The 67,387-nt window shown below is 40.8% G+C and overlaps 2 protein-coding genes across 2 annotated transcripts in view; both read left to right on the top strand.

Moving 5' to 3' along the window:
• Positions 1-6,700: 6,700 nt before the first annotated feature.
• On the top strand, positions 6,701-51,529 carry TOP2A (DNA topoisomerase II alpha). Its single transcript, XM_087713492.1, has 34 exons — positions 6,701-6,955; positions 9,127-9,279; positions 9,598-9,688; positions 9,945-10,008; positions 10,303-10,448; positions 11,001-11,098; positions 11,420-11,632; positions 11,760-11,933; positions 17,275-17,376; positions 19,176-19,313; positions 19,449-19,587; positions 20,954-21,111; positions 22,186-22,311; positions 25,218-25,328; positions 25,438-25,543; positions 26,124-26,233; positions 36,822-36,914; positions 37,830-37,944; positions 38,288-38,409; positions 39,284-39,432; positions 40,934-41,165; positions 41,580-41,714; positions 41,834-42,034; positions 42,692-42,887; positions 43,282-43,373; positions 43,612-43,761; positions 43,852-43,935; positions 44,325-44,522; positions 44,634-44,736; positions 44,822-44,959; positions 45,946-46,042; positions 47,549-47,607; positions 50,175-50,386; positions 51,164-51,529. The coding sequence occupies exons 1-34, from the start codon at positions 6,929-6,931 to the stop codon at positions 51,305-51,307; spliced, it is 4,476 nt and encodes a 1,491-aa protein (XP_087569618.1). The 5' UTR covers positions 6,701-6,928; the 3' UTR covers positions 51,308-51,529.
• Positions 51,530-61,802: 10,273 nt separating this feature from the next.
• GJD3 (gap junction protein delta 3) overlaps positions 61,803-67,387 on the top strand; it is a 13,650-nt gene continuing 8,065 nt past the window's right edge. The window contains exon 1 of the mRNA XM_087713491.1: positions 61,803-61,975. The gene's annotated coding sequence lies outside the window, so the exon portion shown is untranslated. The remainder of the gene's footprint in view (positions 61,976-67,387) is intronic.

Below are 67,387 nucleotides of genomic sequence, written 5' to 3'. Positions count from 1 at the left end.
CATTGACCGGCTGATGGAACTCAGAGGAGGCCTAATCTATGGGATCTAATTGGTCGAGTGGAGGTAATTGGCAGTAGGCGGTCTCTACCAACTAAGAAGAGATAGTATGTCAGGTGCAAACATTTTCCTAGGGAGGACTTCCATCCTTTAATAGAAGTGGGGGGGGGGGAATCACCCAGGAACATGTACAAACTGAAAAAGAAGTAATGTAGGGGATAAAGAAAGAGAGAAATGTAGTTGCTTCTTGGAGAAGGTGGGTAAACTTGGTAAGCTCCCTTTGTGGGCGGCCAGTCCTAGCTGCTTGCGCCCGGAGTTGCGGCTGAAGTGAACCCCCAAAGCCCCCGCCACCACCGGAATATCTGCTGCCGCCTTCTCCTCCTCCAACAGCACTGCCGGATTTGCCACCCAACGCTGCGGCTGAGGTGAAGCCCCAAAGCTCCCGCCGCCACCGGACTATCTGCTGCCGCCTCCCCCTCCGCTTGAAGCACTTGAGCTGGGCCCCGCATTATCCCTCCCCCCTCCTCCTCCGCCGTGCTTTTGAGAAGCCATGAGGCCGCAGGAGGCAGTAGGAAGGTGGCGGAGGGAGCGGGAGCGGGGAAAAAAGGTCTCATGGCTTCTCAAAAGCACAGTGGAGGAAGAGGCGGCGGCAGAGGTAACACAGGGCCCAGCTCAGGTGCTCCAAGTGGAGGGGGAAGCGTCGCTGCCACGGGCGGGGGTGCCAGTCGGAGCTTTGGCGGCTTCACTTCAGCCGCAGCATCGGGCAGCAAATCCAGCAATGCTGTTGGAGGGGGGGGGCAGCAGCAGATATTCCGGTGGCGGCGGGAGCTTTGGGGCTTTATCTCAGCCGCAGCACCGGGTGCAAGCATCTAGGACTGACCGCCCACAAAGGACCTTCCCAAGCTTGCTTTGCTGAAAACGGGGTGATTGGTGCTAGTTTGAGCGGCCGCGGCCGGTGCAAACTACCGCCAGTCGCCCAGTACTCAACAAAACAAGTCTGGGGAGGTCCTTTGCGGGTGGCCAGTTCTAGCCACACCTTAGAGGGGGCGTTCCCGGAAATTAATTACTTCCGGATTCACCAACCAACCGGTCCACAAGGACCGGTAGGAACCCACCCCTGTACTTTATCCTATATATAAAGAAGCTATTTTAATAAGCAAGCAGAAGAATTATTGCAAAGAAAATGTTACACTTTATAGAAACTTTCAGGATTTCCACTTGTCATTGACTCATAGAGGATGACCCCCCCAAAAAATGGAGGTGACGAGAGGGAATTGCAAGAAGAGCAAAGGTTTAAGCATCCTTTTCCCAACTTATTACTCCCTGAAGTGACCAGCTTAAATAAACTTACGTTCATTATAATCCCCAAATTCTAGATAAACCAGTGCATATTGGTATATACTATTTCTTTTCATAATCCAAACCATTTTCTATGTGTGGTGTCAGGCCTAAATACCATAGCATTATACAATAGATGCAAACTATGATTCATAATAATGCTACCTGAAACTGCAATAATTGTTTGTCAGAACCACATTATTGCTTTGGATTCAAATTGTTGTTTACTAGATACTAGAGAAGATCTGGAAGTCTCTCCTCCCAAGACTATCTTGAAGACCCTTTTAGCATTACCGGAGGTACTATATTTGCTTGTGCTTCAAGAAATTTTACTATATGTGCTAAATGACGCAAAAAAATCAAAATAAATTTTGAATTTTCCTATTATATAGGGAAAGTGCTATTTATATATTACTTAACATACTTCAGTTATTTCTCTCAAATAAATTGCAGTTACATTATCCATTTCATTTTTGATTCCCATTTGTCTAATTTCCTTTTACACTGATAGATGTTATTTGGCTTTTAAATCTGCTCTCAGTTTCCTATTTTCTTCTGAATCTATCAATTAAAAGCCTGAAAAATAAAAGCCTTTAAATTAGGTTTATAGGTTTTTATTTATTTATTAAAGAATTTAATTTTAAAAAGATTTAAAACAATATTTTTATTAAAGAAAAGTGCCTATTTAGAAGAATTTAGCAATAGCACTTACACTTATATACCGCTTTATAGTGCTTGACTGCCCTCGCTAAGCGGTTTAGAGTCAGCATATTGCCCCCAACAATTTGGGTCCTCATTTTACCCACCTAGGAAGGATGGAAGGCTGAGTCAACTTTGAGCCTGGTGAGATTCGAGCTGCTAAATTATAGGTAGCCAGCAGGCAGCAGAAGTACCTGCAGTACTGCACTCTGCGCCACCATGGCTCATTTAAATATTTTGATATGTTTCCATACTACTTACTTGTCATTATAAAGCAACTTCTTACTATGTATTTTTTTTAAACTATATTTTTTTATTTTGTGTTTTTAGAAATCTGTGAACAGAGATCTTCTATTACTATAAAAGTTATTTGTAATAGTTATTAATTATTGCTATAGTTATTCTGAAAGTCTTTTTGCTGAAGACCAATACAGATACCGTGTTTCCCCGAAAATAAGAAAGGGTCTTATTTTCTTTTGACCTCCAAAATAAGCGCTTGGCCTTATTTTTGGGGAGGTCTTAATTATTTTTGAGATGCAGGAGATGGTGAGCGTGGTCTCCTCGTGCCTGCTGTTGTGTTGCAATATTTTCAGGGAGGGCTTATATTCAGGGGAGGGCTTATTTTAACACATTCGCTCAAAAGCTTGATTGGGTTTATTATTTGGGGAGGCCTTATTTTGGGGAAAACAGGGTAGTCTTCAACTTACAACAATTTGTTTAGTTACCATTCAAAGTTACAATAGCACTGAAAAGGGTGGCATATGACCGTTTTTCACACTTTCAACCCTTGTAGCATCCCCATAATCATGTGATCAAAACTAAGACCTTGGCAACTGGCATGTATTTGTGATGGTTGCAGTATCCTGAGGTCATGGAGGAATCAGAGTGCATACTGATTATTTAATCAGGATTTTCTTTGGGGGGGGGGTTAGTTTTCATGCCAAATATTTGTTACTAAATATAGGCAGCCCTCAATTTATGGCTGCAATGGAGCCTGCCCATTATAACTGTAAGTCATGATAGTCATAAATTGGGTCACCCACATGACCCACCCAATTTTACTATATTTTTTGCAGTGGTCATTAAAAAAGCCCATTGTGCTGAAAATCAAAAGTAAATGCTGGGTTTTGTCAAAACGTAAAATGTGGTCATCTGACTGAGGGACTCTGCAAACAGCCATAAATAAAGGCCAGTTGTCAAGTACTTCGAGTACTTCACATGCAGTCATGTGATGGAATTATGGAACCTGGTTATAAGTAACCCTGGGGAGGCCTGCTTTAACTTTGAATAGTCAGTAAGTGTTCGATTATAAGTTGAGGATTACTGGTAAACAAATAATGCTGTGGTGAGGGTTGCTCAAAACTACAATAAGAGTTATCCTTTTGACATAATTAAAAATTGAATTGATAAAGCAAATTTGTAGCTCAGGTAGAAATGAGGGGTCCTTGGTACTCTCTGAGCTTGCTTGTTTTCTTGCAGACATTTCATTACCCAAACTAGGTAAACTCACCAGTGCTAAGTAAGGACTGGTGTTTGCTGTTTTTATATTCTAGTGGCTTGCCCTGTTGGTGGGAGTGGTACTGGAGATTGTGTTGTCAACTGTTAGCTTGTTTTGGACATAGCAATCCTAAAACTGCCTTGTGAAATTTTGTACATTAGCCGGTTAGGTCTAGTGGTTAAGACACCAGAGTCAGTCAAATCTTATTATATTTATGTTATATTTTTCTTAAAATTACTTGACAGGACTAATATTTTGAAAGAAATGTATGGCATCACTCCTCTATTCTGTAACAAGTGCAGGTAGCCCTACACCTATGACTATAATTGAGGCCAGAATTATGGTCCTAAATTATGCTGGTCATTAAGCAAGTTACCATGTGATCATGTCTGTTTTTATAAACTTTCTTGTGTCATTATTGTCATCAGACATTCAGTCGTGTCCAATCCTCAGCCTCTCTATGGATCAGCACTGTCCATGCCTCTCTGTCTCACACTTCCTCCTTCAGCTCTGCCATGGATCTGATGGAATCTGAAGAGAAAAAAATGGATCCAGGAAACTACAGATCTATAAGCCTGACATCTATTATCTGGAAAGATAATCAAGCAACAAATCTGCAAACACCTAGAGGCAAATTAAGTCATAGCCAAAAGGCAACATGGGGTAGTCAAAAACAGATCATGCCAGACAAACCTTACTGCATTATTTTAAAAAGTGACAAAATTAGTGGACCAGTGAAATGCTGTGGATATAATTTACTTGGACTATAGTAAGGCATTTTATAAAGCAGACATACTGCTTTATCAAATGCCTTACTGCAGTGGTTCCCAAACTTGGCAGCTCTGCTGGCTGGAGAATTCTGGGAGTTGAAGTCCACAAGTCTTAAAGTTGCCAAGTTTGGGAACCACTGCCTTACTGTATAAGGCATTTGATAAGATAGAAAAATGTGGATTAGACAGCATAACTACCACATGAATTTGTAACTGGTCGACCAACCACACTCAACATGTAGTCCTTAATGGAATTACACCTTCATGAAGGAGAGTATGCAGTGGGGCACTCAAGTACTTGATAGTATCTTGATAAGACTTGAACACTAAAGCTCTATTTTAAAAAATGAAGTTTAGTGGTGAGAAAAGTTCTACATTTAGGCAATAAAAACCAAATGCACCGGTATGGAGTAGGTATTACCTGGCTCAATAGTAGTAACTGCAAGAGGGATCTTGGAGTCCCAGTGGACAATCACTTAAATAGGAGCTAGCAGTATGCTGCAGCTGCCAAAAATGCCAATGCAGTCCTAGGCTGACTTAACAAAGAGATAGAATCAAGATCACATGAAGTGTTAATACACTTTAAATTACCTTCAAAAGACCACACTTGGATTATTGCATCCAGTTTTGATCATCACAATATAAAAAAAAGATGTTGAGATTCTATAAATAACACAAAGTAGAGCAACAAGGATGGTTAGGAGAATGGTTGCAGGAATAGGATATGTTTAGTTTAGCTAACAAAATGACTAGGGGTGATGATAGCAATGTTCCAATATCCAAGGGGCTGCCACAAAGGAGGTCAACCTATTTTCCAAAGCACCTGAAGACAGAAGAAGCAACAGATGGAAATTAATCAAGGAAATTTAGAACAGTTAGAACAATTGCCTCCAGAAATTGTGGGTTCTCCAACCCTGGAGGTTTTAAGAAGACAACCATTTGTTTCCTGCCTGAGCTGGCAGTTCCTTCCAGAGTTGGTCCTTTTCAACTCTGTTATTCTGTTATGGTCATCCCAGTGTAATCCTTTATAGTATCCAGCCAGCCCCTTCTTTTTTTCCTGCTGATCATTCCCAGCTTGATTGACTTTTTTGCAGCAGTCATCAAATTATGTCACAATCGTTAAGCAAACTTCACAACAGGTGTTGTTTTGCTAGAAATCAAAAGTAAACACATTTCCAGAAAAAAAATGTAAATCACAAGTGTGTGCACATACCCCTCAGGAGGTGCATTGTAACTTCGAACATTCACTAAGTGACCATTTATAATATATGTCCTTGACATTTCAGTCAGGTGGCTGTCCAGCCTTTGCTTAAAAGCCTCCAGTGATGAAGCACCTAGTTTCTGAAGGCAAGCTGTTCCATTGGATAATTGTTCTTACAGTTAGGAATTTTCTCCATAATTCCAGGTTGCTTCTGTCCTTGATTAGTTTCCAACCATTGTTTCTTGCCTTGCCTTCTGGTACTTTGGAAAATTATTTGACCCCTTCTTCAAAAACACCAATTAATTAACCAATCAACAATTAAATCCATATTCTAAGACTGGTGACAGACTAATAATTCATGTCCTAATCAAAGACTTAAGAATTATTAAGATAATATCAAAAGTATAGCAGGTTTCTAGCAGTTTTTTAAATTGAAATGTTCAGATTCGAAAAATTAAAAAATGTTCAAATAACGAAGGAGTCCTTTAGGCATTGCTCCAAGGGCTCCAATCATGATGTCATAACAAAATTCTTTTTCCATAAGCATTATTATTTAAATTTGTATGCAATCCAAGTCGCAATGACTCTGGGCAGTTCACAACGAAGTAAAACAAAAAATATAAAAGATAGCAAGTGGGATAGACCGGTTGCAACGAACCAAAGGATCTCACTCCTAAAGTAGTAAAACGTTAAAATTAAATCTGCTCTTTCTTTGATTTGGTTAATGAATATAGTTGTTATGGTCCATTTTCTAAGACCGATCTATTCTTTACACTCCTTGATTAATTATTTTAGATTAATCGCTGCCTCAAGTATAGGGGAAAGAAATATTTCACGTGTGCCAACACAATACACTTTTAAGCATTACCTAGTGCGACTAATTTGCAAACAAAGTCGCATGCTATGCATTGTTCCAGTACCAGACTCCTATTGGCCCACAGGAACGCCAATAAGCGCTCTTAAGTATCACGACGTCCGAAAAACGTCGCTTAGACAGGAACTCTTTTTTTAAAGTGTTTTTAAAATGTTCTAGCGTTGTCTCTATTGGCTAGGCAAACGTCCCTCCCACATTTCGTTCAGCTCTTGACCTCGGCAACCATTGGTCAGGTGTCCAGGCCTCCTTCGTTGATTGGTGGGATGCGTTTTGGCGGGTTGACCGTGTTTTTTGAACCCCGATTCAACTGGATGTGGTCTTAGTTCGTGGTTCTCGGACGTTGTGTGAGCAAAGTGCGCGGGAGGCGGTTGGAGAACGGCTGGCGGGAAGAAGACGGTGGCGGCACTTCTCGTCGCAAACCTTTCCCCCTACTGCCTCAGCCAGTGTTTGATATTTTGAGGCGCTGATATTCCCTTTTCTTCCTTGGTTTGATATTTTTTTGCGAAAACCAGATTTCCCCACCCGCTTTTCTTCCCGCTTCTGCAGCCACAATGGATCTCAACTGCTCCCCGCTCAAGGTAAGGCTTTCGGTCTGCCTTGGGTCTCTCTCCTTTCTCCCCATGGTGTTCCAAACGCAATTTAAAAAGCATCCCTCTCTGACGCGATTATCTCCCTTTTGTTTTGGTTTTCCTTGAAATTGATTAGCATCAGTTGATTCGTTTGAGCTATACTGAGATTATGACTCCTATCGTCTATATCCCACATGAATGATTGATTGATGGGCATGTCAGGGTGGTTTAAGGAATGCTGACCTCCTGAATATTACAAATAGGATGCAGGTCGTCGTGTAAGGGCCATATCCATTGAAATAGAAAAGCTAAAGCCTCCGTTTTCATAAACTACAGTTAATCGCTGCGATGGAGGGAAGTTCAGTTTGCAAAAGCTTATACTGAAGAGCAATAACAGCTAGACCTTTGCCCAAATTTATCTGATATGCCAATTGCACTATTTCCTCAACAAAGGTACCCTACTTCCTAATTACTCATGTCTTGGCCACCCTTGCATGTGGATTATTGCAATGCATTCCACATGGGACTGAACTTAAGATCACTAAGAAACAACTAGTCCAGAAAACATCAGCATGAGTATTATGGGCGCACCTCAGTATACCTATGCAACATTTCTGCTAAGTAAGATGCACTGGTTATAATAGAGCTTCTGGGTGTAATTTACCTGATGAAGTCTTTCTAAGGAACTACCATTTTCCCCCCATCATTTCTACTTGCCCCTTAAAACCCCATCTATATTATCTGATGTGAGTGTTACATATTTACTTGGGTCACTTTGAACATATGATTACGTTGTTCACTTTCTGAATATGTATACCCACATTGTTTAAGCCTACTTTACAATTTGCTAAGTTTGTGCATTATAAAAGATAAGATCAACCTGAAACTGTCCACCTCTTCTAGAAAATGGGAGGAGATTTTAAACTTCTGATATTTTTTGAAGGAAACTTTTTATTTAGTCTCAAGTCTGACTTCTAACAGAATCAGGAGCTTTTTTCCACCTTTCAGCTCCAGTAAAGGAATAGAAATCTTTTAAATACAGATGAATTACACTGTAGAGTGGGGAATAATTTGACCACAATCAGCTTGCAGATAGGAAATCAACTATGCTAAAGGGAGGCACAGATAAACTTCAAGCATGCTAAATAGACCAGGCGCCTTTTAAGGCAACTAGATCCTGATGATGCAATTGAACATCAGCTTTAGTTGCAGGATCCAACCTAGGTTGGTTTATTGGGACCAAAGGTATTGTATCCCAACCTTTCAGACTCACGCTGGAGCCCCTAGAGTTCCTTGAAAATGGCCTCCAGGATGAGTCTGAAAGCTTGGAATACAAAACCTCTGGTCCCAGTGACCAATCCAGATTGGCTCCTGCAATATTGTTTGGGACATGTATATTCATCTTCATTTCTGATCAGCTTTAGTGTTGCAGTTAATTAACTAATCTCACCCTAGGGCTACTCTAAGCAGCTTACAATCATTTAAAACAGCAAACAAAATTAAAAGTAAAATTAAACAAAAGTAAAATAATAGAATAATATGGAAAAAGAAAAATATATTGATGCAAATACTAAAAAAGATGGTAAGTGGGAGCAGAAAGCTAGATCAAGAGATGGAGTCTACTGTCCATCTAGCAGCTATCTCCAGAATACAACTCCCCCATTGAGTACCCAAGCCAATTTATAGAGCCAGGACTTTAGGCTCTTATGGAAGATAGGAAGTTGGTGCAGTTCTTATCCTGAAGGGCAGGATGCTTAATCGCTCACGATTAAGAATAGTCCTATTTCCTCTGTGCATTGTCCTACAGAGCGCTCCTGGGGATCACCATTGAACCAATCATATTAGCCCTGAAGGAGGAAGCAGCATAAGATTACATTTGACCTTTTTATGTGGGCAGTACAGGACACAGAATGGACTTTGCAGTATGCCATTGGACACTTTTCAGTGTGACGCTGGTTTTGTACAATGTTTATTTCCTTTAATACCAGCCAACTAAGATGTTTAATCTGGAGCTGACCTCCAGTAACATGTACTTCCTTACTCAGTTTATTTTGTTCATTCAACATTTAACTGCTATTTTTATGTTCTATGTATTTCAGTCCCATCTGAGTTCCTATCAGAAACAGATGGGCACTCAATGAATTTCTCCTTGCAATGTTTCTTGTTTTCTTTCCATTGAGGTTGTTGATGTGAACCCCAAAGTGAAGAAGATAAAGAATAAGAATTCAGATAAGAGGTTGTCTGTTGAAAGAATCTATCAAAAGAAATCTCAATTGGAGCATATATTGCTTCGACCTGATACGTACATTGGATCTGTGGAGCAAGTAACTCAGGTAAAAAAATATTCTGTTTGGGGCAAAGACCTCCCAAAGTACTTTGTAATGTGCTATCAAATTAAAATTATAATTAAGATTTTCCTTGGCAAACTATTTTATCAGCCAAATAGTTTATAATTTTCTTATATAGAAAATACATTACACACCATTTATGACTAATGTGAACACAATTGGCTGTAAATTTATGAAAACTGAAAAGTATGCATTTTAAAAAGCAGGTTTTTATGAAACATTAAAATTAGTACACTGATTATAGTATATATTTCAAGATACCTCAAGATTTTGCAGCAGATAAAATTACTTTTTTCTTCTTAGCAAATGTGGGTATTTGATGAAGATGAAGGATTGAATTGCAGGGATGTCACCTTTGTTCCTGGTCTTTATAAAATCTTCGATGAAATACTAGGTATGTTGACATATGGATAAAATGCTGTCATAGTGAGGACATCAAGCATTTTATGAGGATATGTTTTTAGAGCCATAGTTGATGAATAACAATATACAAAGGTATTGCAATGAATTAGCTTTTTGAAAAGGCAGCAAAATGCTTGATCTTTGGCAAAATTTGTTGAAATTAAGTATTGCATAAACTGAAGACTAAATCAGGAGTTTTAACTTGCAAATGTTACCAATCACTAAAAACATGTATTGCTTTCTTTTAGTCAATGCAGCTGATAACAAGCAGAGAGATAAGAATATGTCTTGTATCAAAGTTACAATTGACCCGTAAGTCTTGTTTTAATATTATATAATATTTTTGACTTCAGTTGAGGATTTGTTCATTGGGAAGGGAATATGCATTTTTCTGAAACTGAATCTCTATTCTTGTAGCTTTACATAGCTGTGAATTTTGTTGTATGTGTATATATGTGTATGTGTATATACAGTACATACAATGACAAAGTTAAAAAGTAGTGTAATGATTAGCATAGAGTTTGACTTTCTGATCACATTTAGTGTTTTAATCGGGAGACACAAGTTTGCAGTTCTTTGAATATCAGTTGAATCTTCTCTTTCTAGGGAGAATAATACAATCTCTGTGTGGAATAATGGGAAAGGAATCCCTATTGTAGAACATCAAGTAGAAAAAATGTATGTGCCAGCTCTTATTTTTGGACATCTTTTAACTTCCAGCAACTATGATGATGATGAGAAGAAAGTCACAGGTCAGGAAAAACCTGCAAAGCAGTCACTTTAAAATCTTTAATTGACTCATGAAAATAATTGCATCTAAAATTTCACATTTATGTTTCTACAGAACAGCAAGATGTGAATGATCAGGAAATCATTTTTTTTCCATATATGTTGTTTTTATATTCCAATCATAAATAAGTGATAAATCAAAAACCTCTTACTAATTTTTATTGCATGCACTGTATTGAGTGGTAACTAAATAAGAAATAAGAAAATGTGGACTATCTGTAGAGACAGATAGAGATTGATAGAGAACTGTCCCATCTTGATCCTTTCATCTTTCTTTGAATATAGTAAAGGAGCAAGCAGTGCTCTCTCTTTATAAAAAATGCGACCATACATTTTTTTCTGCATGAAGATATGGAGTGCCTTATCAATTCTTTGTACAAATACCACTGCATGCGTACTTATTTGTGAAATATTATATTGATTTTAGTGGGGGTTTATGAATTGACAATATGTACCCTGTAACTGAAATGTATATCTCTTCAGTGTAACAATATGTACAATTAATATTTTTCCAGGTGGTCGAAATGGTTATGGTGCAAAGCTGTGCAATATATTCAGTACCAAATTTACAGTGGAAACAGCATGCAAAGAATATAAAAAGCTTTTTAAACAGGTATATAAAACTTTGCACAAAAAATGATTTCACTGTTTTTAAAATACAGGCGCCAAGCTTTATTTTATTAGCTCCTAAATTTGTTTCATATTTTATTTTAAATTTATTTCGACATCTCAATACTTCCTGATGAGCATATCTTAAAAAATTAGTTTAAGCATAAGTGGTGAAATCAAGATAGTTTGGGCCAAGAAGCCACATACATTTTAAGTCTAGATTGTCTAGACTTAAGTCTATACATCTAGGAGCTGTATTTTGTAGAAGAAATGTATCCTCCCTCCAATGTACCTAACAATTCTATTGGTCTTAATTCCTTTGCAGACTTGGACTGACAATATGACTAAAGCAGGAGAGACAAAACTGAAGCATTTTGATGGCGAGGACTTCACATGTGTTACTTTCCAGCCTGACCTGTCCAAATTTAAAATGACTGTATTGGATAAAGATACTGTGGCACTTATGTCTCGCAGAGCCTATGATATTGCAGGATCAGCTAAAAAGATCACTGTATTCTTAAATGGAAAGAAGTTACCTGTGAGTTACTAAAATGGGCAAAAACAACTGCTGGTGTGCAGAATTTGATGGTCCTTTAACATGTTAACAGCCAAGGCAACTGTTTTTTAAAAAAATATAGAAATTTTTGCGCTTGTCTCCTTTGTAGGTCAAAGGATTCCGTAGTTACGTAGACATGTACTTGAAAGATAAAGTGGACGAAACTGGCAATGAACTGAAAGTAATTCATGAAGAAGTTAATGACCGGTGGGAAGTGTGTCTAACCATGAGTGAAAGGGGCTTCCAACAAGTTAGCTTCGTCAATAGCATTGCTACAACTAAGGTAAACAGTTACAAAAGTATACAGGGCTTTTGTGAATCTACCATCTAAAAATACTTCATCAAAGCATTCAGTGAAGAAAGGAAAGTTTTCTTACTAGGCATCTATTTGTTGTAGAAGACTTGCAGCTTTTTTTTTTTTACTTTGAATATTTTTGAAAGACTGAAATTTTACTTAAGTATCTGAATTATAATTGTTAAAGATATACCCGTGTTGTATAAAATAAGCAATTCTGCATCTTGTGTTTTATTAAAACTACTCTTCCTATAGTTTAGAACTAAAATACATAGATTATATAATATAATGTGATCTCAAGATAATTAATTGAAATGGACTCTAGTTGTAGACTTTTTGGGGTTGGCAGTTATTTTTTCTTAAATTTTTCTTTGAACCTAATTAACAATGGAGAGAAATTGTAATGAAGATTATAAAGAAATAAATGATTGAGTAGAGCAACAAGTATAGGTAGTCCGCAACTTAAAACAGTTTGTTTAGTGACCAGCACTGAAAAAAGTGACATAACCAGTTTTCACACTTAGAACTGTTGTAGCATCCCCATGGACATGTAATCAAAATGCAGGTGCTTGGGTAATTGACTCATATTTATGATAGTTGTAGTGTCCCAGAATCACGTGATCCCCTTTTGCACTTTCATGATTTATCTGACTAATTACTACAGTGACATGCCCCAAACCGCCTGCTCCTTTGCATTCAAACCAGCCCGCCCCTTTTCTCTCCCGGCATGGGCTCTCTGGAGAGGGAGGGAAAGTTCATTCCAAAGACCGGCTTCTTTCCGGCGCGGCAGTGATGGCAAGAAGCAGCTGCCAGCAAAGCTCTCAGCGATGGCAAGAGTCCTGCCGCTATGCCAGATTCAGCAAAAGCGGCTCCGGGAACAACGGGATGTGCTTGGGGAAGGGAGAGCCAGAACTGACTTCCAGGGATTGTGCTTCAGCCGCTGCTGTGAAAACGTCTGTTTTGCCAGCCGCAGGATGGAAGGAAAGCCTGTCTTTGGAAAGACCTTCCCTCCCCCTCCAGAGACCCCATGCCGAGAGACAGGAGGGGATGGGCTGGTTTGAATGCGGGTGAGTGGGCAGTTTAGTGGCCCGCCTTTGCTCAGGCGGGTGGAGAAAAAAAGCCATGCGATAGCCGAGGGCACAGGCTCTCTGGAGGGGGAGAGAAGGTTCTTTCCAAAGACTGATTTCTTTCCTTCCTGCCTGCGGCTGGAAAATACATTTTCACAGTGGCGGCAGAAGCACAAATCGCCGTCAGTTCCGGCTCTCCCTTCCCCAAGCATGTCCCATTGCTGCTGGAGTTGCTTTGCTGAATCTGGCACGGCGAGGATAGCAAGAAACGCCTGGCAGCAAAGCTCTCAGCGATGGCAAGAGTCCCGCCGCCGCACCAGAAAGCGCAAAAGCAGATCCAGCAACAACGGGACCAATAGTGAGTGGGAAATCCATGCCAAGGGAGGAAAAAACGTGCATTCCCCACCCCCCTCCATTGGAAACGAGGTGGCTTTCAGAGAGAAGAGGGCAGCCGATGGCAGCCCTCTTAACCTGACAGCCACCTGGTTAAAAAACCATCTCCCACGGCGTTTTTCCCTTGGGAGCTCCGCAGAACATCCCAAAACCGATGCCACCACATCTGCCCTCTTCAGGGACAGGTCCTCTTCAGAAGGATGAGGCTCCACTGGTCCAGAGACCATCTGAGGGGGGGAGCGGTCCCCCTCATATTCGTCTTCCCGGATGGGCTCTGGATTCATTGCCAGCCACGCATAGCTTGCCACACCATGGAAAACATAGATGCGTGCATACACCCTCAATTACAGCCTCAAAGACTTCGTAACAGCGTGAACTTGTTCTCACTTAACTGGGCTTCTGCAGAAGCTTCCCTCCGAAGCCCTCCAAGGGAGGAAGGGCTAATTGGGAAAGGGGCTTTGGTCCTGCTCCGGGCTGTAATTGTGCGGGGCGTGCGTGACCTATGTTTTCCATGGTGTGGAGCCACAACCGGAAGATGAGGAATGGGAAGGCAACCAGTGGGGACTTGTCATTCTGAAGAGTCCCCCAGGGAAAAACGCCACTGCCAGGTACTTTTAACCATATATTTTGGTCCTATAACTGCAGAATGCTGCAAAAAACCATAAATGCAGGCCAGTTGTTTGGTGTTTCAAATGTGATTGGAACACTCAACAAGGTGACCACAGTATGTGTGTATCTGAGACAGAGTCACAGAGAGATGGGGAGGGAGACAGACACACGCAGTGACACATGGGAGGAGAGAGACAGACACAAAGAGAAAATGACAGAGGGAGGAGAGGTAGAGAGAAACAAGCCAGAGAGAGAGAAAGAAAACGAAAGTGGGAGAGAGAAGAAAGAACATAACCACAATTGAGCCCAAAATTTTGGTTGCTAAGCAAGAGCGTCAAGTGAGTTTCACCACATTTCCAAGTTGGCCACGCCCACCTGATCACATGACCACCGAGCCATTCCCACAAAACAGGCCACACCTGCAGAATAGGTTCTAAAATTTTTTGAAACCCACCACTCTCTTCCTACATATCTACTGATTTTCTCTATTTCTCTATATCCCTCTACCTACCAACCTACCTACACCCTCTCTCTTCCCCTACCTACCTACTATATTTCTCTATTCCTTTATCTACCTACTTACCTAACTATTCTCTCTCCCTACCTACCTATTGTATTTCTCTTTCTCTCTCTATCCCTCTACCTACCTACTTTTTTTTAATTTGCCTCTTCAAAACCTTGGTGCGTCTTATACTCTGAAAAATATGGTACCTATATAGCAAACCTCTAATAAAGCAGAGTTTTTACGGAATAAAAGTCTAAAACTATTCTCCAAAGTTTGTGGAGACAGCAGCCATGCGTGGGTTAACTCAGCCAGAACCAATAAGACTGAGTCTACTTACTACTCTAAATTCCTTTTTAAAAACTATTCTAATTGGCCTTTTTTCAAAGAGAATTAATTCAGAAGGATTCCTGTCTCCAAATTGAAAAAAAGAAAAGACAGGTTTCATCGAGGACAGCTCCTCAGGGAGCGAAGGCTTTCAAACAGCTCTTCAGGGCTCTGACGGAAAGTGCCGCCACAAGAGCTCTTTCCGAGGCTCACAGCCTCATTGCTCTCCATGGCTGCTATTTAGAGGCTCCTCCTCTCGACGCTGCCTGGCATTGGCCGTTGGAGGCCCCGCTATTGGGCAGACACTTTGAGGACTAGCGGCTGCCCCAGCGATCTAGTTTCTCGTGCCACCACTGCGAGGGCAGATTTCATCACCGCCACCAAACACCGCTGCAGCCCCAAGAGTATCCTCCACCTCAGAGAGTGCTGCTGAAGCCTCCACATTCTCTCCAAGGCACCCTCCTGGCACTGTGGCCTCCTCAGCCTCGTGGCGCCTGGCCCATAGGCTTTGCACCCTCAGTGGCCATTTTGTTTAGGCGCAAATCCTCCCAGCAAGGTTGTAAGTACTGCTATGGCATCTTCTCTAGCTCAAGATCCGCAGGTTCCTCCACCTGTCCAGGCCCAAAATGCTTCAACCGGGGGCCTTGCTTCCGCTGTGCATAGCCACCAGCCTGCCTCAGTGGCTTCTTCCAATGAGCCCTCTGCTAAGGTTTCCCGGCTACAGGGCTACAAATACCACCCCTTCAGACGGAGGCGATACTCCCATGCAAGCTCCTCCTAGGAAGACCAGGAGTAAAACCAAGCACATAGAGCCCCATCCTTTCCAGGCCCAAAGGCCTGTGGAGCCCAGCCATTCTCCTGACATCAGATTCAGATTCCCCTGCAGCTTCTATTATCCAGCCGCAGCTATCTTCCAGTCTCTCCTCTTTAAGGTGAAGAAGATTGCTGGCATCCCTCCACCCAAGACTTCTCAGGGCACGGAGGCAGACAAGACAGACACCACTGATCCCTTCATCCAGCCCAAGGTGGAAAAGGCGGTGATTCCCTCACCCAGGCTCTTCATAGATGTGGTCCAGAACCAATGGGTGTCTCCAGATACAGGCCCTCTTCCCTCCACCTTAGGCAAGCGCCTGTACAATGTTGGTCCTGAGCTTGCCAAGGCTCTTGAGGTACCCTCCATTGATTTACCTGCTTTGACTTTGTCCTCTCCTAATATGGCCTCAGCTGCTCCTGAGAAGGCTCTTCGCCCGGAGGACAACAGGCTTCAACAGACTCTGTTCGTGCCGCAACTTCATCATCCTTCTTTAGCCGCTCTTCCCTCCTATGGCTTAGACAACTTCAAGAGGGAATTCCCCCCAGGGATTCCAGGGCTCGCAGAGACATTAACAAACTTAAGGCGGCCCTGGAATACACTGCAGATGCATCTTTAGATGCTGCCCATTTCGCGTCAAAATCCATTGCTTCCTCTGTCTTGTCTCGCTGTCTCAAGATCTGACCCTTCCAAATTTCTGTCCCAGGCCAACTCATGCCCTTGAACGCAAGTGGCACACACTAGATAAGCGTCGGGGCCTTAAAATATATGTGGACAAGACTGCCAGCTTCAGACGCACCAAGGCCCTTTTTGTCTCTTTCCACCCTACTAATAAAGGCCTTAAGGCATCTTCATCAATGATTGGGCACTGGATTAGATCAGCTGTATCACGTGCTTATCTAACGCATCATCTCACGCCTCCGGACAACACTTCTGCACATTCTATGTGCAGCGCTGCAACGTCGGATGCATAATCCACACAGGCCTCTGGAGGAAATCTGCCGGGCAGCCACTTGGACTACTCCTGACGACATTTATATGCCACTACAAGGTGAATAGGTACGCATCAGCCAATGCAGCCTTGAGATGACATGTGCTTCAGCAAGTGCTCCCCTCCTCAAACACCTAGGCCACTCACATTCCCACCCGGAGACAGGCACAGCTTTGGTACGTTCCACGCATGGCTGTTGTCTCCACCAACTTTGGAGAATGGGGCGTTGGTTCTTACCTGATAAGCTCCTTCTCTAAGCAGGTGGAGACAGCAGCCATCCCCACCCTTCTTGGGACTGGCCTAGGTCGCGGAGGGACATTTGGGGGGTCACCTGAACATAGAGGGATGAGAGCAGTCGACTTGTACAGCGGTCTACTTATCTCCGTCAAGAAAGTGGGAGGACACTCCTCAGAGATGATGGCATCATTTAGTAGACTCAGTCCTATTGGTTCCGGCTAAATTAACCCACACATGGCTGCTGTCTCCACCTGCCTAGAGAAGGGGTGAATCAGGTAAGAACCAACGCCCCATTTTAGGTTACTGTACTAACAACAACTTTTATACTTTGATATGTCTGCATTGCCAAAATACATGTAATATCCCCTTTTAAAAAATGACTTTTCTTCTAGGGTGGCAGACATGTAGACTATGTTTCTGACCAGATTGTCAACAAACTCATAGATGTAGTAAAGAAAAAAAACAAAGGTGGAGTTGCAATAAAGCCTTTCCAGGTATAACTCTCAATTGTTTCTTTTTCACTAATATATTTATTCCAATTGAAAAATCATACTGAAATGTTTAATGTTTCCAATGCTTTTCATCTTATTAAAAAATAGTTAAATCTTTAGTGATTCTGTCCAGCTATCCTCAATATGGTCCAATAATAAACACAGGCTAGGCAAAATGGTGTGCAAATAAAGGAGTATTTTCAATGATAGTATGATAGGAATTGCATATGGTTTAATTACAAAATATATCTTTTATTAGGACTGCAGATTTGAAGGCAAAAAGAGGCTTTGAAGCACATGAAGACACTCATGTATCATTTGTCTATTCCTTAAAATGAACATACCTTTTGCAATTCTGCAGTTGCTACATAATTCCAGGAAAAATATGCGTTGAAAAATTTTCAGACAACTTCACTGTGTGTTCTCACATGCTCTAAAATACATTTGTGTCTTTGAATCTAAAGCCTTGCATAACCTAGCTTTCTGATTCTGCATCCAACAAATCCTGCTTTTAGCTTGTTCTGTGTAGTGATGGGCTACTTTGTTTGAGAATCTATCCATTTTGAAGATAACATGATCTGTTTTGGGCAGACATTCTTATGCAATCATTTGGAAATGGATTCCATCATTTTCCAAAAGCTATACTGACAGTTTGGGTACCGTATTTTCACGACCATAAGCCGCACTGAAAATCCTAAAATTTGATCCAAAATCGGCAGTGCGGCTTATAACCCGGTGCGCTTTATATGTGGAAAAAGATCTCCCAGCTGCTTTGCTCCTCGCGACTGCAACAGATGTCCAGAAGCGGCCCCTGGGGCCAATGGGGACCGGACCCCCAGCTCGACAGCCCCTGTCGCCTCTGGACGTCCACCGCAGCTGTGAGGAGCCGAGGAGAGCGCGGAGAAGAGCGCGCGACGGCCCCCGGCGCTCCGGGAAGCAGGAGAGGCGCGCGACCCGGCCTCTCCTCCCTGGACGCCGCAGCAGCAGCCCCAAGCGCACCGATCCCCGCGCCCTTCGCATCGGGGCATGCTCTTGCAGCACGCCCCGATGCGAAAAACACAGAGATCGGTGCGCCCGGGGCCGCCGCCGCGACGTCCAGGGAGGAGAAATCAAACCGCGCGCCTCTCCCGCCTCCCGGAGCGCCAAGAACCGTCGCGCGCTCCCCTCCACACTCTCCTCGGCTCCCCACAACCGCAACAGACGTCCAGAAGCGACAGGGGCCACCGAGCCGGAAATCCAATCCCCACCAGCCCCAAAAGCCGCTTCTGGACATCTGTTGCAGTCGCGAGGAGCGGCACGAAGGCTCCCGGCGCTCCAGGAAACACCGAAAGCAGCTGGGAGAAGCGCGCGGCCCGGCCTCCCCTTCCTGGACGCCGCAGCAGCAGCCCCAAACTCACCGATCCCAGTGCCTTTCGCATCGGGGCGCGCTGCAAGAGCATGCCCCGATGCGAAAAACACAGAGATCGGTGCGCCCGGGGCCGCCGCTGCGACGTCCAGGGAGGAGAAACCAAGCCGCGCGCCCCTCCCAGCCGCCCTCGGCGCCCCCCGGAGCGCCAAGAACCCTCGTGCCGCTCCTCGCGACTGCAACAGATGTCCAGAAGCGTCGGGAAATGTGCGGCTTATAACCCGGTGCGCTTTATATGTGGAAAAAGTTTGAAAAATTAACGTTAATTGATACTGCGGCTTATAATCCGGTGCGGCTTTTGGTCGTGAAAATACGGTACTTATTATTTGATAGCCAGGGTTGCTTGGGAAATATAGCCTACCAGTTTGCTAAAATTGTACTATCTTCTTAATTCCAGGTGAAAAATCATATGTGGATATTCATAAACAGCCTGATTGAAAATCCAACTTTTGACTCCCAAACGAAGGAGAATATGACTCTTCAAGCAAAGAGTTTTGGCTCAACGTGCAAATTTAGCGAAAAGTTCATCAAGGGGGTGAGTATTAAAAGGTTTGCTTCATAATTGGTTCTGGGAATTCTGATGAGCAAAAAGTGAATCAATCCAGCAATAAGATATCTCATGGAACAATTCAGAATTCTTTCAATATCATTTTTCACTTTTGTTTTCTAGGCTACCAGTTGTGGCATAGTGGAAAGCATTTTGAATTGGGTCAGATTTAAAGCCCAAACACAACTAAATAAGAAATGTTCTGCTGTTAAGCACACTCGCATTAAAGGAATTCCTAAACTGGATGATGCCAATGATGCTGGTATGTGTTCAAGTATTAAAAGCAGTGAAGTCTAGCTATTTTTTACCATTTATATTTGAGTCAATTTGTACAGGGATAGGGTAATTATTTAGCCACTCACAACCCTACCTTTTTGACAGCCCGATAAATTCTTCAAGATGAGGATGCTGAATTCTGGTGGCATGACCTTTTTTGTGTCCTTTAAAACAATTGAAGATCTCAATTGTCCAGACATAATAAACAAATAATAAAATATTTGCCCTGCCCTTCCAGGTTATAAGAAAGCTATTCATCCTTTTGTAAGACTATGCAATTCCTGAATACAAGGTTCAAATTTACAGAAATGGTAATGTTGTGGGGGATTAGGGTTCTTGGGATTAATGAATAGAAAAGAACCAAATCTTCACTTTGGGGCAGTTTACATTGTAGCCAGACATCCATCGAGAAGAGAGCTCAGGATTGAAAGAAGAGGTCCTTGAGGCTCCCTGAGCTTGGTTGTTTTGTTTCATAACCCAAACTAAGTTCGAGGTTCATTTTATTTATATACCGCCCTATTCCCGGCGGGACTCAGGGCGGCGCACAAACCCAAGGAGGGGGGAGGGTACAGGGCATTTAAAACAACCAACAGCCACATGATTCGAGAGGGGAAGGGAACTCATCGACCCCAAGCCTGCTGACACAGCCAGGTTTTAACAGCTTTTCGGAAGGCCTGGAGAGAGGTGAGGGTCCGAATCTCTGCGGGGAGCTCGTTCCAAAGGGCCGGAGCCACCACAGAGAAGGCCCTCCCCCGGGTAGTGGCCAGATGACATTGGCTAGTAGACGGAACCCGGAGGAGGCCTAATCTGTGTGATCTAATGGGTCTTTGGGAGGTAAAACTAGGTTTTATCTATATATCATTGAAAGAAGAAAATAATAAGCCAAAAAAAGGGAACAAAAAGATCAAAACACTTCCTCACAGCAATCAATACCCAGATGAGCAGAGATTAACATCAAGATCAATACTAGACCAAGAAGCAAACAATAACCCAATCAAGAACTATCAAACAAGCTAGCAGAAAGCAGCCCAACCACAGAACCTCCAAAATCATTCCTCCCCATCAACACTAACAGGGCAAGCCACTCGAATATAGCTTTGAGAGCAAACCCCAGTCCTTAATACCACTGATGATGTTATTTAGTTTGGATAATAAAACATCTACAAGAAAACATCCAAGCTCAGGGAGCACTAAGGACTCTTCAAGGTTATCCAGCTCCTTTTCCTGAACCACAGCTCAATTGTTTTACCAAAACATGAATGAAATCTCTGCTTCTTGGAATCAGAACATTGGGAGAGCATCTATAGTGTACTATTTAATGGAGCTCTGCATTATATTTACTTCTCTTTTAGGGAGCAAGAATTCTATCAACTGCACTCTCATTTTGACAGAAGGAGATTCAGCTAAGACACTAGCTGTTTCTGGCCTTGGAGTTGTGGGTAGGGACAAATATGGAGTATTTCCACTGCGAGGAAAAATTCTTAATGTACGGGAAGCCTCCCACAAACAGGTTAGTTAGCAATATTTTGCAAACATTCCTGTGGTTTTTATAGGTAGTCCTCAACTTAAGACCACAAAACAAATAGAGCCCAAAACATCATTGCTAATCAAGACAGTTACTAAGCGAGTTCTGCCCCATTTTGCAACCTTTCTTGACGCAGTTGTTAAGTGAATCACTGCAGTTATATTAGTAACATAGCTAAGTGAATCTGGCTTTCTCATTGACTGCTTGTCAGAAATTTATAAAAGGGGATCACTTGGTCCCATGATACTGCAACCATCAAGTATGAGTCAGTTGCCAAATGGTCAAATTTTGATCACGTGACCATTGGGGGGCTACAGTGGTTGTAAGTGAAAAATGGTCATCAGTCACTTTTTTTAGTGCCATTGTAACTTTGAATGGTCACTAAATGAATGGTTGTAAGTTGAGGAACATGATTTTTTTTAATGTGCCAAACCAGAAGCATTAGCCTTCATTTAAATTTTAACTGAAAAGTGTATTTATAAAACTGAAGAAGCTTCTTAGATGAGAAGTGAAACGTCTTCAGAGAAAAATCAGAAAGTCCAGTTGCCTCCTGAAAAAGCACCTTTGGGACAACCATGAAACTGGACGTATCCCCACAGACATGTATTTATAAAACCATGCAGTGGTTGGTTTTTGAAGTAAGAGTTTTGCTATTCTTCAACGATGTAATGACTATCCCCTATGCCCAAGTGAGTTTTCACTGTGAAATGTGGCTGTATTAGAATAGGTAACATATTGGTTACCTGGAGGGATTTCCCCCACAAGCTGTGCTGCTGAGATTCAGTAGTAAAATATCAGGTTAAATGTTTTTTCATGTATAAATATTTGAAATAGAAAAACCTTCCTATCCCAAAAAACCCGACTAAAAGTATCACCCCTACTCCCTTTGATGAAATCTCTGCTGATATCCTGACATCTGCTTTCAGTTGCAATCTTCCATAGATTTTAAATGAATAGGTGGGTTGAGGTGACTGGAATTTAACAATGCTTCTCTCCAGGGTTAATGTGATAAGAATACATTCGTTTTCTGAATTTAAGAAAATGCTGGGCTTTTTTCAGATAATGGAGAATGCTGAAATTAACAACATTATTAAGATTGTGGGGCTGCAATATAAGAAGAGCTACGATGATGAAGAATCCCTCAAAAGTCTCCGCTATGGAAAGATTATGATCATGACTGATCAGGTCAGTCGTAATGCCAGAGACAATGATATTGTATATAGGCAAAGGGATTCCCTCAGCCAGTCTTTTTCAATGCCTTCAGTTGATATCATATGTCTCTCAATCCAAATGTTCCGGATTTCATATTTTATTTAACAAAATATAAAATACAGAAATACAAAAAAAAATGAAAATAGGGGAGGAAAAAGTCTAGGGTAAAGGGGAGAAAAAGAAGAAAAGCATTGACTTCCAACTCCTTTTGACTCAGTAGAATAAGGTAATAACATATCTCCTCAATGTTTTACTTTCAATAATAATAGCCATTATAACAATAAACCTATCTAATCAGCAAAACCCAAAATGAAAGCTTCGGGTTTTTTTCCATTTAAGGCACAAAATCCAAATGCTGTTTTCAAGTAGAAAGAAAATCAGTTGTATTTTCTTTAATTGAAGTCAATTAAACCATCTCTGCTAACTCCATCAACTTTTGTCCATTGTGGGAATCAAAGTATCCTTCCATTTTTGTGCATAAGGTATCTTTGCTGCTATCAAGATATATAACTTAAAAGTCCCATATATTTTAGTTCTTTATCCATTAAACCCAAATGAAGTCTCTGGTTTTATCTTTATATTGACTTTAAGAATCTTCTATATGAAGAATCATTTCCCATATTCATTTTTGAAGCACTTTTATACATTCTTGATCATTTATCCAGTGTTAGTTACCAGTGGTACATCATCTTATAAAAATTTATTTTAAATTATAATGTAATTAATTATAATTGTTTCAGATATTGTTCAGATTCCCATTGTTCAGATATTGTATCCAGAATTCCTTGCCTACTGAATCATACAATGCTTTACATACTCATTCTCCAAGTTCAATTTACCATATTTTTCAGAATATAAGACACACCTTTTTTCCTCAAAAAAGAGGCTGAAAATCTGGGTGCATCTTATACATCGAATACAGGATTTCCCTCCCTCTCTCTCTCTCTCTCTACCTACCTACCTACTTACCTATTGTATTTCTCTCTCTTTCTCTCTCCCCTATCTACCTACTGTATTTCTCTATCCCTCTATATACCTACCTACTCTCTCCCTACCTACCTACTGTATTTCTCTCTCTATCCCTCTACCTACCTAACTACTCTCTACCTACCTACCTACTGTAGTTCTCTACCTACCTACCTACTTTTTTTTTTAAAGCCTCTTCAAAACCTTGGTGCATCTTATACTCTGAAAAATACGGTAATAGCATTTTATAAAACTTAGCAATAATAATGTTCATTATTACACAACAGATATTCCAGTTCATTTTTTGCAAAATAAAATCACAGCTTTTTTATCTTACTGTATTTTTCGAACTATAAAATGCTCCTGACTATAAGACACATCTAATTTTTTGGGAGGAAAATGGGGGAGGAGATCTGCCAGTATTTGGCCTGTTTACTGCCACTGTGGCTTGTTTACCACAGCCCGCTCAGTAAGCCCCCCCCCCCCCCGGGCAATATTCGGAGTATAAGACGCATGGACATTTCCACCCACTTTTTTGAGGGAAAAGTGCATTTTATACTCCGAAAAATACAGACACATCCTTCTCATTCCAATTCCTCTTTTTAGCTTTGTGGATAAGGCCACCATAATTAAATATTTGACCATAAATCCATCAGTCTGGCTTTGCCCCCACTTACTCCCCCTGCCCCCCCCCCCCAGTTCCTGCGAAGGGGTATCTTTGCAGAGAAACTTTTTATTTATTTCAAGCTCTAACAAAGTAGTTAATTTAAATGTTCTAAAGTGATATGCAAGTATAAATCTTACTCTGAACTGGAGTATTTTTTTAATGCTTTGGCTTAAATCGGAGAAGAGCAACAAAGATGATTAGGGGACTGGAGACTAAAACTTATGAAGAACGGTTGCAGGAACTGGGTATGTCTAGTTTAATAGAAAGAAGGACTAGGGGAGACATGATAGCATGTTCCAATATCTCAGGGGTTGCCACAAAGAAGAGGGAGTAGAACTATTCTCCAAAGCACCTGAGGGTAGAACAAGAAGCAATGGGTGGAAACTAATCAAGGAGAGAAGCAACTTAGAACTGAGGAGAAATTTCCTGACAGTTAGAACAATTAACCAGTGGAACAGCTTGCCTCCAGAAGTTATGAATGCCTCAACACTGGAAACCTTTAAGAAGATGTTGGATAGCCATTTGTCTGAAACCATAGGGTTTCCTGCCTAGGCAGGGGGTTAGACTAGAAGACCTCCAAGGTCCCTTCCAACTCTGCTATTGTATTATAAATCTATTAGCATTCCCAAGGTGTTTTATTAAAAAGAAAGAACAAACATAGGTCACTCTAAACTTATCACAAAATTGCTGTCAAAGAAACAAAGAAAATAACTTCCTTCAATTCTCAGATAAAATGCATAATAGAATCTCATCAGCAACTGGAAAGGGAGCATATGAAAAAGTACTTCATGATATAAAACATTCCCAACTCCCAGAAATGTAGAAATCAATTGCTCAAAAATATTTAGTAATAACTACAGTAGATTAGTAAAGGAACATTTCTATTTTGCTGTTGTTTCTGTGTAAATATCCTATAACAGCAGCATTCTGATTATGACTGGAAAAATTAGATCATAATTCTTTATCAATTACAGTGGATCCATTGGAGTTTATTGTTAGAAATAACAATCATAACTGGTTTTGCACTATAAAACAATCTTCTTAGTTCTTTCCAGAAGCACTGAACTTCATAATCTATAAATGGACTGGAAATTATAGGTGTTGTAATGTAACATCTGATAATGGTCACTATGGCAAAACTGACAAACAAATGCTGTAATTAGAAGATCAGAATATAAAGCTAGTAAGGATTATTGGCTTTTCTAACACCAATGGATGAAATCTTACCTTCTGAACATTTTTGTAGGATCAAGATGGTTCCCATATCAAAGGTTTATTGATTAATTTCATTCACCATAATTGGCCATCTCTTCTGAGACATCGTTTCCTAGAGGAATTCATTACTCCCCTTGTTAAGGTAAGCTCCACCCGTTTGAGTGATAACTTTAGCAATTGAAAATATTCTTACTAAAATTCATTAGTTATATTGTTAACTCTTCAAAATGAGATATTTGGCTTTTCCATAGGTTTCCAAAAACAAAGAAGAAATTCCTTTCTATAGCATTCCTGAATTTCAGGAATGGAAGAACAGCAATCCTAACTACAAAAATTGGAAGATCAAATACTACAAAGGTTTGGCTAAATTGTAATGTCAAATGGACTAAATAAGGCTAACTTTAGATTTTAAAAAGAATACATTGTGTTGCATAGTACTATTTTAACTTTACTTGGAATAAAGGGATTAGGGGGCTATACATCATTTTTTTTAAACTAGCTCATCAAAACAAGAAATGTGTTCCATGTAAAGTGCAAGATAAAGATGAGGAAAGTTATTTGTCTACAGCCTACCTGTCAAGTTGAATGTTAAGCAGGAGGCCGAATGGGTATGTTAAAACAATTTATCCTACATAACACTAAGATCAAATGAAAATGTTCTTGATGTTTTTGATATATTAATTGAATTGAGGGAGACAAGATATTTTCAGTAAGTGTTGTATTCTGTATTATCCTAATCTATAAAAACTATAGTGCTTACATTGTAAGGCCTCAGTAGGTATAGGTAAATTTTTATTTGTAAGCCATTCAGATTAATCACTATAGAATTAGGAAACCTTGAAACTGAAATTATAATTAAATAAAAAGAAACGTTGCATATTAAGTGAAATATGATTATTTTATCTAATTTTTTAAATCAGATTCTCTGTCTCCTTAGGTCTGGGTACCAGCACTTCAAAGGAAGCAAAAGAATATTTTGCAGCAATGACAAAACATCGAATACCTTTCAAGTACTCTGGTCCCAAAGATGATGATGCAATCACCTTGGTAAATTAAGTTCTCTTCTTATCCCTCTGTTTCTTTGACTGCAAACTTATTTGGACAGTGAAACACGAGAAGCCCTTCTGCTCATTTTTTTTTGTTGTTTTTTTGTTTGTTTTTTAAGACATTTTTTTAAAATTAAGTTATAGAGTATTCTAAAATACACAAGTAAATAGAAGAGCAGTGAGAGGGAAGGGGGAAGAGAAGTGAGGAAAGATAAGGAAAGAAAAAGAAGCATTGACTTCCAACTCCCTCTGTTACAATAAAATAAGGCATTAACATCAAATCATAGCTTTTTGCTTCTACACAATAGTATGAACAGGTCATTTCTATAAAGATGTATCAGTTTAATCTGTAAAACCCAAAGCCAGAGTTTCATTCTTTTCCATATCAAGCACGAAGTTCAGAAGCGGTCTCCATGTGGAAATAAAAGTAGCTATGTTCTTTAATCAAAGTGGTCAGTTTTGCCGTTTCAGCCAGCTCCATCAACTTCTGCAACCATTTCTCCATAATAGAAATCGAAGTGTCCTTCCATTTTTGCAGATACAATAGTCTTGCTGCTGTCAACATGTACTAACAAAATTCCAAATTTCTTCTCCAGTTCTTTTTCCATTAAGCCCAAAAGGAAAAGTTCTGGTTTCATTTTTATCTCCATTTTCAGAATTTTCTGTATTAAAATATGAATTGTACTCCAGAAATGTTTTGCTTTATCACATGTCCACCATAGATGATTTAAAGTCCTTTCTTTCCTCAGCTTTAATATTGGGGCACCAGAATTAAAAAATAAAATTTTACGATACATCAGCCAATCTGGCTTTGCCACCATTGGTTATTTTGTTTTTTTAACCCCAGTTGGTAGTCTTATTCCTTGCTACAGGATTTAGGAAGTTTGTAGGGTTTAGGTGCCTGAACTCAAGTTTCATTTATCTAATAGCAATTATAAAAGTTAAAATATACTACAGACACAGTGAATTATCACTGTTATACAATATGGATAAATATACATTTTTGTGTTTGATTGCAAAATACATGAACTCTAACTTTATGGGCTATTTATATACTTCCTAAAGATTGTTGGATTTATATGAAGTCAACTTAATTCAATCATATTTTGAGGTTTTAATTTCCTATCAGTTTTAATTTCCTATTATGAGAGATAATATTAGTTTAGGCATAATTTAGTGGGACTTAAAATGAATTTAATTTGCCTATTAAATCAATCAATCAAATCTTTATTTGGTTATAGACCAGCAAATAGAATACAAAAGCTATAATTAATTAAAATAAAAGAGTATATGTGTGTAGAGGGCTTAAAATTAATACCATAGCTTTTATGCAAACTATAAAACAGTACTTGATTGTGGTCAGAGAAATAAAAACAGATTGATCCGATAATAACATGAGATGAAACAGCTTGGAATGATCAGGATATGTAGTAAAAAGTGGAAATAATAATTGCTGTCATGCTCCTATAGAGAGGGCTATAGAGAATAACATGTTCTGTCAACTCAGTTATTCCTCCATATGGACACAGTCTCTGAAGAGGATTTTGATTTTTGTATCTTCCTTCAGTAACAGCTGTTGGGAAGGCATTGAATCTGGCTAAAAAAAACGGGCCCTTCTGAATTTTGGATTGTTAGGCAACTGAGATATTTAATCAGTTGGAGAGAATGTGTAGAGTGGCTCAACGGGTTTATTGGTAGAGCTGGAAAATCTGCTTGCAACTCTAAATCAATAGCCCGCTGTTTGAGATCAGCTAGAGCACGGATCCCTAACCCCTGGGCCATGGTCTATTCACAACCAGGCTGCACATTCAGCGGGCTTGCATGCAGCTTAACTTGCACAAGTCGAGCCCCCATGCTCACCCAGGCCAGTTCCCCTCCTCCACTCCACCAAGCTGCAAAGGATGGGGACCACTAGAGCACTTTGTAACCCATCAAGATAATGGCTGGTCATGAATAATCATAGAGTTGCAATTTGGCATGTATTGCCTGCTTCCAGGAGCACTGAAAGCTGTCAGTCATAATAAAAGAGAGCCAAACAAATTGGAAAGAAGAGCTTAAGCCAATAGAAGAAGATGTAAATCCAGGCAGAAGTTTCAATTTCAAGAAGACCAGTTTAATTGCGCAGGACCATGTTTGAAACACAGCAAGGCGCTTTAAAGTTGGTTCTCAAACACATGGACTCATTTTTTCCAAAGAAAGGAATGACCTGTAGGGGCCCAACTGAGCTCCAAAACGGAGCTGGACTCAGAAAACTTAGCTAAATTATATGTTGAACTCCTTTGGAGAAGTAAAAGATTTGTAAATCCAACATGTTTTTAATGCAAATGACTAGTTGGCATGCCATTTATGGTTACCCATATCTTGGGAAACAATCCCCAATATTCAAAAGTTTTGACTTGCTCTATTAGATAGACACGCATCTTAAGTGCTTAGCAAAGACTGTGACCTTGTTTTTAGTGTAATTAGATGTTTTTGGCAGTGCTCAGCTAATATTTAGAACACCTAGTTCAAGCCAGTCTTTGAGAAAGCAGCACAGGGTTGTTTGCATACAAAAGAATAGAATTGTGTTTCTCCCAGTTTTAGCAAATAAAGAGATTGACTATTTAGTTTGGCAGTAAGGGAACTAATATATATTAAAGAGAAGATAAGCTAGAATACATCCTTGTCTCATTTCTCTCTTAATAGGAATTTCTTTGATGCAATGTCCTTGGGCATCTCATTATTTTTCTAAGTACAGATAATTTTGTCAATTGACGAAGAGTTTGATTTGTTCCTGAGTTGGTCAAACATATGTATATCTAATGTCCAGTGTGGCATTTAGAGTTTATAATTTTGGGGGAGGAGTCTGCAAATTAGGTGGAACTTTAGCAAATAGCTGATTATCGTTTGTTTGTTTATTGAATTTATATTGCCACCTATTCGCCCATGGCGACTAATCTGGCATTGAAGTCCCTTCAGTGACAATATGAGCAGTGGGAAAACATAATTGAAGAGCATCAATGTAATGTTCTTCTTTTCCCCAAATTTCAAAAATATGCGGTTGAGGGATATTGAGATGTATATAGAAATTAATGAGAAACAATTTATCTAGAAAAGTTAAGAGTAGCTGTTTGTGTAAGGTTCTCAACTGAGTCTACTGATGTAATCTCAGTTTTTAGAATGATTAGGATATGGTCACAGACCAGTACGATGTCTCCCTTGTTCAGTGCCAGGATCTGTTAAGAGAAACAATGATTTTATCTTTCAGTAAAGTGATCATTTCTTGACCATGTCTCTTGGGACAAAGATGTTGAATTGGAAAATGTAACTTATAAAGGCATGGATTCTATAGAGGCGGGATGTCCTTGATGCTCTCTGAACTTGATTAGTCTCTCGCAGACATACCATTATTCAAATTAGGCATCATCAGTGCTAATAAGAAGTGGGGTTTCCTCTCAGTTTGTTTTAACAGAATAACATGATTGGAAGGGCCCTTGGAGGTCTTCTAGTCCAAGCCCCTGTTCAAGCAGGTAACCCTTTACCATTTCAGACATAAGGTTGTCCAGTCTTTTAAAAACCTCCAGTGATGAAGCACCTACAGTTTCTGGAGGCAATTCGTTCCACTGATTAATTGTTCTAACAATCAGGAAATTTCTGTATTCTCATTCTAGGTTGAGTCTCTCCTTGATTAGTTTCTTTCCATCTATTGCTTCTTGTCCTGTCTTCATGTACTTTGGCAAATAGGTTGATCCCCTCTTCTTTGTGGCAGCCCCTTAGATATTGGAACACTGCTATCATATCATCCGTCAAGGTTCTGATAGATGTTCTAATTAATTCATAGAAATGCTTTTCATTAAAGTAGGCATACCAATTCCTGTAGCTGTTCTCCAGTCCCCTAATCATATTTGTTGCTCTTTTCTGAACTCTTTCTAATCTCAACATATTTTTTATATCAAGATGAGCAAAACTGAATGCAATATTCCAAGAGTTGTCTTACTAAGGCAAAGTGGTATTAACACTTTACATGATCTTGATTCTATCACTGTTTATGCAGCCTAGAACTGTGTTGGCTTCTTTGGCAGCTGCTGCACACTGCTGGCTCATATTTAAATGGTTGTCCACTAGGATTCCAAGATCCCTCTCACAGTTACTACTATTGAGCAAGGTACCACCTATACTGTACCTGTGCATTTTGTTTTTCTTGCATAAATGTAGAACCTTACTTTTTTCACCATTGAATTTCATTTTGTTAGATAGTGCCCAATGTTCAAGTTTGTCAAGATCCTTCTGTATCTTAAGCCTGTCTTCTGGAGTGTTGGCTATTCCTGCCACCTTGGTGTCATCTGCAAATTTGATCAGTTCCCCATTTATTCCCTCATCCAGATCATTGTTGAAGAGTACTGGGCCTAAAACAGCCTTGGGGTACTCTACTGCATACTTCGTTCCATGTAGATGCAGTTTCATTGAGGACTACATGTTGAGTGTAGTTGGCCAGCCAGTTACGAATCCATCTGATGGTGATGCTGTCTAATCCACATTTTTCTAGTTTATCTAGTAGTAGGTTATGGTCTACTTTATCAAAGTAATTTACTGAAGTCCATGTAAATTATATTGACAGCATTCCTCTGGTCCACTAATTTTGTCACTTTGTCAAAGAATGCAATAAGATTAGTCTGGCATGATCTATTTTTGACAAACCCATGTTGGCTTTTGGTTATTACTTTGTTTACTTCTAGATGTTTGCTGATTTGTTGTTTGATTATCTTTTCCAGAATCTTCCCTGGTATTGAGATCAGGTTGATAGGTCTGTAGTTTCCTGGATCTATTTTTTTTTAACCTTTTTTGAAGATGGGAACGACATCAGCCCTTTTCCAGTCCTCTGACAGTTCCCGGTGCTCCAGGGTCTCTGAAAGATATAGTTCAATGGTTCTGAGATCTCATCTGCCAGTTCCTTCAGAACCCTGGGTTGTAATCCACCCGGTCCTGGTGATTTGAACTCATCTAGGGTAGACAGGAGCTCACTTATCATTTTCTTTCCTATTTTAACTTGTGTTCCTGATCTGATTTTTGTGGGGCTGTTTTTTATAGGTTGGACTGTTTTTTCCTTTTGTGTAAAGACATATGCAAAAAAATAAGTTAAATGGTTCTGCTTTCTCCCTGTTGCTTGTCACCTTCTTGCCACTTTCTCCCAGCAATGGACCAATGGTTTCCTTAACCTTTTTCTTTTTTAACATGTTGGAAGGTTTTTTTGTTTGTTATTTTTTTACTTTTGTCACAAGTCTTTGTTTATTGTGAGCCTTGGCTTTCCTCACGTCATCTTTACAGGCTCGGGTTATTTCCTGATATTCTGCCTTAGCTATGTCTTCCTTTTTCCACTTTTTATACTTATATTTTTTGTCTTTCAATTTGTCAGAGAGTTCTTTATGCAGCCATGTTGGTTTCTTTTGGGAGCTGTTATTTTTCTTCATTGGTATTGCCTGGGATTTTATAATCTTACTTTTCAAATTTTACCAAGCTTCTTGAGTTGTTTTCCCCTTGAGGATTCTCATCCATGGAATTTTTCCCAAGCTTTCTAAGTTTATTGAAATTAGCTCTCTTAAAGTCCAAGACTCTAGTTTCACTTTGTTCTACTACTTGTGCTTGCATAATGTTGAATTCCAGTACTACATGATCGCTTGCCCCTGGGGTTCCTGTGGTTTCAACACCTTCTATCATTTCCTCTCTGTTAGTGAGAATTAAGTCTAATATGGCCGATCCCCTTGTTCCCTTCTCTATTTTTTTGGAAACAAAGTTGTCTGCTAGGTTTGTTAAGAACCTGTTGGATCTTCCACTTGGTGCAGAGTTTGTCTCCCAGTTGATGTCAGGGTAGTTAAAATCCCCCATTACTATTGTGGTGTGCTTCCTACATACCTTAGTTAGCTGGCTAGCAAAAAGTTCATCTACTTCCTCTGTTTGGTTGGGTGGCCTATAGTATAGACCAGTGATCCCCAACCCCCGGTCCGCGGACCGGTGCCGGGCCGTGGAGTACCTGGCACCGGGCCGCGCAGCGGCCGGGGGCCATGATCGCTGCAGCGGCCGGGGGCCATGATCGCTGCAGCGGCCGGGGGCCATAGTTTCTTTCTGTATGCAAATTAGGGCTAACTGGCACAAGGGGTGTTACTGGACCGCTGGTGGCACTCTGACGTCACCAGCGGCCCACCGCCCCCCTGTGTCCAGCGCCGCCCTTCTCATTCCTTTTCAGCGCTTCAGCGCTGGCCGATTCCTGAAAAAAACCTAAGAGCGCCTGCGCAGCTACGTAGGGCTAGCGTAGACAGCGCTAGTAGCGTAGCTTTGCGTAGGCGCAGTTTGTGCTACGCTATCTACGCTAGCCATACTGAACAATCAATGTGTCGTCGCGAACAACGCCCCCCCACCCTTGCGCGCGCTCAGTGGGCCACGGTAAAATTATCAAAGGCTGACTGGTCCGCGGCGATAAAAAGGTTGGGGACCACTGGTATAGACCTATGCCAATGTCATCCCCCCCCCACTTTAATATTGGCCTAAATGCATTCAATATAATTTTCATCATTGTTGTGCTCTATTTCTGTCGAGATGAACCGTATTTTTCGGATTATAAGACGCACCTGTGTATAAGACACATCAAGATTTTGAAGACGTAGGGAGGGCAAAAAAGTCTCAGTTTTTGTGGAAAATGGCCCATTTTTCGCAAAAAAGGAGGCATTTTTGCCTTGCCCCCCTGCAGACTGCTGCCAGTGGCTGAGGGAAGGCCAAAAAACCCTCATTTTTTGTGCAAAACATCCCTTTTCTTTCAAAAATGGGATATGGGGGCAAAACTTCAGGAGGCCAAAAATGGCTGTATTCGATGTATAACATGTACCAACATTTTCACACTCTTTTAGGCAAGAAAAGGTGCCTCTTATATTCCAAAAATATGGTAGTTATTTGCCGTTCTTGTGTTGCTATATAGAATCTGATAATTTTGTAGTGGTTTGCCCTTAACGTGGTGAACATTACCAGATTGTTGTTTCATGTCAATATAATTTGTTGTAGAGGTTGGTTCCGGTCTGGGTGGTGATATTTTTTCTGCATCTGAGGTTGCCTCTGTCATGAGTTTATGTGATTCCAAGGCAAAGGTTGGAAGATTGAAGTGCATGGCAGTTATTGGGTATGTCCATGTCATGTTCCTGGTGAAGTTTACTTCCTGACTCAAGTTGCGGTTCCCAGGGTTTAGCAGTCAAAACCTCCTTGTCTGTCAGCAGAATTCAGCTCTTTATGCTTTGAATTTTTTACATTTTGGCAGAATGGGGGCAGGATATAGTAAGTTCAATCTGTTCCAGAGGACTCTGCTAATTCCAGAGGTCAGAGGAAGGGACTGCCATGCCAATGAGTCTTTTCTCAAAATGATGGCAACTGTCTTGGATAGTTGGTAAAACCAGATCAATTAGAGCTCTATGTTATGTCACCAGAGTTTCTCTCAAATTGTCCAGTCTAAGAGTCAAGGTGGCACAGTGGTTAGAGTGCCACACTGCAGGCTACTTCAGCTGACTGCTAGCGGCAGTTCAGCGGTTCAAATCTCACCAGGCTCAAGGTTGACTCAGCCTTCCATCCTTCCGAGGTCGGTAAAATGAGGGGCAATATGCTGACTGTGTAAAACCGCTTAGAGAGGGTTATAAAAGCACTATGAATTGGCATATAAGTCTAAGTGCTATTGCTATTGCTAAGAATACCAGTTTGTTCTGAATCTGGCAGGGCACTGAAAGAGTTAATCAGATGTTTTTTCTCAGGTCATCTGCACTGTGAAGAACAGACTTTTCAGACTTCCTCTGGACATTCGTGGGTGGAAGGGGGAGAGCTGAACTGGTAAAATGTCCTTGAGATTATCATATCTATTCTTTAAAGTCTAAGGACGAGATTGGTTTAGGAGGCGGCTGAGTTCTTCTAAGCCTAAAACACATTTTAAAAAGATTTGAAAATGTGTGTATTTATTAAATGGCTACACCGCCCACTCCGTTACAAGGCGACCCTGAGCAGCTTACAGATTATTAAAAGATAAAAAGAAAACTATGCAAATTAAAGTTAAAACTATATACAAAACAGGGCTAAAAGATGGACAACACAGGGATGAGGTTTTCTTACCCCATCCACTACCTCCAACAGTAAGCAGTTGCCTCAGGCTTCCAAGCTGACTGGCAAAACCAAGTTATAATACAGGTAGTCCTCAACTTACAAACATTCACTTAGTGACCATTTGAAGTTACAGTGGCATGAAAAAAGTGACTTATGATTGTTTTTCACAATTACGACCATTGCAAGCCTCCCAAAGGCCACATGATCAAAATTCGGACACCTGGTAACCAACTCACCTTCATGACGGTTGCAGTGTCCCAGGGTCATGTGACCCTTTTGCAACCTTCTGACAAGCAAAGTCAATGGGGAAGCCATTAACAACTGTGCTACTAATTGCAGTGATTCACCTAATAACTGTGGCAAAGGAGGTCATAAAATGGAGCAAGATTCATTTAGTGACAGAAGTTTTAGATTCAATTGTGGTTGTAAATCGAATGACTATATACAACGTTAGTTGTATAGTGACCTATGGCTGTTTTTCACACTTACAGCCATTTCAGCAGCCCCCATGGCCATATGGTCAAAATTCAGATACAAGGCATGTATTGATAAATGGTGATCACGGAATCATGTGATCACCTTTTGACAAGCAAAATCAATAGGGAACAATCATGTTACTGACAATAACTGCAGTGATTCACTTAACTATGACAAGAAAGATCACAAAATGGGGCAAGATTCAGTTAACAATTATCTTGCTTAGCAAGAGAAATTTTAGGTCAATTTTGGTCGTAAATTGTGGATTGCCTATATCCTTACAGAAGACCAGAAGGGTAGGAGCAGTTCTTGCCTCTGGTGGCCCCACCCACTTGAATTCCTTAGCAGACAAGGTCTGCAGCAGGTCTCTTGAACTGGCACAAATGGGATAGGCTAATCCCTTGGCATGAGATGGCTCCTCATACACTGAGCCCATCCCATATAGAACTTTAAAGGTAATAACACCTTGCAAACTGGCAATCCCATTGCTCATACAACAGTGGTGTTATATGTGCCACCTAAGAGGCCTTAGAATTACACTTCTGCATTCTGCGCCAGCTCTGGCTTTCCAGATAATCTTCAAAAGTAGCCCCATGTAGAGCACATTGCAGTAATCCAATCAAGGGGTGACTGGGGCATGAGTGACCATGCTTGGAGCCTCATGATCTAGGTATAAGGTTCAAGTGGTGCACAACTCTCCTAACCACAACTGTCAGCTGCTCTTTGGGCAGGAGTTGTGAATTCAGGAGAACCCACAGTTACATACGGCAGTGCAGACCCATCCAGAACTAAACATATGGATCTAAACAACTGGATCATGAGGTCCCTTGCACCCATAGCTCCTCTGTTTGGCTGGGGTTTAGCTGAAGGAATTTGGATCCCTTGCAGCCTCCAAGCACTGTGAAAGGGAAACCGCAGCAAAAAGTATACCAAAAAGGCACTAGGAGTTTAAAGGTCTTATTTTAAATGCTAGGAGTTGCCCATATGTAGGTTGCCTAAATGTATGTAGAATTTGTTCTTGGCCTCTGCTAGATGGAAGTCAGTCAGCCTACCTGTAAAACAAGCAAATGCACCTCACAAAATAATTGTTCTATTTGTTCCCATTCACCTCTATTTACTTTATTATTTAATATTTATAAAGTGGTTTGTTTAGGCTACAGATAGTATTTACAATTTAAATGGCACCCTCTTTTGGTTAAATGCCCACTGAAAATTTGTTTCCTATCCTTTGCCACAGGAGTGGTCAGCTCTGATTGTTTTCTCATTCCTTGGTGTAGGGATATGGTTACCCTTGACGTCACAGCTGATTTTTTTTGATATGTGGTACAGGAGATATGTGCTTTTGTAGGGTTGTTATTTGGCTGGTTCTCAATGTTTTACAACTCCTCTTTTAAGGAGTTTCCTTTGATTTTAACAAGTCAAAGATAGGGAGAATCGTTTGTGCCGTCAGCAGACTTAGTTTACATTTTTGTTCTTTTACGTTTATCAAGTTGATACTCACACCATCCTGTATTAACTGCGCAGCCGCAGTGCATATTGCAGCAGTGTGTTTGGAGGGTGGCGATTTCTCTTCCATTGAAGAAGAGAGATCTATAAGCTGTTGACTTTGGATCTCTGCTTGCAAATCCAACTCCAAATCATATCCAAGGAAGCATTTGAGGGAATAAGAATATTTACAGGAGTCGGCTGTCTATTCCTTAGGTAGGTTCAACTTTTTGTGAGTTTGGAACTAGCTTGTGTTGCCGAATCTGTATGCTCTCTGCCTACTTGCTTTGATGATTTGTAATGTCCTGGAATTTTCTCTGCTTTTTCTAACTGTTGAGGCTTTTAATAAGGCAGCAAATATGTAGAGATTAAAACTGCGATGATACCTTTTCAGGGGAGTTATTTACAGCAATTGCTACTTTTTGGCATCTTGATTCCTCCTTACTTATCAAAACTTCTGTGGTTTAATTAAGCACTTGGCAGTGTAAAGTATTGTTTAGTAAGATTCTTGTTCATTTTAGGCCTTTAGTAAAAAAAAGATTGACGATCGAAAGGAGTGGCTGACAAACTTCATGGAAGACCGAAGACAACGCAAACTTCTGGGTCTGCCAGATGTAAGTAGTCTTCAAAATAAATTGGGATTCCTTCTGAATAGTTCAAGCAGATTAATATATAAAGAACTTGTGAACAGGGAGGATTCTTTGCTGAATTTGGGATGCAAATAGTCTGGTGGTCTCTTTATTATTTTAGCATTAGTGGGATGTCTCTATCTTTGACTATCACTAAACATTTGGCAGCAGTTGAGAAATAATAAGTAATAAGAAACATAGAAATATTTGGTTTTTTAACATTTCTGAGCTAAAATGAACCAGTTTCAACCTTACTAAAAGGGTTTCAGATTCAATATATTCTCCTGTGTGCTGCTTGGGGAATCCACTTTGTCCATTAGTCTAGAGACTGAGTTATGTTTCCACTGCAGTCAATAAAGCTTATTTTAAGTTTGATGTTTCCTAAATAAAAACTTTCACCACCAATTACTAAGGTTTGATGGAGGCAGTTGTTTTGTATATTAATGAAATGACAAATTCTATCAAAGACTAATGATGCATATGCATTCTTTATTAACTTTATGCCACAAGGGTGCATCTAGCAATCTATGATCCAAGTTGAAAGATTTTCCTTTCATAGCTAGCAATATGTGTTCCCAAGTCGGGTGAAATCAAGTTACCTTCGCTACCAGTTTGCAAATGTGAATGCATGCACCAACTCCGTGCATGCACAGGATCTTCCATGCATGCGCAAAGCATCCAAAACGTGGCGGGTGGACAGAGCCTTCTGCTACCACAGCTAATGGTTCACCTGAACCAAATAGAACCAGCTGAATTGCACCACTGGTCCAAGTGAAGAAATCCTGTGTTTTCTTTTTTTTTTTTTAAGTGCAAATCATTTTGAAATGGTAACATCTCTGTAGAAGAAAGCACTTAGATATTATTTTAAGGATGTATCTTAAATTGCCTTGCCTTCTTTAGGATTACCTATATGGGAAATATACAAGTTACCTGACCTACAATGATTTTATCAACAAGGAACTGGTTCTGTTCTCAAATTCTGATAATGAGCGATCCATTCCATCATTAATCGATGGTAAGGATTTTCTTTTACTAATTAAACAAGGTTTTATGTACTTTGAATTTAGTGCATAATAATTTTGAAAGAGATAGACCACAAAGAGCTGACTTAATAGGATGTTTTGTAACTGTGACAAAGAAACATTTATAAAACCTTATATTCTTAAACATTCTTGCTTGAAGCAGGATTTAATGCATGAGAAAATGTTTATTAATTGCCTTGATATAAAGCAGATATATTTTCAATAAACTAATACATAATCTAACTTTGAAGATTTGTCCTTTTGAGAATGCCTTAGCTATTAAGACTCACTATGAAGAGAAGTTGTAATTACTAATGGCTCCTCTGATTCTTTCAGGAATGAAACCAGGTCAGAGGAAAGTTTTATATACATGCTTCAAAAGAAATGATAAGCGAGAGGTAAAAGTAGCTCAGCTGGCTGGATCAGTGGCAGAGATGTCCTCTTACCACCATGGAGAGGTAGGAGAAATATTAAAGGGATCCCAAAAAGTAGCAAGTAAAAATATAGTTTGCAAGAAGTATATTAGAAGTTGTTACAAGAAAGGATGATTTTTCATTTTCTAACCCATTGATCTCCAATTTGAGACTTTATAAATATTATTAAGTTATGTTCCCAGCAGGTTCATCATTTGCTCTATTGGCCCGGGGGCATCTCCCTCCTCAGAGGCCGCCAGCAAGCAAGCAAACATGTTGCTCTGGCTAGGAGAAGGTGGCATGGAGCCCCACCTCTAGCCGGCAAGAGCAGAGCAGGCAGGCCCATGCACCTTCCCTGCCATGGCACTTGCCAATCTCTATACGCAGATAGGAGATAGAAGCACCGCCGAGGCATTCCTGTAACCACTGTGCTTTGCAGGGAGCCCCGGCAGAGTCCCTTTGCTCAGCCCCAGGAAGGCTCTGGCTGCTGGTACCACTGTGTTCCCCCCAGTTGGCGAGGTAGCAGTGCAGCAGCTCCCAGGTGGAGGGAGGCCAGACAAAAAAAGGGGGGGCAGAGGCTGGACAATGAGCCTCTATCCCCACCTGCTCCAGGAAGGAAGACAGACGCTGCATGGAAGTTGAAATTCAGCAATTTCTGGAAAGCCATAGGTTGCCCATATCTGCTGCAGCTGGTAACAAGGCTTGAAGAGAAGTTTCCTCTGTAATACTCCAAACATGTCAATTGCCCAATGGTTGAAGCAGAATTTATTTGGAATAAAGTTAGAAGCAGATTTCAAATGACTTTGGATTTTTCTAGCTAGTGCTTCTGACTAATTTATCTTTCCAATGCCTGTTCATTTTATTGATGTTTAATGAGTTTGGTGGTGTTGCATCACTGATCATTATTATTTTGTTTCAGACCTCACTGATGATGACTATTATTAATTTGGCTCAAAATTTTGTGGGCAGCAACAACCTGAACTTACTTCAACCCATTGGTCAGTTTGGAACCAGGCTGCATGGTGGGAAAGACGCTGCAAGCCCTAGATATATCTTTACAATGCTCAGGTTGGTAGAAGCAGGTTGCTTTTCTTAGTTTTGACTTAGCCACTCAGTTCCAACATAGTGTACAGTAAGTCCTCAACTTACAACAATTCATTTAGTAACTATTCAAAGTTACAATAACACTTTAAAAAGTGACTTATGGCTGTATTATGACCATTGCAGCATGTCCATGGTCACATGAGCAGAATGGCTGTGTTGAGCTATCGCAGCAACACAACACAGCAGCTATCAGTTGACCACGTTCACGAGCAGCCGCCCGGCAACCTCCCTCTCCAGCTGGGCAGAGCACCGCTCACTGACCTAGTGGTATCCTGAAGACGCCAAGCTGGCAAACAACAGGCAAACAACCCTTCTGCTGTTTAGTTAGTAACATGGATGTTAACTGAATCTGGCTTTTCCATTGATTTTGTTTATCAGAAAGTTGGTCGCAACTGATGGACACAGTCTGTCATAAATATGAGTCAGTTGCCAAGCATCTGAATTCGCCCGAGGCTGTCCACGTCATCCCGTACCCGCAACAGGCTCTTCGGGAGGCCGCTCAAAAGATAACAGCCACCCGACAAACCCTTCCTCTCTCCAGCCGGGCGGAGCACCACTCAGTGACCTAGTGGTATCCCCGAGGCACCATACAAGCGCCTGTCCCCAACTCCCATGTGGCTTGGCACCTTTGGGATACCGCTAGGTTGGTAAGTGGTGCTCGAACTGGCCGGGGGAGGGGGGTTGTCCAGGCAGCTTATTTTCGGGGGAGGGCTTATATTTTTGCCCATCCCAAAAATCCAACATGGCCTTATTTTCAGGACATGTCATATTTTCGGGGAAATACAGTAGATTTCCTTTGTTCATTAATTTAAATGCAGTAAACTTTCCATTTAACAAACCATAAACTAAAAGCTTCGTATTTTAGATAATAACAGTTTTTGCCTCAAACAAATCAAGCTGAACAAAATTTATTATTTTCACTGATTCCCCTCAAAATGAATATTCTTTCCTTAACAATTAGATGGGTTTTCTCAAATTCAGATGTGTTTTTGGACTAAAATATATCCATTCACCATTTGACAACTACTTTTCACCCCAATACTCAGTTAAATCAAGGATTTAATACACACAAAATTCCATTTTAAAGAGATTTAGCAAGATTTCCTTTTCTGTCAGTAAGAGAAGTCAAAAGAAAAGCTTAACCTTTCTTCTTTAAGTGATAAATCAATGTATTCATGCATTGTGTCTCTGGTAGTGAAGCAACTCCTCTGTATTTGGGTTGGCTTTCAAGAGACAGAATTTTCCTGATACTGGGTTCTCCCCAACCCCCTTTTACTCTTTTCTCTTGTGGCTTTAAAATGGGAAGTAGAAATTACTGAAAGTTATTGCCATTTCTTCACTTCTTTGCCATCCTCTGGCTATTTCTTTTCTTCCTTGTTTCTCTTAAGACCCCATAATCCTATCCAAACTTATTTCTAGAAATATTTAACACAATTTTAATTTAAGCTACTTTTTTTTTCCCTAGTCCTTTGGCACGATTAGCTTTCCCAGAAGTAGATAACAACGTGCTGAAATTTCTGTACGATGATAACCAACGAGTTGAACCTGAATGGTATATTCCAATCCTTCCTATGGTCCTGATCAATGGTGCTGAAGGCATTGGGACTGGCTGGTCATGCAAAGTTCCTAATTATGACATTCGAGAAGTGGTTAACAACATTCGACGTATGCTTGATGGAGATGCGCCATTAACAATGGTAATAAAAATGCATCAATGATTAAATAAAAATGATCTAGTAATTTTAGAGAAGAGAAAAAAATCACAGGTGTGTGGACAAAGACACAATTAGATTTTCTTCAAAGACTTCAGGGCCATACCAATTAAATTCTTTTTAAAATTGCCTAGATTACATACTTTATGAAGTAAGGTTTAAAATGATACTTCCTTTAAAAGAAAGCAAAATGAAGTCAATAAATATTATCTCTATACTGGAGATTTTTGTATTGCTTTTCATAAAACCATTTACAACCTTTTCTCTACAACTTCTCTTACTCCTATTTTCAGAAGCCTTCATTGAAATTATCTTAATCAATTTGGATTCTGATTATATTATGCAAATAAGATACATGTTCAGGCTGGTTTATTTTAATTCAGCTTCTACTATTTTTAGATTCCTAGTTACAAGAACTTCAAGGGGACAATAGATGAAGTAGGGCAAAACCATTTCCTTATCAATGGAGAAGTATCAGTTCTTAATTCAACTACAATTGAAATTTCAGAGCTTCCTGTTCGGACATGGACACAGGTAAGGCATGATCTATTTTTGTACTATGCTCTTGGAACTGTAATAGCAATACATTTCTGTACTCCCCAATCAAAGGAAAGTATACAATCATTATGTTGTTTCTTCCCATCTCTCAAAAGACTTACAAAGAACAGGTTCTGGAGCCTATGCTAAATGGCACAGAGAAGACTCCATCACTCATTACAGACTATAAAGAGTACCACACAGACACCACTGTCAAATTCATCATAACAATGAGTGAGCAGAAACTAGTGGAGTCTGAGACTATTGGTCTGCATAAAGTCTTCAAATTACAAACTCCTCTTTCTTGTAGCAATATGGTGAGTAAAAAATTCAGAAAGCTTCTATTGTCGCAAGTTAGGCATATTTAGAGAGTCTGTCTGACTGTCTCTCTTATATGCACATGCATACATATACATGCCATATGTAGCTTTTAAACAAATACATTAAATTATAGAACAAAGGATGATGCTCTCTGGAAACCATCTCCATTCATTCAGCTAAGACGCAGAGTCTCAGAATAGAATCTTTTTGTCACAAAGTTTCTACAAAAAATCTTCAAGTCATTAGTTTTTAACTGAAATCTTAGAGTTCAAATTCTCAGTTGAGACTGGAGAAATAGAAAATCAGTTTTGCTAGTAGATTTACGTAACTATGCCTGCCTATTCCTCCACTTTAGATATTTATCTGATATCTACTACATTGGGAAACAAGTTTGGGGTTTTTTTTCAAAATTTTGAAAGCTTTTTCGCACTTGACATTTTGAGAGAGATTTGCACTTCACTGTAAATAAGGATCTGTTTTAGAAACCAGGTGTATACAGTTCCTTAAAAGTATCAAAATACCATAGTGAGAAATGGAAGTGAGTAGGGGTACAGTGTATAATATTCTACACGGAATCATTAAAGGAATTGTATCCAGCTTTTAAATGCTTGATCACAGCCCTACCATCTGTGATACCTTACTCTTTGTTCCAGGTACTTTTCGACCATGTTGGCTGCCTTAAAAAATATGAGACTGCAGAGGAAATTCTAGATGAATTCTATCAAGTCAGACTGCGTTATTACGGTTTAAGAAAAGAGTGGCTCACTGGCATGCTGGGTGCAGAATCTGCAAAACTAAACAATCAAGCTCGCTTCATCCTTGAAAAAATAGAAGGCAAAATAGTGATAGGTAAGCACTGTTAGAATTTTGTCACAAGCTATTAAAGGTAGTAGAACAAGTATTACAGAAATAGTTCCTAGCTTCCCTTTCTCAGTCAGAATGGGCAGAACAAAAACCAACATCTAGCAAAGAATTATTTTTCCTGACGGGCATCTTGCCTCTAAGCTTACTTTTCTAGAAATAAAAACTTAAATAGCTTACACAATAAAATTTGAATTGAATGTACAACTTGAAGTGCTAAATGTATTGTATATGGATGTCTACTTTCCTGCTTTCCATTAGGAGTAATGGCTTTTGTATTTGTGGCATGCAATGTGACATGTTCTTAGCATTATGCAAAATCTGACATTTTATTTTGGCTGCTGGCTCAACTGGGTTTGTTCTTGGTGGTCTTCCCCTCTAGAGAATAAGCCCAAGAAAGAATTAATAAAGGTTCTAATTGAAAGGGGTTATGATTCTGATCCAGTAAAGGCATGGAAAGAATCTCAACAGAAGGTATGTTTCTCAATCTTCCTTTTAATCCACTCAATTGTGAAGGGTTTGGTTCAATAATTTTTAAAAAGCTAATTCCATAATATTATAGTGGAAAATAGATCTTCAGGCCAAACATTGCCTTTTTGAAGCAGATACTGTAAGTACTCTAAAGAAAAGTACTGTGAGAAAGGGATGGATTATCTCCTGATCCCCTTGAATGCTGTTAACCCCTGACCACATCTCTCTTCTGCCATGCCAGGGCAATGATGAAAATACAGAAGAAGATACTGATAAAGAAAATGAATCTACCACAGTCAGTGGGGCAGATTTTAACTATCTTCTGAACATGCCCCTCTGGTACCTAACAAAAGAAAAAAAGGATGACTTGTGCAAGCAGCGGGATAATAAAGTAGGTAGATGAGTTCTAAAAAAAAATGTGTGGTGCAATAGTATTGAAAAGTTAGATACGGACTTAACTGTTTCTTGCTTGATTTATTAGGAAGCGGAACTGGAAAAAGTGAAACAGAAGGATCCTACTGACTTATGGAAAGAAGATCTAGCTGCTTTTATTGAGGAACTTGATGTGGGTAAACTTGGATTTTGGGGCCAGAAACAATCAATTTCCAGTTGAAGTGAAACATTCTTTATCAATAGTTCTGTGTCTTCATTTGGGTAGGGTGCTGGCATTTAAAAAGGGTGACTGAAATGTTGAGACTACTCATATATTCTAAAGTAAACCTACAGGGCAAGCAAAGCTCAGATGCACACATAGCACTGAAATTCCAGTGACCTGAGCTCTATTAATGAATGCAGAAATTTCCATCTATTTCAGATTTGGGTATAGAATTCCTTTCTTCCATTTGTGTAGAACTGCAGAGCGAAGAAATGCCCTCAAAAAGGTGGAATTTTAACACTTACAAATCCAAACATTGCAAGCTATTAGTGTTTTTTTTTTAATCATCCATACTTTAGGTGATAGAAGCAAAAGAAAAAGAGGATGAGATGTTAGGAATCAAAGACAAACCCAACAAAGGGAAAGGAGGGAAAGCAAAAGTAAAAACCCTGAAGCTTCAGGAAATCCTGCCTTCTCCCCAAGGGAGAAGAGTTATCCCCCGAATAACTGAACAGATGAAATTGGAGGCAGAAAAGAAATTAAAAAGAAAAATCAAGGTAAATGGCCTTTGAAGGGGGTTTGTGTGTTCAGTTTTCTTTTCTAGCTTCATAACTTTCTTTCACCTATCCCCAGTAATGATAAACTCCTTCTCATTGGCTGATCTATAGAGTGAAAAAAATGAGTTTGATGAGAATCAAGATTTCCCAGGGACCAGTAAGGAACCAAAGACTCTTAAACAACTATTGACCCAGAAGGTGAAAATGGAGCCAGGTAAAAATCTTTTAGCAGGAATCAATTTTTCCTGTGGGTTTATATTTTCTATGAGATGTGTTCTAACAAACCTGCTAAATTTCAGATGCCAAGAAACAGTCGAAACTGACATTCAAGCCAATTAAAAAACCAATGACAGTAAATCCTTGGAATGACTCAGAATATGGAAATGAAGGTTCTCCTGATTCTGAGGTTGATTTTTATTTACAACGCCAAGTAACAGGTAAATTTTCAAAGAATTTAAAATTAGCTTGGAATCTTAACTTAAATGGTACCTTTCCCAAGCATTTTTGCTATAAACAACCTCAAATATAAAGGGAAACCTTTGTGAAAAAAAGATTGTTATTGTTATTGTTATTATTATTATTTCATTCTCATCTACAGTTCCCAGTAAGGTTATACAAAATTGTTGCATGCAGAAAATAAACTACCAGGTTTCTAGGTGTGCTTGAAACACAGTTGTTTTGAACCATGCACAAAACAGCTATTTGGGGTCCAGATAAAAGTAGGGTGGAAAGAGAGAATGGGACAAAGCCAAAGGCAACAGCAACTAAGTAGATAAAGGGAATGCCGCCAGCTCAGCAAGGGAATAAATTGATCTGGAAAGTGGAGTGGAGTAGGCATATCAGTTTTGTTCTTTGTTCATCCTGCCCAGATTTTATTTTAATTCTTTCAAACCATAGATGCTTAAACAATTAAATAAAATTTCCACAAATGCAATTGTTTACGCTGTGATTGGAACAAAACACTTTCCTCATTTGCTATATTCCCCAGTTTCTTAAGAATATACAGGTAGTTCTCAACTTTCGACTACAATTCAAAATTTATCTTGCTAACCCCAAAAAAATTGTTAAATAAGTTTTGCCCATTTTATAACTTTCCTTGCTTATTATGTTAAGTGGTTGTTAAGTGAATCTGGCTCCACTTGATTTTGCTTGTGAGAAGGTCACAAAAGCTGATCCTATGATCCGGGGACACTATAATTATCATAAATATGGACCAGTTGCAAAGCATCTGAACTTTAATCACATGATCATTGTAAGGGTGAAAACTGACCATAAGTCACTTTTTTCAGTGCTGTTGTAACTGAATGGTCACTAAATGAACTGTAGTCAGTTGGGGACTACCTATACTTTCACTTAGCCTTCCTCCCTCCCACATTTTTGGCTTGCAACTGATTTTTTTTTTTCCTATTATATTTGGCAAAAGAAACATGTATGCAGGATTCTAATTCAGATACGGAGGGAAGTGCTTTGACTGAGGACTATCCGAGAGCAATAGTAAAACCAAAGGCTGTTGTTTCTAGGTAAGTTTCAGGTGTGATTCTCCTATTTTGACTGTTTCTTTAAAAAATATTTGCCTGGATAACAGACAGCATTTTAAGGTTAATCAGATTGAGAAAATAGTTTTTGCAAAGATTTGTTATATTTCATAGAGCCAAGGTGGCGCAGTGGTTAAATGCAGCACTGCAGGCTACTGCTAGATCAGCAGTTCAGCGGTTCAAATCTCACCGGCTCAAGGTTGACTCAGCCTTCCATCCTTCCGAGGTGGGTAAAATGAGGACCCAGATTGTTGGGGGCAATATGCTGACTCTCTGTAAACCGCTTAGAGAGGGCTGAAAGCCCTATGAAGCGGTATATAAGTCTACTGCTATTGCTATTCATGGGGTGGGTTTCTTATGTCGAAATGCTGATAAGACCAGAAATAATTAGTTCTTTAAAAAAAAAAGTCAATAAAACTGCCTTACATACAAGGTCAGGTTATTTGCTCTTTTTGACCTGTACAATCTATGTCAGATTTAGGCATTTAAGGCCCGCAGGCCACATTCGCCCTTTTCTGCCAGAGGTATCTACAAGGGAGATGTTACAACTGGTGAGCCCAACAGGCTGGCTCCTCTTGTACTTCAGAAGACAGTTAGAAACCTACTTGGGCTACTGGATGCACATTTGACCAATCTTTCCTAAGATTGCCAGAGGCCCTGTAGATCAGTCCCACCAGAGGTCCAGTGGACCCTCCTATGCCATGCGCATAATACTGTTGCACTGCTTTTATTTTGAGGACAACTGCTTTTTTTCCAATTTATATATGTGCACGCATGCATGTCTACACATCTTCACAGTCCTGTTGCTCCCCAACAGTCTGTTTCTCATGTGGCCACTTTGGAAAATTAATTGCCCATCCCAGATATATGGGGACAGGCAATTGTTTTCCAGGATGTTAGACAGTTATCCAAAGTCAGAAGGATCTGTGGAATTAGAACTTGGAATCATCTGCGTGCAGAATAGATGCGTCATAACATAGATGGGCCTTTCCAGTTCCCACATTTTGCTGATGAAGAGCTCCACAAACTTTCGGTCCATACATCTCATCAACTGGTCATACAAAAGTAACCTGGTGTTGCTATTGTAAGCATATTCAAACTGTGTTGTGTAATCCTGATCTTTCTGCTAGACAGATGACAGCATTATATGTTGTTCAAATGTTCTATGAAAAATATTGCTTTTAATTTTAACCATAATATTACAATAAGTTGCTTATGTTTTATACTTCCAACCCTCACCCCCACAATGGAATGCAATGTAAGAGGTTCACAACTTTTTTCAGGTGTTTGCTTTCACTGCAGTGGTGCAAGTTTTGAAAAAGAAAATAATTTTAAAATGGAGTAAATCTTAACATTTGAGCAAACCAATCCCAAAATTAAGTGCAATCTCTTGGTAAAGTTTTAATTTTTTCCAGTTAGGAATGTCTATGCCCATATATTGCTGGCCTTGTTGCAAAAAAAGCATAATTTAATACAGAATTTGTGTCCTAGGAAAACAAAGGAGAAGGTAGTTGAATCCAAACCAACAGAAGTACAGAGCAGTGGTTTGGGTGAGTATATAATCCACTTGTATCATAATCTCTGTTTAGTCTATAAAAGCCAGAATTCATTCTCCACCTACCTACCCCATTGCCATTTTTAATGCAAGGTACTACCTAACCATAGCCCTAGGTATTATGTCACACAACTGAGTCTGTAATATGTCTGCAGTGTATAAGGTAAAGGTTTCCCTTCCACATATGTGCTAGTTGTTCCCTACTCTGGGGGTGGTGCTCAACTCTGTTTCAAAGCCGAAGAGCCAGCGCTGTCTGAAGACGTCTCCATGGTCATGTGGCTGGCATAACTAAATACCAAAGGGGCACGGAATGCCACCTTCCCACCAAGGTGGTCCCTATTTTTTCTACTTGCATTTTTACATGCTTGCTTTTGAACTGCTAGGTTGGCAAAAGCTGGGACAAGTAACAGGAGCTCACTCCATTATGCAGCGCTAGGGATTCGAACAGCTGAGCTGCTTACCTTTCTGATCGAAAGGCATGTGTGTGTAACATTTTATTGAAAACTTTTGATTACAATAATAAAATCTAATACAAACTGAACTTTAAAATAGTACAGAATAAAAAGTGCAAGAAAAAGAAGTAAATAGAGTGTAATAAAGGAAAAGAAAAATATCCAAGTCTATAGAGCCTGCGTCCTGAGCAGACTCTTATACTGCAGTGAGTCTTGGACCTACGTACAGCAGGAGAGAAAGCTTAACATCTTTCATATGCGCTACGCCTAGGCTGGCTTGGACATATTGTGAGAGTGGCTGATGGGTGGATTCCGAAAGATCTCCTATATGGAGAATTAGTGCAGGGAAAGTGCCCCAGAGGGAGACCACAGCTGCAATGCAAGGATATCTGCAAGAGGGATCTAAAGGCCTTGGGAATGGACATTAACAACTGGGAAACCTTGATCTCCGATCGTTCAGCTTGGAGCTAAACCCAGTATGGCCTTCTCCAATTCGAAGAGACACTTGTTCGGCAGGCTGAGGCAAAGAGACAGTCTCGGAACCAGCAAAATCTGGGGTCTGGGCAGGGGACAGAATGTATTTGCCCTTAGTGTGGAAGGGATTGCAACTCTCGAATTGGCCTTTATAGCCACACCAGATGCTGTTTTAGGACTTATTTCCAGAGCACAATACCATAGTCTTGAGATTGAAAGATGCCAATAATAATTAGCAAATCCAGAAACCATATTTTCGGTTCTGGTGTTGGCAAAAGCCCGTAAAAACAACTAGTACTTTGCTATATATATATATGGTGTCTGGCTCAGTGGTGAGTTTTTCAGCTTGAAAGCTGACAGCCCACATTTGAGATCTGAGCAGCATGTGATGGGATGAACTCTGTTATTCACCCCAGTTTCTGCCCATCTAGCAGTTCAAAAACATGCAAATGCAAGTAGATAAATTGGTACCACTTTCGTGGAAAAGTAACAGTGTACAATGCACCTTGGTTTATAGTCATGTTAGCCACATGACCAAGGAATTATCTTTGGACCACACTGTTTCCCTAGGCTAAGAAAAGGAGATGAGCAGTGCCTCCTAGAGTCAGACACAACTGAACAGAGGAAACCTTTACCTTTATACTTCTTTAACTTTTAAGACCCTTAATTTTTGGATCAAATATTGTATGATTAAATCTCTATAATTATTTTTTATTCCATGATACAGACTTCTTCAAGGGTTTAAGAAGTCTCTTATACATTTAATAAATCCTCCAGGTCACTCTTGGTTTGTCATTTGTTTACATCCTACCTGTTCCTCTATATCAGTTTGATAGTCAAGAAACAATCTCTTGTTGATAAATACACCAGAAAGTTTTCTCTTTCGATTAGGCCTTGACTCTTGAGACTGAGGATCACAGAGGAGTCTTCTTTTTGTTGATACTTTTCTAATAGAAGGGGAATAGTGTGCAAAATATAATTTGTATGAGAGTAGCACTGTGGAGATATTATGCAGATCAAATAACATCCTTGAATAAGTATTCTCAGCTGCCAATGGAGAGAATTCCCCAGTACTTCTTTCCTGTTATTGAATTAAATATTTATTAAATGTGTGTAAAATAAATTTGTGGGATATATTCCATATATTACAATTGTATATGAAGCCTTATAAGGGCATATAAGACAAATAGCACATCTCATCAGGTCTTTTGGATCCAAGGGAGGAATAGGCTGCACAGTTTACACATGGGATGAAAGGTCCCGGCCCTGTGCTCATTTGTCAGGAGCCATATTCCCATTTCCATAGACGAGCTTGCACTCCTGTTATCTTTGGGGAAGATGTATCCTTAAGCACTTAGTGTAATTCAATGAAAAGACCACCAACTGGAATATGCAAAGTTGTGCACAAAGGAAGATTGGGACCTGCAAACAATTATCCTCTACCATACTTTCTTAGACAGGAATTGGGTTTTTTTTAAAAAAAAAAAAATTTCTTGTCTAGTAGAAAAACTAGGAAGTACAACTTAATTATTTTCCTTGATTAGGAATTAAGCATTTCTAAAGCTGTTATCAGTATTTCTTGGTGGAAAGAAACTAAAGATATAGTGCTGATAAAGATTTGTTTCTCTTCTTTTAGGCAACCAGCCTCCTGTTCAGGAACCTTTCACTAAGAAAAAGGCAAAAACAAAACACATCAAGGCTAAGGGTCCAGATTCCAATTTTGATGATATCCCCCAAAAGCTTACCAAAATGAAGAAAGCTACTAAAAGAAGGATGTCTTCATCTTTCAGTAGTGAAGACTCTGATCCTGAGTTTGGCCAAAGCCTTAAAAAAAGAATAGCACTTAAGGTTTGCTTATTCATATTTTCATCACTATCTCTGATCTTTTAATGTAATTTTAAAAGATGCCCTAGGTTAAACCTACTTCGATGGACCACAAACTTTAATTGGCATGTTGAGGATAAATATATGTATTTTTCAGGCAACTCAACAAAAATATTGTGGATTAGTTGAAGCTAATAACTTGCCTGAGTTTCTCATGCCGTGTAGAAGTTTTCTATGCTGCAACAAACCTAACTTGTCATTTGGGAAAAGTAACGCCACAATAGGCTGGTTCATCTTTCTCTAAATTAGATGCTTATTGCATAAACTAGAAATCTTACCCTCTTCTTAAGGCAAGGACAAAGAGCCAAGGACTATTTCAGAGCTTTTTAATCTTAATATAAAGCTCCAATTTGTCCTGTCTGCCCATCACAGCAACTATGAGAATGAGATGCTCCCACCAAATTAGAGCAGAATTATTTCAGCTCTTTGAAAAAATAGCTTGGTGTCTGGAGTTCAGCATTCCCCCAAAGATGCTGCCTTCCTTTTTTCCTGTTTAGTAACAGGACAATGGATTTTTATCTCCTGGTGCTCAAGAAAGGACAAATTGAGATCAGCAAGATGTAGAGTGTTGAGTCAATTAGCATCATTATTTCTTTTAAGATCCCTTATCCTGAATATTATCACACCATTTCTTTTCCTAAAATATTATAATTATTGCTATGGCATCCATTATGTAGAAGACTGCAGTGCTATGCATTGAATTGTCCTAAGAGTTTATTGTTCTTTATTCTTGCTTTGTAGAAATCCAAGGATGTGGATGAATCATTTGTCCTTGATCTAAGCTCTGATGAGGACTTTCCTCCTCAGCCCAAACCCTATGAAAAATCACTTCGCACTAAGAAGCTGGTTCAATATCTGGAGCAGTCAGATGATGATTGCTTCTAATCTAACAACAAAATATATTTGCAATTCTTTTCATTGTAGTTAAAAATTAGCTCTTTAGTAAACAGAAATTGATTCCAAATACTTTTCTTTTAACTGTGTGATGGTATAAAATGTTATTGTGGATTTTCTAATGCTGTAAATATTTTTCTGTGCCTTTTATAGTTTTAGAAGTCATTATTATTCTTGATAAGACCATAAATAATAAAAAGTGGTATTTCACAATGTTTCATGTCTTTCTTTCAATATTAAAATATGCTTTATTCTCTGGATTCAAATATTAGAACATCTGATCTCAAAGTTCTCTGTGGATTGTTCTATCCAGATTGCCATTCTAAAATTTCTTGCATGCACTTTGGAAACGGAAATGCCAGGCAGCATTTATGAGAATAATTATTTAAATTACTGTAAAGCAGGATGGTGAGAGCCACCTTGATGTAACAGGTAAGGCAGTACAGCTAGAATCAAGGACCCTGATTTCTAGTCCCACCTTTGACTTAGGGCCAGCCATTTTCTTTCAGCCCTAGGAAGGAGACAATGATGAATCACTTCTGAGAAACCTTGGCAAGAAAAACATAGGCACTTGGTCAGGAAGTCTCTGAGTATCATACACTATTGGGGGGGGGGGGGGGCTCATGAAGGCTTTGTGCTTCAGTCAGGAATATAAAAAAAGTTAGGGCTGGGCAATAAAGGTTATTCATGCATTAGAATAGATTTGACCAGGAAGAGTAGCTTTGGAGTATAAGGAGCACAAGTGCTGCACTTAACTACAATTCATGAAAGTAATTGCCTTTTTGTGATTATGTGGTTACTTCATGGAAATGTAGGACCAATTGTCTTGTCCTCTGATTCAATCAGTAAAGCTTTTTGAGGGCCTGGCATCTTAATAGCCAGGAAATCTGGAAAATGAAGCCATGCAGTTAAGATACTTGCTGAATTCCTTTCCACAAAAAAAGCACTTGTTAATGTTCCCTAACTGCATCATGAATTGAATACTTGCACTTATGCCTTGTTTAGCTATTTTCTTCATTTCAATGGGAAATAATGTTTTATAAAATGCTCTCTTCCTCTAATTAGATGCAAAATCATTTCCAGCTATTTCTGAGCTTGCCAGTTAATCACAAAAAGTTGTAAGTTAAGTGCTACACCTGTGTTCCTTGTTCTCCAAAGCTTATCTTCCCTAATCAAACCTATTCTAATGCATGCATTGCCTTTATTCACATAAGGAAAGCTGTCCCTCCATTAATAACATTGGGAGGGGAGGAATATCGGCACTGTGCTAAACAACTAAAACTGAATATATTGATTTCTGCAGACATCTCCAATGGAGTGCAAGCTTGATAATTCTTTTAATAAACTCCAGTTCAGGACATCACATTTTCAATTAACCATGCATCTACTGAGGGAAGCGTGTAGTTTTACTGAAAATCTGCATTCTTAGGTACTTAGTGGGCTCAAGTTATTTTCCTTTAATGCCTCCTGTAGTCCAAGCAGAAAATCTTAATTGAATACAGTAGTACAATTCCTATTGTAGAATGTAATTTCAAAACCCTAAGAAAAAAATTTGCCTTTCTCCTGTGCGCTGCTTGTGGAATCCAAGCATGGGTTAACTTTGTCCATTAGCCTAGAGACTGAGTTATGTAATTGTTGACCACGCCTCCTCTGGCTGGGATAGTTCCGTTTTTTTAACTCAGTCCAGCCTAAAGAGACATAAATTTTTGCTCTAGGGTAATAATTAACTTTCCTTCCTTTGGATTCCTGTTACTATTAGACTGATTGTGGATTGGCCAACCACAAGACGAGGTTGATACACTAAGTTAGCCTCGGTTCCTTTCAGCTTGGCGAAGTTCCCTTTAAAGCTTTTGCGAAACTTCGGCTGGAGACAATGAAGCCATACGAATTTGATCGCTTCACTGCCGCAGAGCAGAGTTGATTTGCTGCTCTCTGCCTTGATTGTGCTGCGGTCGGGGGTCGGTTCGCCGCTCTCACATCGGCGGAGATGGGCATGATCCACTTTCGTAGCACGATCTGTCCCACATTATTTCGCTGTCTAGCCCCTTAGCACTATTTCCCCTGTTGCTGTTTCACCAGGTCAGTGGAGGATCACGGGGGGGGGGGGCTCTAACGGCAAGCAGCGGTCATTTTGCAGCCGCATTTGAATTTTGCACCATCCCTCTTGCTGCGGTGGCCATTTTGACGGGCGAAAGGCGACCGGAAGGGGCGCATCTAACACTTTGCGCCCAAATTGCCTGAGCGTTGAGGAAGTCAGTTCGCCATACTACTGCTCCAGCACACGCGGCTCTCTTGCCATTCTCAGCAGCCTGACTTAGCTCCGTTACAGCTGCTATCAGTGCACTCACCCTGATATTGGGATGTAAGCTGAGCCTTTCAACTCCCCCCCCCTTTTATATTCCAATGGCAGATCGTTCTGTTTCAGGAGGCAGCGCTGGGGCCTCTATTCCTCCCCCGCTGCACTCTGATGCCACCGGGGCTAGCACTAGGGTGGGCAGAGCCACCACTAGAGCAGCTAGTCAAAGGACTCACGCTTCATCTGCGGCTCCCGATAGGGCCACTAAGCACAAGGATCAGGAGTAAATCGGCCAAGACACCTGTGGCCACTAGCGGGTCACCACCCACCCTTTTGGCTGAAGGTCCTTCTCCCAGTTCTTCCCTTCATTTGGCAGGGATCCAAGGTTGGTCTCCTGACCTCCCCCCCCCCTGCGCCTACCACTTGAGGAAGGGGAATTGGGACCCCAATCCCCCTCTAATCCAGGAGAGGTCAGCCCAGGTGACAGCACCCAGGTGCTCAGGCCCCACAACTACTTTTACCCCCACGGCTGCAGGATTAAGGTCTGAGGAAGGCTCTGAGTTCAGCCTTCCCCCCCCGAGCTTAAAGATATGATATCAGCAGCCATCTCACAGGGCATGGATGCAGAATTGCACTGCAGGGCCCAGAGGCCTAGGATTGCAAACTTATCCAGGGATCCCTCTATTTCTCAGGCTGAACACACACACCCCATCACCGTTACCTTCAGTCTACAGCGAAGGTTCAGTCCTGGGTGAAGGGGAAGAGGTAGCAGATCAAGAAACTCCGGATGACGGCCTAATGCAGGAGAAACTGGCCTTTTCCGGATTATTCCGACCTGCTTTATTTAAATCCCTATTGTACAAGGCCAAAGCGACAACCAACATGGGGGGCACTACCACCCCACCACTGTGGGGTTTGACTCCATGGAGTTTCTGTTTGCGGAACAGGTAGAGGAACAAGATGTCATACCCTTTCTGAAACTGTTCCTGGAAGTTGTCCAGAAGCAATGGACACAACCTACTGCTGTCCCTCCACCTAGTAAGCATGACAGGAAGCTCTATTCCTTCACACCGGAACTAGATGGGATTCTTTAATTCCCTACAGTAGATCCCCCAATGGCAGCCTTGGTCTCCCCAGCCCTGATTCTGTCTGAAATTTCAGAAGGCCTTAAAGCTGAGGACCGTAAGGCTGAAATGATCCATAAAACGCACCAGGTGGCTGCCTGGGTGTTGCGAGCCACCACAATGGCTTCATTCTTCAACAGGACCTCATTGGTTTGGCTCAAGCAGTTACAGGCCAGGCTCGCCCCTGATGATATGCGTCTCCACCAGGATGTCAACAAACTGATGGCGACATTGGAGTTTTCCTCGGATGCTACCCTCAATGAGGCCAAATTCACACCTAGAGTGGTAGTATCCAATGTTGCATCCCGACGCCTCCTTTGGCTCCGTCATTGGCAGGCAGACCTATGTTCCAAATAGTGTCTAACTTCCACCTCCTTTAAGGGTAGCTCTCTTTTTGGTGCCGCGTTAGACCCTATCTGAATCGAGACAAGAGATAAGCGCAAAATTTTCCCGTCGATCACCAGATACACAGACAGGAGACAACAGCCGTATAATAGAAGGCAGTCCTTTCGGACTGGGGATTCTGGGTCCCTAGTTCCCTATACTTGCCAGTACAACAAGTCTTACACACAGTCACAGGATAAAGTCCAGGACCAATCCGGTGCCAGGGATAGGGGACAACAGAACCAGCAGCAGTCTCAGGCTTGGCAGCCATTTTGTGGCGCCAACAATTGGTCCTTTCGTAGGTACTGGTGACTCACAAGGGATCAGCTCTATTGGGCATTTAACACCCTTCACTCACCAATGGGCAGAAACCACCTCAGACGCCTGGACCATCCAGACCATGAGGCTGGGCCTCACTCTAGAATTTTTCTCCATCTCCTGAGGCATGTCATCAGGTGCTCTGTACCCAGGTGTCAGATAAAGAGAACCTAATGGACGCAGAAATCCAACATCTATTATCAATCAGCGCCATAGATGTGGTACCACAAGGACAAGAAAGGCTAGGTTTTTACTCTATTCTATTTCTAGCCTCCAAAAGCTTGGGAGGATGGCGAGCCATTCTAGATTTGAAACGGCTCAACTTATATCTCAAATATCAGAGGTTCAAGATGTAGTCGCTCAATAACATCTTAACTTGCATCAGTCAGGACGACCTGCTGACCTCCATCGACATCAAGGAGGCATATCTCCATATGCCAATACATCCGGCACATCGAAGGTTCTTACGAATCCAGTTTGCGGGATGCCACTTCCAGTACCAGGCCCTGCCATTCGGCCCTTCATCGGCCCCGCAAACCTCCACAAAATTGGATCCTGTCATCATCCCGGGACCAGGCACATCAAGACCTACAAGTCACAATTGACACCCTGCAGTGCCACGGCTTCATCCTGAACTTTCCAAAAAGTCACCTACACCTGACCAGGTGTCTATTGCACCTCGGGACTATCATCAACTCAGAGCTCTGTGAGATGTCTTTATCTCAAGAGAGACATCAAAGTCTGCAGACCCTGGTAAGTCAAGTACTACCACAGAGGTCGTTACCACTACAGTTCTTTCCCAACTTCTCGGGAAAATGGTGTAATGTATAGACATTGTTCCCTGGGCACACTTCCACGTGCGGCCGTTCCAATGGTTCCTCCTCCCCTTCCAGAGGACCCACACCAGTCACTCGCAGACCAGAGTAACAGTGCCACCCAAGGTGCTACGGTCGCTCCAATGGTGGACATCCTCCAAGCTACTCAAAGGTGCCTCTTCAAGGAGCCAGACTGCATCGTAGTGACAAGGGATGCAAGCCTATTCGGATGAGGAGCCCATGCCTTGGACCGAGTAGCACAGGGTATCTGGAGTGCCCAGGAATTACTAAACAGCATCAACTGGTTAGAGCTGTGGGCCATTCGCCTGGTTCTCCACAAATTTCAGGACTTGGTGTTGGCCAGCCACATGTTGGTCCTCACCGACAACGTAACCTCCAAAACCCACGTGAACCACCAGGGAGGCACGCGGTCCAAGTCATTGATGCTGGAAGCAGAGATGCTCCACCATTGGGCTGTTATCAATCCGGGCAGAACACATATCGGGCACAGCCAACATACAGGCAGATTGACTGAGCAGGGCCACGGTGGATCAGGCGGAATGGCACCTCCACCTGGCCCTGTTCCAGGAACTGTCTCACAGATTTGGCTAGCCCGAGGTGGACCTCTTTGCGCAGCCTCAGAACACACATCTGCTGAGGTTCTTTACCTGATTCTAGACACAGAGGGCGGAGGACACCGATGTCTTTGCAACCCTTGGCCAGAGGGTCTTCTTTACGCCTTTACACCTCTCCCACTCATCCCACACGTCATCCAGAAGATTCTGACGGAGCAGGTGGACGTTCTGCTGGTCGCACCGATGTGGCCCCGGCATCCCTGGTATGCCGACCTCATCCATCTCTTTGTATCATGCCCATGGAGAATCCCGGACAATCAGATATCTTTCTCACAGGGGGTTCTCACTCATCCGAACCCCCAGCTGTTGCAGTTAGCCATGTGGCATGTGAGTGGGCTATCTTAATCCGGCAACACGTTTATGACAAAGTAATTGACACAATCCAAGCAGCACAGTGCCCATCCACAACATGCATCTATGAGGCCACTTGGCAGGTCTTCTGTAGGTGGGGCCGTGCGACTGGCGTTGATCCAATCAAGGCATCCATACAACAGATACTAGATTTTTTGCAGATGGGCATGGACAAGGGACTCTCACACCCAACACTCTCTGCCACCAAATTGCAGCCCTATCGAAGGTTGTTGGGGGAGGACAAGGCCGCTCCTTGGCTTAAAATCCAAGGGTTCAGTCTTTCCTAAAGGATGCCTCAAACCTCAGACCGCTAGTGGTCCATCGTTACACCACATGGGACTTATCCCTGGTGCTTAGGGCTTTCACTGTAGAACCATTCGAACCCACCCTCTCGATCAGCACTAGATTGTTTTTTTTTTTGGTAGCTATTACGTCAGCTAGGAAGGTGTCGGAGCTGACAGTGCTGTCGGTCTGCGAGGACCTCTGTATCTTCCATCCGAACAGAGTCATCCTGCGGTTCCTAAAATTAATTCATGGTTCCACAGGGTGCAGGAACTTATCCTTCCAGACTTCTGTCCGCAGCCCTCACATCCACGAGAGCAAACGGTGGCATCACCGCAATGTTCGCAGGATGCTCCATCACTATGTGAAACATACTGCGTCCTTCAGAAGGTCAGAGGCACTTTTCGTGTCCTTTCAGCCAGCGTCTATGGGACATAAGGTGTCCTCGAATACTATCGGACGCTGGTTGAAAGCGTGTATTGCCCTCGTTTACAATAGTCAAGCCAGACAGGTTCTCAGACGCATCGCCCCCCCCCACTCCACTAGGAGTGTGGCCACCACAGAAGCTTGGTAGACGCAGGTCTTGGTGGAGGACATTTGCAGGGCAGCAACTTGGTCATCACTGTTGCCCTTTGTCAGACATTATGAAGTGGACACATATGCCTCGGCAGAGGCATCCTTTGGGCGGCGAGTCTTGCAGAGGGTTCTATCACCACCTAGGGCCCTGACCAGCCTAGCTCCCACCCTTGAGACTCATTGCTTTGGCATGTCACATGCTTGGATTCCTGAAGCAGTGCACAGGAGAAGGACCGTTGACTTACCTGCATGGTCTTTCTATGTGCGCTGCGAGGGGAATCCAAACCCACCCTCGGCTTCAGCTGGTCTGGGCACTGGACATATCGTTCTAGTTACTTGATTAATCATCTTCGCATTCTGAACCGGTTCTTTACCTATCTTGGATCCGTCGATTCTTTGTACAAAACTGGACTATCCCAGTCAGAGGAGGCGTGGTCAACAATTACATAACTCAGTCTCTAGGCTAATGGACAAAGTTAACCCATGCTTGGATTCCCCTCGCAGCGCACATAGAAGGACCGTTCAAGAAAGGCAACAGTTGTTCTTTTCTTGCTCCAGTTCTGGACAGTAGAGGGGAAGAAATAGTGAGAAAGGCCATTCAGGGGTCCTTTCAAAAGGAATTTGTTCCAATGCCCGTTTTCCAGAAGCACAAATACCAGGTGGGGAGGTTTACTCAGAAAGTCAATGCACAATTATCTATATTTACAAAATGCCAGACAACATTACCAAATCATAGAATAGATAATACTACTTTGTGTTGGTTTACACTCTGTTTTACAAAAAATCAAATATTCAATTTAGGTAGATTTTAGAGACCATTAAAAAGCAAATGTTATCAAACTAAAATCCTGAGAATATTTACAGTCAAGCTAAAATATAAATGTTGGAACAATGAAAGATAAGCATCAGATTGGAAGGCAGAAAATCTAGAGCAAAGGCTCATGCAGGTACATAACAGGCAGCTCTGGAGATATATAATTTTGTCACATGGCAGCAGTGAGATAACAACTCCACAGCTTTGAAAAAATAATGTATCACCTGCAAAAGGTTATTCAGAAAGCCTATTTAGGGCCAAACTCCAAACTATATTTTGCTTTCTCTTCCACTGATGAATCTTTCACTTTTGAAAAAACACAGATCTGAGCATGATGTTATCTGGCCTGGACCTTTGGTGTGGCCCCTTCCTCTCCACCCAGCATGGATCATCCAAATGACATTCCAGGGCTCTCTATCAGTTAGACCAAAGTGTTTATTGGAAAGCAGTCAAGTGTCGAAAGAACTGTCAGAGTTTCCACTGGGGGGGGGGGAGTGGAGAGCGTGGGGGGGCGGGGTGGAAAGGGATGGCTGCAGAGTTTCAACCAACACTCCAGTCTCCTGGACTGTGCTATTTAAAGGCTCTCAAATCACTAAGAAAAATCTCAGCAGCATTGAATGTACCTTATGGAGAAACCAGATGTCCAATTCCTTTGTCTAACAAGCTTTTTCAAAATTATGGATGCGTTGTTGGAAACCAATTTTTGGTTATTTATTCTTTATAAAATGTGAATTCTACTCTCCCCTTGTTTTTACAATAATCATGTGCAATATGGAAAGTTCAGAGATATCAATACACAAAGCTATGTATTTTTACTTTCTGGATTAATACTTTTCCTGATCATAGCCATTATGATTTTCAAACCATAATTTATACTATTCTATTCTATTCTATTCTATGCTATTCTATACTATACTATACTATGCTATACTATGCTATACTATGCTATACTAGTGTTAGTCAATTGTTTTTTATTTGATAAATTTTATTTATTGGATGATTTGTGATTCAAATTCAATCATAAATTCTTGGCCAAGTAGGAAATTAATCTAAGTCCATCTTCATTCTATGAAAGCTAATAATTAAATAAAAAAACTTACCTAACAAAGCACATTTTTGCAACATATTTTATCCAATCTCAATGATACTCCTTTGCCTTGAAATTTTTCTTGTTGAATCTCATGTCTAAAGTCCTAAAGTTGGTAAAGCTAATATCTTTTAAACCTCAAATTATTTTCAGAGATTTAGCATTTCAATTACAAAACATACACTATTACTTTATGTTTTTGCAACATTTAAGACATATTTCAGAAGTTCCCTTAAGCCAGATGAACATTCTACACTGGTCCTGCTTCTTATAAACATAACACATAAGGCAATGTCCATTATCACATCAACTTCTGTTTCAAATATTGGAAGAAAGCCCTCAAAGCTATAGAGAACTACTCTTCAGGTGTATTAAAAGCCTGTATTTGAACTTGAATGCTGGACATCCATGTGAGATCATGTCAATAAAAGAAAAAAATGTGTTAAATTAGAAAAGAACAAGACAGTCAAATTATCAGTATTAATTTTAAGAATAGCTAGCAGAGAGCAACTCAGTATTACCTTGGAAAGCAACCAGAGATTAATTTATTAATAACTTTAGGATTATGGTTTATTAGTGAACCCATTCAATGAAATTGGGTCAAAGGTTAACCTGTTGTCATATGATTCCAAAAGATTGATAGCCAGTGGCAACCAACATTCCCACACTGGCCCTCAATAATGCCTTATAAATAAATGTTCTAAGGGAAGCAGAGCTTGTTAATGATGGTCGGCCTATAAACTATTGTTGAGGGCATGATGTCATAGCTGCAAAGTCTGGAAGCCAAGATATCTGCTGCTTACCCTGCAGACAACCATACATCTGGTTGTCAGAGTTTTCCCTGATCTCTCTCTCTTTTTCTTGGCTTCAGGAAGAGAGATTAGGTGTGGGGGAACAAAGTCAAACCTGGTGTGGCTCTGTTTATGGAAGGAAACAAGTCTGCTCCACAGGTGGAAAGTAGAAGAGCATCCCAAACAGAATTCTACAGCAGAAGTTGGCAATGGTCTGGATTAGATGATCTTTAACAATCCCCTCTATCTCTCCAGTTATGAGATAGATACGGAGATGAGTTGCTCCCGGTTCATCCCGGATCAGCTGAACCAGTAGTGGTGGTGGCGGGAGGCTCCGCCGACCCACCTGGACGCTTCTGCGCATGTGCAAAAGCTTCTGCACATGCGCAAAAGTGTCACATGCAAGCACAAGTACGAGCAAACCAATAGCATTGGGATTTGAAACCCACGTCTGGATAGATGCATATTGGCAGTGGCACAGAGGTACATCTGTCTGGTTTGAAGGTCTCATGTTTAGTTCCTGGCATATTTCCTACAAAGATCTTTTCTACAGAGCCAAAAGGGGAAAGAAAAAGAATCCAATTCTGAGAAACGAAAAATCCCTAGCCTTCCTCTTGGGAGACATTTCCAGGTCCCTTCTAAATGTAAGAACCTCAGAATCAAAAATAACAAGGAAGAATGAGGAAGGTTAATGATACATGTTTCTAACACATCTTCTTTTTAAAAATTCTAATCTATTCTCTTTTATTGAAGATTCCTATAACATTTAGTTATAATGTTAGTCAGAGTTCTATCTACTTTTTAAAATGAGGTTACATCTGAATAGACATCATCCTTTCCAGCTGCCTCTAAGGCATGAAAAAGTATCTGCTTCCTAGAGAGGAAAGGAAATGGGGCATTGTTGTCCTCTTGCTGGGAAGACCACTGGCAGGCCAGAGTAACAGCCCTGTCACTTTAACAGTTGAATATTTCCAGGCTGAGCTAAAGGAAAAGCCCACCCTCTTTCTCTCCATGCCACTGTCCCAGCTAGAGCTGAAGTATGCAGGAAGAGAACAAAAGATGCCAGACAGACTCAAAACCCAGCTTTAGGTAAAGCAGGTGCCAGCATCCAGGTGACAAGATATAATGGAGAGCTGAGGTCCTTGAGCAAGGCAGAAGAAGACATCACATCAGAGCTGAAATACAGGTAAGAGGGAGAAAAATTGTATCGGCTTTCCAAAAATAGACCTCTGAAAATTCTACTGCTCTATGGATATTTTATTTAGAAAAGTGGGATAGGGAGAAAAGCAATGTATACCGTATACCTTTATAGTATGATGGTTCCAGGTCTTTTCTTAGAGTAAAGATAATCAGAAGTAAGTATTTCATAGAAAGGAGCTGAAAAAGCCTTCAATCCTAGTTCGGAACTCTCCACATTATTCCCAATTAATTTTATGCAAATATTCAATGATTTCTATTCTTAGAGGTTGACTCAGCCTTCCATCCTTCCGAGGTGGGTAAAATGAGGACCTAAATTGTTGGGGGGAAGAAGCTGACTCTGTAAACCGTTTAGAGAGTGCTGTAAAGCACCATGAAGAGGTATGTAGGTTTAAGTGCTACCGCTATTCTAGAAACTTTACAGGCAAAGTAGGGAGAAACAACTTTTTTTATTGGATCGCATAAGCATTAGTAGAAAACCAACTAAGTAAAGGAATAGAATCATAGATCATCAGGCTGGAAGGGATCTTGGAGGTCCTTATTCTATTCCGGACAAATGGTTGTCCAATCTTTTCTTGCAACCCTTCAGCGATGGAGCACTCATACCTTCAGGAAGCAAACTGTTCCATTGATTAATTGTTCTCACTGTCAAGAAATTTCTTCTTAGTTCCAGGTTGGATCATCCTCTGACAAACTTCTACCCATTGATTCTTGTCTTGTCCTTTGGAAAATAATTGATCCTCTCTTCAAGTATTAGAAGATGACTATGATGTCACTATAAACCTTCTCTTTCTAAGACTAAACATACCCAGTCCCTTAACTGTTCAGATTATTATATAGTCTATTTTCTTATTTGCATTTATAACCCACTTGTTTCTAGATTGGTCCAAGCAGCTAATACTTCAAATAAAATATGAATAGTTAAAACCCTAAAAAAATTAGCAAAAATTATTTGTACTGCAAAATTAAGAATCATTCTTGGTATAATTGTCAGCATTACCAAAAGTAGACATTTACAATTTATTAAAAAGATTTCCCTGTCTGTTTTAAATACACAAATATTCTTTTTCTTTCCTAAACATTTATGCAGCAACTTTTTAACTACATTGAAATTATGTTTGTTTGTATATGTGTGGCTATTTGTGAAAATAAAATCATAGGTAAATAAATGAGAAATGACCGCACATTTTATAAATTAATTATAATGGGCATAGAGTTATTAATCAATGAATTTGGACTATGAATTAAGGCTTTGGGCTACTGAGTAGTCTGATAAATTTATAAATGTGTAAGTGCTGACATATTCCTCTATAATATGAAATAATGTAGTTTAGTATACAAAAGTTACTCTGGGCTAGAAAAAAAGTATCTGTGTTATATTCTGTAATATATTCTAATTTAACCCTCATACAAATCTTTGGTATTGAATTATCCTATTAGAATAATTCAAAATAAAAACAACAACAATGAGCATGCCATCCACATAGCGGGAGATAAAAATCTGAGCAATTTTTATTATTCTTTTATTGCTCCAGCCTATCAGAAGTGGACCATTCCTTGAACCTATATGAAAAGGAGAATTCAAAATAAACTACTTCCTCACAAAATTCATAGTATATTTGTGGTAAACAATCTCCCATGAAATCCTGATGGCTACAGGTTGTCTTACAAACATTCATTTAGCAACCATTCAAAGCTAAAACTGAACTGAAAATGTGACATACATCCAGTCCTTGAACTTAAAACTATTGCAATACCCCCAAGATCATGTGACCAGAATTCAGGCTCTGGGCAAATGGCGTGTATTTTATGATGGCATCTCAGGGACATGTGATCGCCATCTGTGACCATCTCAGTCAACTTCAGACAAGCAAAGTCAATAGGGGAAGACTGATTCATTCAACAACCATGAATTTAGAATTGCAGTGATCTGCTTAACAATAGTGGCTAAAGAGGTCATAACATTGGGCACAACTCATTTAACAATTTCCTTGCTTAGCAATGGAAAATTTGGTGCCAATTCTGGTTGTAAGTCAAGGACTACTTGTACAACCACACAAACCCTCTCATGGTTCCAGAATGTTCTCACAACTTAGATTCTGTAGGTTTTGCATCTTTCTTCCTAACTTTTTTGCTGCAGAGAGTTCTTTTGCGGAAAGCAGGACTGGTTAGCATGGGTTAGATATTTTGATCTAACCAGTGGTAGATAATTGTGTTTTTTTTTAAATTGAGACTTTTCTTGTGCTCTTATGAAAAAGGATGAAAACTTCCCACCAGAGCCATTCCTAGAAAATAGAATATAAAAACGGTGGAAAATTATAACCCAGTGTTGGAAATGTGCATTCCTGTCCAGATCTTCAAACATCTCTGAAGTGAAAGAGAACAACGTGGGAGGCTTGGAGAGGTGGGGGAAAGCAACCTCAACCATTTGTCTTCTAATAAAATGTCTATAGAAAGTTATTTTGGGAGTGTGCCTATTCTCAAAATTCTAATTATGTCCACTAGCCCACAAAAGTTGTGAACCCTTTGCTCTAAAATCATGCCTTTTGAAATGTAAAAGTATAACTTGGCTTTTTCTTTTAGTTCCAAAGATGAGCTTCATTCTCTTACTGAACATTTAGCCCACATTGATGTCTGTTTCTAGGCATTGATTTTTCTCCAGGGACTGCTCCTGTCTCTACAATGCCCAGTGGAAATTCTTGTCTCAGCCTAATGAAGCAATCTCTCCCCAAAGCAATTTATCCACTTAGCTAACTGGGATTGGGATAAACTGCAAGATAGCAGTTGAAATTCCTTCTTTCCATATAAATTAACAACAGACCAAAAAAATCCATCCCTGCCTTGATGTTGCCAAGCGTTTCATGTTCCTTTCAAAGCAAAATGATTTCCGCTGGAATAGTTGAGATGAGAATGGAGAGAGTGATTCACACTGATCTTTGGCACTATAGATATTTTGTTCATCCATAGTGTAGCTAATTTGTTCATTCAATCCCACTTTCTTGAACGCATGTGGATTCTTGGACCACATATGCTACATGGGGATGCTCTTGAGGACCACTCAGAAGCTTGTTGTTAGTTGTGAAGTCATGTCTGACCCATTGCAACCCCATGAACAATGTTCCTCCAGGCCTTCCTGTCCTCTACCATCCTCTGGAGTCTATTTAAGCTCAGAAGCTACAGTGGGTCCAAAATACACCTATGCCTTAATATGTCGGTGTAAACCTATGTTTTGTTAGCTGCACTGGTTGCCAATAAGCTTCTTGAGGCAATTTGAAGTACTGGTTATTTGTAAACCTGTAAAGCCCATCTGGTATAGGTCTGCCTACTTTAGGGAACATGTGTCTCCTACCGCAAAGGTGCTTTTTCAAAAGACAACTGGACTTCCTTGGTTATTTTCTTTGAAAATATTTCAATTCCCCTCCCATCCTTCTGAATAAATGTCTTGGATAAGAAGCAAAATATTTTCAAGGGGGAAAAAATCAAAGAAGTCCAGTTGCCTTTTGGAAAAGCACCTTTGGGCAACCATGATTTGGATGATTGAGAGCCTCCATAGACATGTATCTCCCACAGTTTCCAACATCCTAATCTGTTCAGACAGAGCCAGGTGCTCTAGATCCCATCCGTTAAGTAACATCATCTGACGGGATCTGGGAAGTATGATTTCACTGCTATAGGGCCTGCCTGTAGGAACAGCTTCCCTCCTATTCCGATGGTTCCAGTCTCACTCTCCTTCTAAAATACTTTGAAGATCTTTCTCTTCCCCAAAACCATCGGATACAGTGACTACACAATTCCTTTAGGATGGTGTGTAGAAGCGAGATTGGTGGTGGAGTATCACTTTAGGATTAACCAGGTTTTTGGATTTTTTTTAATATATATACTTGCTTTTTATTGCTTGATGTCCAGAGTTGCTTGGAGTTCAGCAACTCTAAAAATATGCTATGTAAATATAAATAAATATGCAGTAAATAAATATGCAGTATTGTAGTGCCTTTAAGTTGGTTTAGATGCACAGCTGTGAGCAATAAAATTCATGTGGAATTTTATTGCATGGCTGGGAATGTCAGTTGGTCTTACCTGAACTGCATGTCTCCAGGGTGGTGTGGGAGCAGTCACTGATTGGTATTAACACGGCCCATTTGCCCGGAGACTGAAGTAAATCTGAGGACACTCCCTCTGCTCCTCCTTCTGACTCTCCAGATTAACCGATGGTCCAATTAACGTAGAACCTGGGAAGGAAGGGACAGCAATCACCCAACTCCCTCCGAGGTCCCTGATTGACCTGAAACTAAACCAACTCAGGCCCTGGCACAGGGCACACCTGATGGGCGGGAAGTGACTGCTCTCACGCCACCCTCGAGACATGCAGTTCAGGTAAGACCAACTGACAGTCTCCGAGGTGGGGCATGGGAGGAGTCACTGATGGGACATACCAAAGCTAGATGTCCATGGGAGGGATCATTGGACCTGAGTCTCCCAAGAGTATAGTACCCCCTGCAGGACCGCCTCAGCTGAGGCATACGCATCTAGTCAGTAGTGCCTGATGAAGGGCGATGGCGAGGACCAGGAGGCAGCCCTGCAGATGTCCTCGATGGGCACCTGCGTGGCCCAGGCCACAGAGGTGGCCACACTCCGGGTGGAGTGTGTGGTGATGTCCACCAGCACTGGCAGCCCCAAAGCCTCATAGGCCTTGGAAATGGCTAACCTTATCCACCTGCTGATGGTGGTCGGAGAGACCTTGGCTCTCCGGGCCGAGGGATGGAAGGAAATGAAGAGAGCCTCCGACCACCTGAAGGCAGCTGAGCACTTGAGGTAAATGCGCAGTGCCTTCTTATGTCCAGGCGGTGCCAGGACCTCTCTCTCTCCGAAGAGGGAGAAGGACAGAAATACGGGAGGATTACCTCCTGGCCCCTATGAAAGGGGGAAATTGACCTTAGGCATGAAGGCTGGATCGAGTCTGAGCATGATCCTGTTTCTGTGGAAAATGCAGAGGTCCGCCCTGGTAGAAAGAGCATTAAGCTCGGACACCCTCCTGGCAGAGATGATCGCCACGAGGAAGACCATCTTGAGGGTTCGGAATTGAAAGCTCACCTCCCTGAGGGATTTGAAAGGTGCCTCCAGCAACACCTGGAGCACCATGAGAAGGTCCCAAAATGGGAAACAGTGAACCACCGGGGGCCGGAGATTAGCAGCCCCTCTGAGGAATTGTTTGATGACTGGGTGCTGGGACAGGGGTTAGGTGCCTACCCCTTCAAGGATGGTGGCCAGGGTGGAGACCTGCCTTCTGAAAGTACTGTGAGCTAGGCCTTTCTCCAGACCACTCTGGAGGAATTCCAGCACTTGTGAACTGAGGCCAATGTTGGGTCTACCTGCGCAGACCGAAACCAGGCCATGAAGAAAG

Source organism: Thamnophis sirtalis, unplaced genomic scaffold, assembly GCF_051295495.1.
Source record: "Thamnophis sirtalis isolate CommonGarterSnake01/CBP01778 unplaced genomic scaffold, rThaSir2_p1.2 scaffold_4, whole genome shotgun sequence".
Classification (NCBI taxonomy): Eukaryota; Metazoa; Chordata; class Lepidosauria; order Squamata; family Natricidae; genus Thamnophis; species Thamnophis sirtalis.
Note: the sequence above shows the minus strand (reverse complement) of the source record. Positions and strands in the feature narration are given on the sequence as shown.

Coding starts and splice junctions, on each gene's coding strand:
- TOP2A (XM_087713492.1), top strand. CDS start 6,929: ATGGATCTCAACTGCTCCCCGCTCAAG. Junction 10,009..10,302: donor ATCAAAGTTACAATTGACCC/GTAAGTCTTGTT, acceptor TTCTCTTTCTAG/GGAGAATAATACAATCTCTG. Junction 25,329..25,437: donor TCATTACTCCCCTTGTTAAG/GTAAGCTCCACC, acceptor GCTTTTCCATAG/GTTTCCAAAAACAAAGAAGA.